This window comes from Pinus tabuliformis, chromosome 1_2 (genome assembly GCF_031772625.1).
Source record: "Pinus tabuliformis cultivar Carrire ecotype Pingquan chromosome 1_2, CPIR1, whole genome shotgun sequence".
NCBI classification, from domain to species: Eukaryota; Viridiplantae; Streptophyta; class Pinopsida; order Pinales; family Pinaceae; genus Pinus; species Pinus tabuliformis.
Window position 1 is genome coordinate 668,952,388 of NC_142298.1, and position 72,089 is coordinate 669,024,476.

Below are 72,089 nucleotides of genomic sequence, written 5' to 3' on the forward strand. Positions count from 1 at the left end.
CTTAGTTTTTATTGAAATCAACATTAGCTTGGTGATTTTCAGTCTGCTTTATCCAAGGAGGAAACTAATAATTCTTGTTGGGAGAAAAAATCATAAAGGGTTTCTAATATATCTTCTTCCATACATTCTTCATCCCCATACGAATTTTCAAGAAATTTAATGAAATTTTCAGAAATATCACAACATCTATCCATCATTGATAAGGAAAAATTACAGCTTTGATAATGTTGAAAGAAAATTGAATGAAAATCCTTTAGAGAATATAAACTGGCAGATGGTAGACTCTCATACCATTTCCTTGCTATTTCCTCCAACGTATCCATGAAGATCTTCATCAGAAAATCTTCAGGAAACTTAGTCTTTAATTTGTGAATATGAAAATGAAATTTGACCAAATGCAAACTAGCATCTTCTCCATCCTGACCTTTAAACTTTGGCAGCCCTGTTTGCCAATCTATACAAGGAATATGATTCAGAAAACCAGGAATGTGAGCTTGATTCATAGGAGCATACCTTCGAGCAGTTGAATCCATTTTGAAAATAGTTAAGTCACCAAGAAGTTCTCCAAACTACCGTTTTTGAACAGTGGAGTCGCCATGGAAATTCTAAACCTTTGGATTCTTCGACGATGGAGTCGCCAGATGAAAGATGCACAACCTTTCTTGTGTCTGATAATTGTTCACCATCAACAATCAGATTTTATCTTTATCGTTCTTTCCTAAGGAAGATATATCACTCATTTCCCCGTATACGGCGCCAAAAATTTTATCCTCTATAATGTCCTAAACTAAGGAGGAGATCGAAAGAGGTAACTTCAAACCACTTGTAGTTCAGTAGCTAGCCCTGCTAAACCAAAGAGGGATCTCTCTAAGCATTTCACAGTCAATGACTGGAAGAGAAATGGATTTTAGGCTAGATATAATAGTTTTAGTTGAGTTTTTGAAAATTTAGGGTTTTTAGGTTGTTGGACCATGGATGAGAAAAAGCAATTAGGTTAAGGTCTCAGAGGTTCGCAGTAGCAGGCATAAAGAGGAGCAAGATAGTAATGTCTTGTGATGGATTTAAGAGTCTGGTCAATGGAGTGTAGGGTCTGAAAAGCTTAGAAGTTCATAATGAGCATGTTACCTTGAATTCATTAATCTAGAAGAAGAAATACACAGACATGATTTTCCACATAAACAGAGCTTTGAATATAAATATTTCTACATATATAACTATAAGGAAAATCATTGAGGAAAGAAAAACATGTTAAGGGAGATGGATTCATTCATAAGAAACTGACATAGAAAGAAAAAAAATCACAAAATCAATGCACATGTATTCCTAAACAATAGTTGCAATTGTTCCTTGATTAAATTTGTGAAAGCATAAGATACAAGTCCTCTCCTTTGAAGTCCAACCCTTCTCTCTGACTGAGAAAATGATACATATAGACTAAGACAAACAGTTTCCCCACCTTCAGGGGTCGAATCCATGAGGGGTGGAACAGTTTCCAAGAATATCTCAACTAACAAGTGAGAGTGAGAAGGTCAAAAACAAACTCTTCTCTTAGACTTTGATTTGAGTTTTGCTTCATTTATGAGGCCTAATTAAACATAAAAACAACCTATCATGCTAATTTATTAATTATTACATCACCAAGACTTTGAACTACTAAAGTTACATCATCAAGTTACCTTTAACCAAGTCAAACTAGAAAATCTGAGAAATTACAGAGTGAAATTTTTAGTTAAAATCTCAGAAAATTGCAGAAGCGTAGCGCCGATTTTGAGGCCATTTTTGGGTGCCTTCCTGAAATCAAAATTGAAATCTAAAAGAATGGTAAACTAGCATTGTCTGTCTAGTTTCCATAACATTTTTAATTTTTTAAAATTACCCATGGTAAGGCATTCACAAACACATTCTCCCAAGGTGTCTCCAGAAGCGCAACGTTGATCAAAAAGAGGGGCAGAATGTTGATTTTTGATCCCTTTTTCTCAAAATATGAGCCCTGTCTGAAAAATATGAGGAAATTGGTTTTGAGAGGAGGTCATTAGCTTTCTAGAAATGCAAGCCACTTTTTGTTTGGAGCTTTAAGGAAAAATCGTAGCACCAAGGCGCTGCCTTTCTGTAACTAGTGTATTTTTTTGAATTTGCACCAAATTTCACCAAAAACCAAAAATGCTCAAAAAACTCCCAAAATTGGTTCAGAAGTGCCAAATGAGGTGTACTATGCTACCAGGGATGCCTCAACAAGCATATCCAATTTGTCTTTCTCATATTTTCTTTTTAGGGTTTCCTTCAACTTGTTTTGCATTTGTTTAACCTTGATATTGCAAATCTTGTTCCTGGTTTGGTAGTGGTGGGCCATGTGCCTCAACAACTGGTTATCCCTGTTAGCCTTGTCTAGAAGCTTCTCTAGATGGCCTTTGACTTTGCCTAGCCAATATTCTCCGTCTTCATTAATTTCCATAGCAATTATGTCTTCAATATCCAAATCCTCATCTAGTAGGTTTTGGTCTCTTCCCTTCTGCAATGCTCTTTTGAGACCCATTGTCCTAGGCCTCTTCTTTCCAACCTGCTTTTCTTGTTCATCATGCTCATCATGCTCTAGAACTACTTTACCTTTGACCTCTTTCTTCAACATCTTGGATTTCCCTTTTTCCATCGTTAACTGTTTGGCCTTGAGTTGATTGTTTTCTTGCTCAAGGAAAGAAATGATAAATCTGGCCCTTGTCAAATTATCCAAGAGCTCCCTGATCTAGGAATCCTTCTCATTGATAGCTTGTTGCAAGGTTGAATGCTCATCTGCTGCCTTCAAGTCAATTAGGTCAAAATCATGTTCAATTAGCTCTTCATCCTGAAAATGTGATCCATGTTGTGCTTATGTAGAAGGCTTGGCCCTTTTCTCAACTTGAGAAGTAAATACAAGTCTTTTTCCTCTCTAGTATGTTTTGGTCACCTCGGGTCTAGGTGCCTTGGGAAACTCCTCTAATTTGTTTGATGACCCTACCTCCATAGGTTGTGCTGATGTGTCTTGGTGATGGCTTGGTGAAGTAGTCTCATGCCTCTGCAAGGATGTTTCATTAAAGGTATCCCATGCTATGTTCTTTTCTACCAACCGATGGAGGACTACAACCTTTATCAAACTCTGATGGAAAAGGCTAGGGTAATGCTCTTTGTTTTTCATTTGCACCTTTTCAGACATTTTGATGAGACTTCTACACAAGTAGTTAAATAGGTTAATAGGTTTCACAGTTGTGAAGTGCACTAGCAGCCTAATGTGGTATTGGTACAATCCAGAAAATCTTCCCTCACAAGTGAAAAACTTCATCACAACCTTCATTAATGGTGCATACTTTTGCAACAGGTATCTGAATGGAATGATGTGTGAATGAGCCTCTATGTAGGGTGATTTCAAGAAGGGTTTGTATTGTTCAAGGTCTAGGCTCATGCCTTTGAACCAATACTCCCCATGATTTGGTATCATGCGGCAAGAGAGATGGAAACAACTGAGAATGTGAAATCAATCCCTGCAATGGTGGCATTTTCTCCTTTTAGATTGGTGGCAATCAAATCAGTGAGCTGGTCATAAAAACCTACGTCTCCCACTCTTTGACAAAACCCTAGGTAGTTGACATATTTAAATCAATGTCTTATGAATGGTGAAGAGTTGATCTCATTGCAATTTGTGGGCTCATACCTCATAATTCTCCCCCCTTCATGATGTTTTCTTTTCTTTGAAGGTGAATAATGTCCTTCCGTTTTTGAAACCTTTATATGAGGCTTAGAGGATAAAGAAACTAGAATGCAGGCTTGAAGTTTTGATCCGAGTGATTTTTGATGATTTTTGGGAGACTCTGTCCCGTACGCAACGTAGTTCGCCAGTATGCAGCGCAGTGTCTCTGTGCGCAGCACCACCTTTAGAAACGCAGCGCCAACTTGAAACCCGCTTTTGGAGGCCTTAAACTACTCCAAATCGCAAACTTAATAGCTCGTTGGAAATTTATTGAAGTCTGATACAAGATGGACACCTCGAGAATCTAATTTGGACACTCTATTAGGGACAAAAGTAATTTTCCCAAGGTCGCTCCAAAAACACAACGTGCTTCTAACAAAAGCGCAACGTCAACTTGCATAGCACTTTTGACTGCCTTCCTGGAGGAGTTTTGGGCTGAAAGTGGTATGGTTGGAAATATTATGATGTCTTCTACACAATAGAGTCCTTAAACACTGCCAACACCTGCTCCAAATCCCTAAAAATTTATCTTGAAGTCAAAATGTTGAGAAGTACAACAACTCTCTTGTAGCAAGTGTAGTTTGGTCATTTCTCTCAAATCATAACACTTGTGCATAAACTGAAGGAGGTTTTTTTTCCTTGGCCTATCATTGACAAAAACCTCTTTAATTTTTGTAAAATGCTTCTCCATTTGGTCAGAAACATATTTTGAAGCAAAAATGTCCCTATGAGAAATGATGAGACGAGGTAGTGTACTGCAACATTGTCTTATTTGAAATAAAACATTACCTTTACCTTTATTTTTCTTTCCCTAAGCTGCTAACTCCCTTTACCCACTGACTCACATGATGGACATGTTTTTGTTTTGACATATGGTATCATGATGACACATGGAGTGGAACCCTAGACCATGACTTAAAGTGAGGAATTTAACCATTTCATGACCCGAGGCATTTAAATGTAGATCTGGTACCTCGAAGAAGACAATGACCATGATGAGTGATGAAGACCATGAATAAGTTAAGGGAGCAGCAGTGACCTAGACACAACAGTCAGTGACCAAATTTTATTTTGAAACCTAATGAAATGATAAAATTTGACCTCGAGACCCTAACAAACCTTGTAAGAGCATATTTTATCACCGGTGATAGGTTGAACTCACTGACATTAACACAAGTCTTTCAGGGCTTCCAGAGCATTTGCTCCAACCAAGGTTTCCAAGACTAGTAACTCAACCCACATCTTTCGCTGGGCTTCTAAAGCATTTGTCCAACCAAGGCTTCGAGGACTAGTAACTCAACCCACCAAGGGCTTCTAGAGCATTTGTCCAACCAAGGCTTCCAGGACTAGTAACTCAACCCAAGCTGTTACAAGGCTTCCAGAGCGTTTGTCCAACCAGGGCTTCTAGGAACTAATAACTCAACCCGAGCTAAGGAAACATGAGAATCAACCACAACAAGGAATGAAAGTAAACCCACAATCACCATGGCTATCCAGGAAATGGCAAGGGTAGGCAATCCACTGTAAATCCAGGCAATCCTCCATGCCAATGACAGATCACAACCAAGAAACCACATGCATGTGTCATGCATGCCAAAGCTAGTGAAGGAAGCATATATGCAACTCGGTACTTGCAAGAAAATCTGGTGTACCTGCTGATCTCGATGCCTTCTTGCTCCAAAATCCAAGTATGCCACACCCACTAAGAGTGCTCCAAGAAAACTTGAAGTCTCCAAGAGTACGAGAGAGAGAGGGAGAATAATGAAAGAGCTCCAAAACTAAATTGACAAAAGGTTACCAAGTAATCCTCAAAAGCCTTTTATGAATGAGGCCTCTATTGTCTTCATTTTCCATTAGTTTCCTTCATTTTCCTCCTCACATGAAACCTGTGACCTTTCACCTCCTTTTTCTCCTAATATACATTATTTTCATAAATAATGTGCCAAAAATGCCATTTTGCCTTTCCAAAGTCTTAGCCATTACCTTTGCTAATTTCCTTAACCATAAACAATCATAAGTGATTCTCATCACTAGGTTTTTTCCCAACATTCAGTTTGGAATAAGTGTCCCATCAATCGTGGTTATTATTTTACCTTTATTTACTTTTATTACATGGAATGTTCACCAGGGTTGTTACAAAACCCTCCCCCTTGGGGGAACATCATCCTTGGTGTTCAACAACACCTATAACCATAAAATTGTTGTAGCAAAATATATATTGTCGATGGAGCTTTATAACTTAGCTCAATGCAGTATTTACAATGATCACCTTGTTGAAAAGCAAACCGACATAACAACATAAGGACATGACATCATAACAACAATCGCATAGTGGAGCTTTATAACACAACTCGTGGTTGTATTTACATCCATATACATATGTACATAAACCAACATCATCAAAACATACCAAAGAATATACCAAAACACCAAGCCAAAACTGCTTTGCCTCAACTGGAAAACAAGGAAGGACACATAGCCCGCATCTAATCTGCCATCTCCCATGTAGCTTCATTAGGCCCAAAGTGCTTCCACTACACCTTAACTTTCTCGATTGCTTGGTTTCGAAGCATGAATACCTTTTTCTGCAATATACACTAAGGCTCCGCTTGGAATTCTCCATCTGGTTCCACCTACAATACAGACCAATCAAGCACATGATCAACATCTCTAACATACTTCTTAAGCAAAGATACATGGTAACCATCATGGAATTTCACTGTTGGAGGCAGTGCAAGCCAATAGGCTCCTGGCCCAATCCTTTCAATGATATTGAAGGGTCCACAAAACCATTGTGCTAGCTTGGCACATGATCCAATCTACAAGGAGCTCTTCTTCTGTTTGATGCGCAAGTACACCTATTCCCCAACCTGGAACTCCTTGAAATACCTATTCCTATCCGCATAACTCTTATGCCTATCCTGTGCTGCCTTTAGATTCTTCTTTATAACCTGCATTTCCTATTCCATGTCTTCCAACATGTCTGGTCTTATCAACACCCTATTAACCGGATCACTCCAACTAATGGGAGTGTTGTAACTTCTCCCATAAAATGCCTCAAAATGACTCATCCTCAAAGATTCCTGTTACCCATTGTTGTACGCGAACTCCACTAGTGGAAAATACTCTTCCCACTTTCACTGCTAATGCATCACATACATCCTCAACATGTCCTTCAATATCCTGTTGACCTTCTCTGTCTGTCCATCTGTTTGCGGATGATAAGTCGTACTGAAGGCCAACTTGGTGCCCAAACCTGCAAATAACTCCTTCCAAAACTTGGAAGTGAACTCTGCATCCCTATTTGACATAATCTTATTCGGAACACCATGTAATCTGACCACATCTAGGATGAATACCTGTGCTACATTGCTAGCTGAGAATGTAGACTTCATCGGAATGAAATGTGCAACCTTCGTCAACCTGTCCACCAACCATAATGGAATCATGTTGTCTCACTGTCTTCGGTAACCCTACGATGAATTCCATGGAAATGACTTCCCATTTCCACTCTGGAATCGCAGTTGGATGTAGCAGTCCACCTAGATGTTTACATTCTACTTTCACTCGCTGACAATCGAAACATCTAACCACAAACTCTAGTACATCCCTCTTCAGATTCAGCCAATAATAAAATCTCTTCACTATTGTCAATGTCTTTTGATACCCTGGGTGACCCGAATATGGTTTCGCATTAAACTCTCTAAGATCACCTTCTTGAGCTCACTATTATCCAGTACATATATCTTATCTCAGAACTTGACCAATCCATCGTTGTAAGACAAAAATCCATACCCTGTGCACCTGCATCTGTGCCTGTGCTTGTATCTGTACTGCCACCTATAGTTGTACCACTACCTGTACGTGTAATATCACCTGTACATGTACCAACATCATGCTTCAATCTGTGCACAGTCTCCATATACCTGACATCCTACTGACCTACCTGGAAGATCTTATCCTGTCAGTCTGTCCCATAGGAGCTCATAACTACCAAGTGATTTACCTATACCCGTCTGTTGAGAGCATCTGCCACCCCATTCTCTTTATCTTTGATGTACCTGACCTCGAAATCAAACTCACTAATAATGGCCAACCATCTAGCATGCCTAGCATTCAGATTCGGATGGTCAAACAAATACCTCAACCTAATGTGATCGCTCATAAGTACAAACCTCCGGCCAAGAAGATAGTGTCTCCACATATTCAATGCATGTATGATCACCACTAAATCAAGATCATGTGTCAGGTAGTTCTGATCTTGTTCATTCAGTTTCTAGGACTCATAACATACCACCTTTCTATCTTGCATAAGGACTTCACCAAGTCCTCCATTGCAAGCATTTGTGCATACCACAAACTCTTTGTCTAAAACTACAATTGTAGCACTAGTGCACGTGTCAACCATTGCTTAAGTTGCTCAAGCTAGCCTCACACTAATCTGTCCATTTGAACTTCTTACCTTTCCTTTGCAATGATGTGATGGGATAAACAATCTGCGAGAACTGCCCGATGAACCTCTTATAGTACCTTGCCAAACCCATGAAAGATCTCACCTCATCCACACCCTTACGAGCTACCCACTCCATGATGGCTGTTATATTTTTTGGATCTACTGCAATGCCCTCCTTGGAGACAACATGCCCTAAGTAATGTATCTCAGTCTGAAAGAAACTACACTTGCTAAGTTTAGCATACATTTGATGCTCTCTCAACAACCTCAACACGGTTGCTAAATGTTCGGCATGTTCTTCCTCATTTTTAAAATATACCAGTATATCATCAATGAACACAATAAAAAATTTATCCAAATATGGACACAACACACTATTCATCAAGCACATGAATGTAGCTGGAGCATTAGTTAAGCCAAATGGAACAACAACGAACTCATAATTCCCATACTGTTACAGATCCATTTGGGTACATCACTCCCATCATCTAGATCAGTGTTTTAGGGCTCATCAAACCCTATTTTTAGTTGCTACATGCCCTAAACAAGTCACCCTTTTGAATGCCTCCTTCCCAGACAATTTCATGACATGAAGACATCCTGAAATGACCTCTAGAGGGACCAGCGCAGGTAGGCCCATGTAAGGGTGCGCTATAGAGTAGTTAAGTCCATGCCAGGGTGCTTTGCAGAGCACTTAAGCTTCCTTTCACCTACGTTGGGCGAGTTTGAGTGAAATTCACATAGGGTTTGGGGAATATTCTTATCTTTTGGAGTCATCTAAAAGGTTCCCTCACTTATCAACTCCTATGAGCTCGAAAATGGATGAGGAATGAGTTAAGATGCATCCTATCCTCTCATCCCTTCCTCCATGGAACTAATTCTAAGTATGGAAGGCCATCCAATACCACCATTTATGACAAAAACTCCTTCATCTCCCTGTAAATTGACCACTCATCTAAGTGATTGGGGGCTGGACTATGTTGAATTGTAAGGAGATAATGTTGTTATGAGAACTGGCTTTGAAGCAAGTATTGTAATGCTACAAGTTTGTCATTCTTTTGATGTGATGTGGATGGGATCCAAGCTAGAGGAATGGCTTTGAATCAGACACAATGGTTGTAATTCCTTCTTCTATTCAATAAAGTATTTGAACCTTTCTCCCATATGTTTGTATTGTCTTATGATGCTTATATGTGTGAAATGTATCTGATTCTATTCACTTGTATTCAATAGATCTTTTGCTTTGATCGGTTCTTTCTCTTCTGTTTGTGTTTACAGGTACTTCTCAAGCGTGTTAAGTACAGGAAGGAGCGACAGGATCGATACAAAGGAGACAAGAGGAAAGCGAAACTACAAGTATATCTTCTAATCTTCTTTGTCTTATCTATTGCTTATAGGAAAATGCTAAAATGCTTTAAACTGTTGTTCTAGATATGGCTACTTATCTAGGGAATTAGTATTTATCCGTAGATACCAATTTCTTCATAACACATACCTGGTCCAGAAAGAAATCTTGTAAATTTCGTCCTCTTTGATGCTTATCTAATGGTATCTAGATCTCAGATAGATCTTTGAGAACATTGCTGCTCCCTTTAGCTGATCGAACGAGTCATCAATCCTCGGCAAAGGGTACCTGTTCTTGATGGTCACTTTGTTCAACTGCCTGTAATCGATGCATAGTTTGAGAGTACCATATTTCTTATTAATGAACAATATTGATGCACCCCAAGGTGATACACTTGGCCTAATGTATCCCTTGTCCAACATTTCCTTCAATTGCAACTTTAACTCAACCAACTTAGTTGTTCATCCTATAAGGTGCTTTTGACGCTAGAGCTGCCCCTGGCACTAACTCAATAGAAAAGTATACCTCCCTTTGAGGTGGAAACTCTGTAATGTCCTCAGGAAATGCATCCTTGAACAATTGTAAAACTAGGTAACTACTCAACGCATCTGCATCTTCAACTTCCTTATCCTTATCACTAGAAATGTGCACTGCAAATAACTTACACCCTTTCCCTCGACTACGCTTTGCTTGCATAGTTGTCACCATCCTAACTGATGTAGCTTTCTTCTTACCCTGTACGACTCTTGGTTCTCCATTTTCATCAACACACTCAATAGTTTTGTCATAACAATCTACCTTGGTTCTATGAAGATGCAAACAATCCATGCCCAACAACATACTATATGAACCCAACGGTAATACATTCAAATGTGTTGTGGTAGGCATACCATTCAAAGCAAATACACAGGGTCTTACCCAATGATGAACTCGCTTCTTTGTACCTCTAAAAAACTGCACTAACCAAGAATCTACATGAAATTCCTTACTCAAACCACACTTTTCCACCAAGCCATGACTAACATAACTATAATTAGATATAACATCAATCAAAAAGAAATAACTTGATCACTAAGCTTACCATCCATCTCAATGATAGATGTCTGACGATCTGCCTGTTTGTTATCCAATGCAACATAAATACATGGAATACTCTAGCCAACATCCCCAACAGTCTATTCCTCCTTCCCAATGTATATATTAGGTCTACCACCCTGATTCTGTGGACAATTTCTCCTGCGATAATCCTTGCCACAAATCCAACAGTTTATAGGCTTCCAGCATGTTTCCTTATTATGTTCTCCTGATCGGAATCCCTGTCCTCTATCTGATGCATTGAACTTCTTAGGTGGTGTGACATTCTCCTTGTTACCTGTATCCTGAGGCCTTGCTCTCTTTCTGTCCCATTTGCCTTTGTTCTTTGTATTGCCTCTCCAATCTAGCTTGGTCTTAGTTCTGCGCTTCGATTGTTCATAATAATGCCTTAGCTTCCAAATGGCCTCCTCCAATGATCTAGGCTCATCGAATTCAATTCTATCTTTAAATGCAACCGGTGACCCACTAAAGAACCTTTGAATCTTGGTCTTCTCCTCTATGAGATAAGGCACATATCTCAGCAACTCCAAGAACCTGCTAGCGTACTCATCATTTGTCATGAAACCCATCTTTAGCTCATAAAATTATTTTGCCCTGTCATCAAAGTATCTCTTTGACAAATACTTCTTCTTGAATAGCCACTCAAACTCACTCCAAGTCAAATAATCCTCATGAATGCATCTGACATTCTTTACATCTTCCCACCAAATGTCTGCTTTACCTTTGAGATTGAATGTAACCACTCTAGCTTTCATGTTCTCTGAATAGTCATGCAACCTAGAGAATTTCCTCATGTCAAGCAACCATGCCTCTGCATCCTACGATTTCTTCATCTCTCTGTCAAATGTTGGTGGCTTTGCTTTCTTAAACTCATCTAGAAAGTATCCCCTATCACTTCTCCTGTAAGTATGATACCGATGATGATCATAGTGATTATTTGAATCATAACTAGAGTCATACACGTGTCTATCCCTTCTCCTATCCGAAGTGTCCAACCATATGCCATCTCTTATTGTGTCATCTTTATCTAATATCTGACCACCATGTGATTGACTACCATATGCCCCATTAGTTTTATCCTCCTTCTCATGGTTGATCCAACGTGGTCCTTGTCACTACAAATCTAACAAACTTTTAAGTATTATTGCATTTACCTCCGCTTGTTTCTCCTGTGCCTACATGATTATGTCATTATCTGCCTTACAACTCCTTTTTTATTCCTTTAAGATTCTCAGTGTAACTGCCAAATCGGAAGAGTTCCCAACACCAAATTTCTCTTCAGATTTGTAGGGAGAGTGTTTGTAGTCAACCATCTTGCTAGCCATTTAATATTTCTTCCTGCTAGATATATCATGTCAGCTAAACCATCAACGTGATACATGTATAACATAATCATGACATTATATAGAAACATAAAACATAAGCATATGACCATGCAATTGTCATTCTAGCTAGGGTCCAGTCATTAATGCACGACCTCAATAACAACACACACCACAACCTCATGCATGACAACCACCATCATTACGTCACTATACACTTGACCACATGCAAACATGAACATGCATAAGCGATGCATAACCATCCACACATATGCATAAACACGTATGATCAAGCATGAATGAAAAATACTTGAAATCAAACCTGCAAGAATGGTACATGCAACCAAGCATACAAGAATGTAACCAAACATGCAAGAATATAACCAAGCATACTACAACGATACATGTAAGAAACATAAATCGACATGTAACCAATCACACACTCACGATGATGCATTCCACAATAACAACCTCAAATTTCCCATGACGACATCACTACAACTATGAACAACATCGTGCAAATGCAACAAGCACATGGAATGTAAGGGTGAGAGACACACATGCAACTGACATGCATGCATGACCAACACATAGCCCATCCAGTCCGCGGGGTGAACCATGCTATGATACCACTCTGTAACACCCTCCCCCCACATCTACCCAAGCAACCGATTAGCCGGGGTAAGCGTGCGACGAGATTCCACTATGATATGATTCGACCTCCTAAGTCACGTTAAGGAAGTGGAACTGACAGAAACACACCACACAAACATTAATCATAAACTACAAGACCCTCAAGAACCAATCCAATACTTTAGACAACTTGCCTTGGGGTCCCTCAATCTTTTGGACAACTTAAGCCTCAGTCGCTCCCATGTTATAGGCATGAGGGCGACCAGAAACCCAAAGTCACTCTCACAGGCTTGCCTGCCAGCAACCAGAGACCAAATTTGTTAGTGCTATGCCAATGACTCTGGGATTTGAGCCAATTTTTCAGGCCTAGAGCCCAGGTCACTGCCCAGAATTGAACCATCTCTTCAAATCAGTAAAATAACATGGAAATGACATTACTAAAGAAAATACTTATTCAAGACCTTAACTGGACCCCTATTAGCCATGACATGCATTTCGTCAAACATATTGCGAATTTGTAATCTACAGGTGTAAATAATAGTTCTGAGCATAGGGCTCTCATACTTAGCTGAGAATCGCTAAGAACCATTGATGCCTCAACACATCAACTGTCATTCCATCCATTAGGTCATAGATACATTGATCATTCAATTACAAGTAAAAACATGATGAGAGCCACACATGGATGCTGTCATAAAAAACATACATAACCAACATAATAGAAACAAAAAATACTCATGAAAGTACAGTCATATAGACCACATATAATCCATCAAAATGCTTATAGAAATACAAGGAGAAATAACCTTTCATTAATGATGCAAAATCCAAACCCGAGATGGGACTTCCACGTTCCACCCAACCATAGAATGGCTGAGCCAAATCTCTCTTCAGCCATTCACCCCCATGCCATATTCCAAGAATGAATGTGGGATCTCATAGAACACATCAATCAAAACACACCTAGGGCTTCCAGAGGTCATCCACCTCAGCCCATCAGACAGTGATTCCACCTCACAGTTAGACATCGCAAACCCATCATCAAATTGGTCTCCATCCAAGCCTTTCAAGGCTTCCAAAGCGTTTGTTCCAACCAAGGCTTCCAGGACTAGTAACTCAACCCACAACTGTCGTTGGGCTTCCAGAGCATTTGTCCAACCAAGGCTTCCAATACTAGTAACTCAACCCACCAAGGGCTTCCAGAGAATTTATCCAACCAAGGCTTTTAGGACTAGTAACTCAACCCAAGCTGTTACACGGCTTCCAGAGCATTTGTCCATCAAGGGCTTCCAGGAACTAATAACTCAACCCAAGCTAAGGAAACATGAGAACCAACCAAAACAGACAATGAAAGTAAATGCATAATCACCATGGCTATCCAGGAAATGGCAAGGCTAGGCAATCCATTGTCAATCCAGGCAATGCTCCATGCCAATGGAAAATCACAACCAAGAAACCACATGCATGGCAAAACTAGTGAAGGAAACATACATGCAACTCGGTACTTGCAAGTAAGTTTGATGTAGTTGCTGATCCTGATGCCTTCTTGCACTTTTGTGCTCTTCCTTTGCCTTTTTGCTCCAAAATCCAAGTATGCCACACCTGCCAAGAGTTCTCCAAGAAAACTCTAAGTCTCCAAGAGTATGAGAGAGAAAGAGGGAGAATAATGAGAGAGCTCCAAAACGGAACTAGCAAAAGGTTACCAACTGATCCTCAGAAGCCTTTTTATGAACGAGTCCTCTATTTTCTTCATTTTCCATTATTTTCCTTCATTTTTCTCTTCACATGCAACCTATGACCTTTCACCTCCTTTTTCTCCTAATTTCCATTATTTTCATAAATAAATGTGCAAAAAATGCCATTTTGCCTTTCCAAAGCCTTAGCCATTGCCTTTACCAATTTCCTTAGCCATAAACAATCACAAGTGATTCCCATCACTAGGATTTTGCCCAACATTCAACTTGGAATAAGTGTCCCATGAACCGTGGTTATTATTTTGCCTTTATTTACTTTTATTACATGGAATTTTCACGAGGGCTATTACATAATCTCCAAAGGAATGGTGCCCAAAGCATGTATTGCAGTCTACAAAGTTTGTTGGGTATTTGGTTGCGTGACCTCCAACCTACTCTCTGCCTTCGAGAATGTGTTAGACGATGGAATGGATGTTATCTCGATGTCGATTGGGTCAAATGCAATTTCTTATCTTAAATTACTAGAACTCTTTTGGAAAGAAGACATTCAAGTTTAAGTAGTCAACCATGGTCACCATCAACCATGGTCAACCATAGACAACATGTTAAGCATTGTGAACATGCTCATCCATTACCAATTATAGACAACATGGTCAACCACAATGAATGGTGATTTTATAAAAAATGTAATAACTAAAAATGCTCATTAGATTTCAAGAAATCACAATATACCAAACTAATGTGTTATTGGTGAAACATATAAACAAGTTTTGATGTTTTAATAATTTTTTGAGATTATTAAAAAAATAATAAGAATTTTTTCTATAACTATGATTAAAATAAACAATAAAATTACATGTTTTCAAAATTGGTAAACTAAGTTCAAATAGTGCTTGCTACTCCAAAGCCAAAAAGAAATCAACGGAGTAAAACTTGCAAATACTTGTTATAAAGATATAACTATCACATTTAATTATAAAAATGTAACTATCACATTTAACAAATTCGAATTAGTGATTTTTATTTTTTAAGCATTACCATGCAGTAATATTAAACATAAAAGATGTCCCCACTTAACAACGAAAATATCATATCACAGATTGTGTTTTTTGATATCATAACAACAACAACAAAAATAATATATTACAGGGTGAGGTAATTAAAAATAAACGACATCATGCAAATTATTTTATTTCTTATTTCTTGGTATAGTAAATGGTAGACAAAATTTATTATATTCTAATAATTATTAGGACTCGTTTGGTAAATATCAACATTTTTTAATTTTCTTGATCATAAATCCTATAGAGAAATTATATCGCAACTTTATATCATGGAAAATATTTTATTTTATCCCATTCCAGTGGTCGACAGTTGGAACTTACTTCTACGGGGTGGATAGATTTTGAAAAGATAACCACACTTTGAATGAGAGGGAAGTGTGAACAGTAGGATAGGCTCCAAGTGGTTGAACATAAGGGTTCTGAAGGCTCATAATACACCCATTGATTATATGTTTAGTTGGATTCTACACTGTACAGTGTATAAGCAAGTCAACTTCTAGATCAATATGGGTATCAATCATTCAATCCCTATCTATAAATGCCCATGCACCCTCATTCAATCCCTATCTATAAATGCCCATGCACCCACATTTGTCGAATGGTAATATAATATTAACTTATTCTACAAAATTGTGGATTGCCACCGATAATGAAGTAATCGTTATTGCTTTAACCCAAAGGATTATAATTATATTTAGCCTTGAATGTTCAAAAGTTGGACATAACATGATACTCCCTCTATGATATATGTTATGAAGAACAATTGGACTAATAACAAATAAAATCAAAGAGGTTATGGAAGATAGCAAGTTTTCAATCTGATATCCAATATACTTGAATAGCACCACATCTGAATTTAAAGAACAAGGCAACAAATTAAGCTATGAACCTCAAAATTTCCTGGAAAACTAAGGCATGTTCCAATAAATTTTTATGAGCATGAAACAAGGAGGAAGAGTTGGTTTGCTATAAATCTATTATTAGTAAATCAGTTAAGAACTGAAGCAGTGGGATGGATTAACTGATGCATGAGAAGCTCATTGTCTTTATGAGACACTACAAAACTACTTATTAAAAACAAGTGTGAACAAAACTACTTATTAAAAACAAATATGACGATTGCCTAAACTTACCATATCTACAATAAGCTCTTTAAGGATCTATAGATAACTACTGCTATGAGAATAATTTATTATAGAGTTAAACTATATTTAACTAAAAAATTTATTTATTAGCAACTTTAATATATATATTGTTTTAGAAACCATTAATAAGTGTAAAATATTAATGTCATACATTACTTTTTTCGTGGAAACTGGTGGATCCAGTCACTAATTCTTTTTCCTCTCAGATTTAATAACTTATGTGCTTGGAAGGAGACAAGGCTTGTTAATTGAAGTACATGGAATCCCAATCTATTTTCATCTCATGGTAATCTTAATGAATGCTATGGGAAGAGATTTTGTATTGATGGCAGTCGTTAAAATGACCCTTTGATTCATGTTTTTTGAATGTATATCTTAATTGCAATCTGTCCTCATCAAACTTCTTCGTCACAAAACCGTAGTACATCGGCCTTACATTATTATTTATATAGTTGAAATCGCTACTACCTTGGCTATGTAGTCTAGATAACAACATTGAAGGCTTTTACGATGCAATACAAATACAAAACAATCTACATTGATTTGTTCAAACTGAATAGAGATTCACTGATGCCTAGGAAGGTGTGTTGACAAGATACACGGTTACCGAATATTTGTGCAGTGTAGGTGAATGGTAAAATGATCAACATTATTTGTCATTAATTGGGTTAACTACCTTAATAGACAAACTACTTTAAAATTTGTGTTTATTATTATTATTATTTTTTTCTCTGCAAATGCTAATTCTATTAACTGTAAAAGAAAGTAAAAATACAAGGGGGCGAGGCCTCGGGAATCATCCTCCGAGAGCTCTCAGAACATCAAAAACTGTCCTATGTGAAGGAGAACCAGTTACATAAGCAAGAGTGCAGATATAGACATTAGGAATTAACCAAGATAACATGAAGTAGAGGTGATATAACCGGCTATCTAGAGCGCATGACCAGAGAGCTAGACCAAGACATTGCTCAAAATTCCAGAAGAACTTTACATTGCCGCATATCATGGAGAGAAGTAAGACCGCCTGTCTGAAGAGGCCGAACCAAAACTGCATCCATAACCGCCTGAACTTGTTCATATTAGTCATCCACAAAACCGAGATGGAATGGGCCCAGATGGCCTCAAATTGCTGCGCCCTCATTCTGAGGCTCCTCCACCACCTGGCAAGCAGTATCCTCCCATTCATCACCATAACCAACATTTTCATCGCCTGGGTGCCTCAACAGGAGATGCGAGTCACTATCATTTTCTTCCACATTCCTCTGGCCCGCGGCATCTGGAGGTAAAGAGGCACTGGGAGTGTCGCTCCTTTCAAGCCTCTCCCCCTTACCTTTCTCCAGGGTTTCCCCTGCCATTACCTGCAAGTTGCTTTGACTGCCGACCTCTTTGAAAGCCCCCTGGGGAGGCTCAGACATCATACGAACCCTAATTGGAGCCGGAGATTCTTCCTCAGAGAAGAGAATAGTGATATTGGCAGTGATTACAAGCCTATTAAGATTTCTTTGAAAAGTAAAATGATTGGTCTGAAACCCATGATACGGAGAAGGTCTGCGAGCAGGATTCACAAAGCGGGCTGCCTGTGGTCTGCCACGCCCTCCACGACTCCCCCCAAGACGGCTTCTTAGACTGTGGCGTACCATGATAAGGAGATTAAGGAGAGGCAGATACAAGAGCGAAGATATACAACACAGGAAATCGGAGGCAGAAACAAGAGTGTAGTGATACAACACAGGAAATGACTTTAGACAAAGACAACAGGCCAGCAAGTGCGAGGAGAGCGGCACAGGTCGAATGGCAGGGGCATTTGAGAGCTGACCAATGATTCCAGAGACAAACCTGCTATCGAAACACACAACTATCCCAAGCCTGAGATAAACAGAGAACAGAATGCACACAGAGAATTTACCTTTGTTTTCAGAGACCAGCCTGCCCCACAGACCCGTATCCAGCTTCGGCCATAGACAGGAAGGTGGAGCGCTAGCAGTGGGAAGGATAGCCCAGAGCGCCATGGTTATAAAAACCAACACCTTACCTTGGACGAGGCAAGCAGTAAATGCATAGAGCATGCCAAATCTGTTGCTCTGCAGAAAATCCATCAAGAACCTAATGAATTTCTGGAGTGTCACGCTTATGAACCAAATGAACTTTTGGAGTGTCGCGCTGGTCTGCATCTGGCAGTACCAAGCTCGTCCGTCTGTCTGATGAGTCATTAAGTCCCATTTATTTCACCCGCATCCGGGTTGTGTTTATTATTTATAAAATTAATATAATTTTGAAATTTTAAAGATTAATCATTTTTATAATGTTCAAAATTTAATGCATAAATATATTTTATTCAATTTTACGTCTTAAAAATTTCTATTAAAATCATATCAACCAATTTATTATATATATATATATATATATATATATATTTTTTTTTTTTTTTTTTCACTTTTAAATTAATGTAAAAAATCTATTAAAAATATATAAAATTCTTTCATTATTCCTGTTGCGGGTAGGTATTACGCATTCGGTAAGTCGTTGACTACCGAATTAGTGAGCTATTGACCAAAAATTAAAAATCATTGTCTAATGTAAACATTATAAAAACAAAAATATTTTTTCTTTAAAATATTTTATTTTATTTTTCTTACACTCTATTGGTTATGGTCTTATTTGGCAATGATTTCACTGTACTGATAGCAGTGAATACAAATCAAATCCTCCTGTGAAATGGACAGAGTTCGTACTGACAACAGTGAATACTCCTGCCACAAATCAGATTGGTGTACAGATCCAATGCACTTCGCTTCAACAATACTAACACTCTGTGTCTTCCCATGCAGGGGTTAAATTTGACGGGTGACCCTACCCGTCAAGGAATTTTTTTATGACGTTTTTATTTTTAAACTGCCCATCATATGACTTTTAAAATTTATTTGTACAAGTTTCATCTAATTTCAAATTGTACAATAAAAGAAAAATAGTTGTGAAATAATTTTCAAACCAAAAACATAATGTGCATGATTTTTCGGTTGGATACAACGACTCTTTTGGTGGCTCCTAGCCTTTCCCAACAACTGACTTTGCAGACAAAAAGTTGTGTTCAACCTCATTTCGGACAAAACCCAACAGTCTAATGCTATTTACTGCACAAACCGCTGTTGAAAGTCCAATCCAATTTTTTACAACAAATACAAAACAAAGCTCAATTTTTTACATAACCCACTACTCAGAATTCAGCTGGTTTAATATCCCAAAACATATCTTGAAGATCTAATGTCAACAGAGAAAGAAACCGGGACTCCAGGTAATCCGTCTCGAATTCGTTTACCATTTAGTTTTATTAGATACGTTAGTACATCTAACATCTCTTGTTGTTGTAGACTGTAGTATAGTGATGACTCGATGAGTATTCCCGCCTATCACGCGGCCCGCGGGTGACCCGGGTTCGATCCCCGGCAACGGCGAGTTTTGATTTCCAATTTCTTCGCGGAAATCAATTGCAAATGGCGTGTTTTGTTTTCCAATTTGCCCGCGGTAATCAATTGCAAAATAACTAATATTTAGTATTTGGTTTTCCAATTTCAAAATTAATTATTCAGTTTTTACCACATTTTCTTTCTTCAACTTACATCACCCAATATTAAAATGGTGTTGTAAGACTTAACAGAAGGCATTCGAAATCAAACGAGTCCAAAACCGCAATAGACATGATCTTGATCGAATATGGGAGCAACATGTTGAGTCAATAATCTTCACGGGAATCAGCCCAGAAAATAAGCCCATCACGGATTTTGCCATCATTGTGATTTTAACTAATTCAGAGATGGAGGAAGGCAACATCGCTAAAACCATTGCAATTCAATAATGAAAGAAATATACTAACAAAACGAAAGTAATCTTATAGGGATATTTGTAATAATAGTTAAAAAATATTCTATACATTAAAAGTTAAATTCAACTATGTAAAACAATGCTGCTCATATTTTCACAAAAAATCTGAACATCAAATAGATATTTTGGGAACATCAAATGATAATGGGTAGGAACTAGGAACAAATATTTTGGATGCATAAAATGATCATGCTTGCGCACACCAAATAAATGGAATAAGTGTTACCCTAGATTTTCAAAGATCAGTCTAATTTCAGTTTAAGGAGATGATAAAAAATAAATGATTTTTAATAACGCTTTCATTTTCAAAACTAATATACCATCTTGATAGCTTATTTTCTTTTCTCTTCCCATATTCTTCATTTTAATCTTTTCCAGAGCGATACCTTCCAACTTTTTCATGAATTTCTTTACCTTCAAAATATCCACCCGAGCATTGAATACAACTACTTTTGATGCAGAGATTTCAGCGTATAAAAACCAAACGCTATGCGAATGCGATACATATCAAAAAATTCAAAATCCCTGATTCACGATGCACAGATCAGCAAGGTGCTGGCCGACATCGACGTTCGAAAGACCTATCTACCATAACCCAATTCTCCCACCAATTTACACACAGACAAGCAGTGAAGATGACTCTGAGTCACAACTTACAGGCTACAACACATCACAGATTCACAAGTGATCAGGATTCGGTGGTAAATTGACGATAAAGCTTTAAGTGATGGATTATTTCCCCGCGGGCCGTGACACGACTCATTAATGAAATCTTGTACGTATTAAAGTTTACAGGGGTAAGTTGGTAACGGATAAGCGGTAAACCCAAAAGGCCGATTGTGAATTGCATGCTAATTTAATAACTGGTAAGCGGTAAACCCGAAGGGCCGAATGTGAATTAAATGTTAATTGAATGCAAAATCTGCATCCTGATCCGATCACTGTCACACGGTACACCATATTAAAAATGCCATAGGTTAAATATATATATAACGAAAAATTATAAAAAAAAATTAAAACTTTTAATTTTTATACATGCCCGTCAATATGACAGTTTTGAAAATGAATGGCAAGTTGCGCATGACGTGGAGGTTTAAAAATAAAACGTATTTTACAGGTAAAAATGCGAAATACGTCCATACGGTGTCAAATTTAACCCCTGTTCCCATGTCCACTCCACTGCTAAATTCTGTCTTCACTCACTGGGATCTTTGTGGAGATTGGTGTACAGATCCAATGCACTTCGCTTCAGCAGTACCAACACTCTGCGTCTTCCCATGTCCACTCCACTGCTAAATTCTGTGTTCACTTAGAGTGAGCTCACATTTCACTGATACTTAAGTCAGAAAACTATATTATAATGGGTTGCCAATACATTAAAGGTTCAAATCTCTATTTCTTCGTTTATAAGGTATTATTAATTACTGCGTTCTCTGTGCATCAATATCTGAGTTCCAGTTTCATATTTAACAATAATTACTTTGTACATTCACTTTTCATTTTCAGTCATTTTGATCAAAATGAGATCCTCGAGCATATTGAACTCTACTTAAAATGGGATATAAATCGTACGTATTGACAAGTGCGTCACTTCCTAACTTCGTATGCATTACAATTTGAAAGAAAAAGATATGAACAAGTGAGATGAAAAATAAAGTTGCTTATTCCTGGCATATTTTGTAAAGTGGGTATAATCCTTTTGTTAAAATGATTATACCCACTTTACAAAATATGCCAGAATAAGCAACTTTATTTTTCATCTCACTTCAAATTGTAATTTACAAGCATATATAGTAATAGTTTGTAGGATTAAAATTTTCAATTTTATGCTTATTATTCCTCCAGCGGGCAACTGAATTAGTGAGTTACTAACCAAAAATTAAAAATCATTGTCTAATGTGAACATTATATAAATTTATTTATTTATTTATTTAATTTAATTTTATTTAATTTAATTTATTTAATTTAATTTTTATTTTTTTTGCTTTTTCTTACACTCTATTGGTTATTGTCTTATTTGGCAATGATTTCACTGTACTGATAGTAGTGAATACAAATCAAATCCTCTTGTGAAATGGACAGAGTTTGTACTGACAACAGTGAATACTCCTGCCACAAATCAGATCCCAGTTGAAATGTACATAGTACAGGGACGGTGGAATTCCTCCTCTAAAGAGACTGGAAACGTCTACCGGAATAAATCTTCGAAGCCGCTTTCTGTTAGAGCTTTGGCACCCAAGCTCAGATTCCCAATTTTCGTTGCCTTTAAACGGAATGCGTTAATTGAAAACGCTGGAAGGCATGCACGAACCTGCGAGAATATGCTGAAATTATAAACTTATAGTTGGTCTAGGAATTTGAGACCAAATTCTCAGCCTTCATATCCTATTTGTTGAAGCTATGCAACATCGACTCCAAGGGATCTGCGCACATAGAATCTGATGCTTTCTCCATTAAACATTTTTTGAATGGATGTGAGAGGACAATTGACTTCTAAACAAGACAACCATCGTTAATACTCCCATGAATATTTAATTTACTTTTGTAATAAAAATTTAACTGTACGAAAATGATCTCAACTTCTTGATAAGAAGATTTAAGACAAAGCCTTGCTTTTAATTTTTCGATTTTGGTTGTATTCTACGAGTCTTGCTATTGTACCTGATGTGGCAACGTTAACGTATAGATCATTCTTTAATGCATTTAGGGTTAATTAGTTCTATATTGAGATAAATTTATATTATTTTATTTTTTTCAGAGAGAAAATCATCATAGTATTATATTAAGAAAATATAATGAGCATATACATAAAAGCCAAAACATGTCGGCCTGCTGTTCCTGAAAATGCAGAAGATATTAGTTGAAGCCTAGCAAAAGCTAGAAATCTGGGCCTATAAAAAGAAAGAGCTGAAACAAATCCATTTGAGAAGACCCAATATATCAAAACATATCCTGAATATCTTCCAAAAATGAGAGGGAAATACTATAGAAAAAGATCAGCATGGGTCACAGAGAGAAAGCTGAGTGGGGAGAGAAGAAAAGAGAACCGCATGAAAAGAAAACATGAGAAGAAGAACCATCATTGACAAGCCGGATCGAGCATAGCTGATATGTGCACCAGCGTAGAGCTAATAGGATCCTTGGAGTCCTGAAAAATGTAGGCATTCCTCCATTTCCAGAGACACCAACACGTGATGATAAATAAGGATCGCCATTCTGGGCGTTGGGCACTCCACCACTTAAATCCCTCTTGAACTGTAGAGAAAACCTGTAGAGAAAAACCATGAGATATAGAAAGATCATACCAGATTTGGGCTGATGCCGGACACTGAAAAAACATGTGGACATTGGATTCAGACGCTTGTCGACACATTACACATCTGCTTGGTCCTGACCATCCCTTTCGTTGAAGGACCTCCCATGTGAGGTTCTGATTGGAAAAGAACAACCAAGAGAATAAAATTGCCTTGAGCGGGAAAGATGCTTTCCAGAACTTTAAAGGGAAGATTGGAGAGGGCCGCGGCTGAAGATTTGATGAGGCAACTTAATATAAATCCTTGACGCGAACTGGTTGAGATGAATTCGGCATAGACCATGACAATTCATCATTGTTACCTGTCTGTTTGATTCCTTTGTCAACATAATACTTTGTCGCCAGCTCCCAAGTCTGTCGCAACGATTGAGGCAGACCAAGATCTTCAGCATCCTTCCAGATTGGCGAGGAAGAAGACCACGACAAAATCAATTTATCCCATGTGAACAGACCCCGTGTATGCAAAAAAGCAAGCATATCGGGAGAGAGCTTTTTTTCCAGGTCATATACAGTTGAATCAACGCCAATAAGGATGCTAGAGCCGGAAGAAAAGCGCCACCTAAGAAAGTCGAAGAAGAGGTCCTTTACCTTTCTAAAGCCGAGCCAAATAGCGGATCCCCTTTTTGAGCCAAGAGTCTTCTTTCTGTACCAGTAAACCATGGATCTACCCTTCAAATATTTTTGATTAATGATGGCGCTCCATTTACTATTACCAAAGACACCTCTGTGAAGAGAGTTGCAGAGAAGGGCCTTGCCAAAAGATCGCTGATGTAAGAGACCCCATCCGCCGGACCTCTTCGGTCTGGAGATTGAATCCATTTTTGCCAAGTGAATCTTAGAATGTTGAGAACGCCCTCCCCATAAAAAATTTGCTGATAAAGAGACCATTTTCCGAACAATAGCAGCAGGCAGGAAATAGAGGTGAGCCCAGTAGACCGCAAGCTGGGAGAGAACAGATTGAACCAGGATGAGTCTGCCTCCAAGGGATAAAAAGCGCAGCTCCCATCTTGAGATTTTTTTGTAATACCGGTCAATCAGCCAAGCCCAATCCTGGTTGCGATACGCTTTTGGCTTGAGGAAAAAGCCCAAATATTTGAAGCCGTCTTTAATTGATGCCAAATTGACACCAAAAAGAGCAGCAATCCATTGCGCCAGCTCCAGATTTGAGTCATTGTGATATAATATGGATTTGGCTCTGTTAATGACCAAGCCTGATGCGGATTGGAACTTCTGAAAGATACCTGAAAGGCATAATTATTTTTTAACATTCAAAATTGTTTAGGTAATTTTTATTTGATTATGGATCGAGAAACTTATTGCAAGGCCCATAGTAGGTGCATTAATGCCCACGGTTTTCAACCATTAATTTATTTTAAATTCAAAATTAAATGAATCGAAGTATGATTATACGTGTTTTTCTTATTATACATGCTACAACAAGGTATAAGTGCAGGGATAATAAGAGCATACTCTCACATCATACAACCACCCAATAAGATTGAAAACTTATTCACAATTACATCAAAATAAGTCATAACCTTACGGGAAAGTAATACCATCTTCAATATTGAACTCAAATGAGAGTAAGTAATAATAAATTTATTGATTTAACCAATCAACAAAAGAATTTATTGTAAAAGACAGAGTAACTTCAAGCTAAACTTTTGTTTGAATTTGGGAGTTCATTCATACTTTTCAAAGTTCAATAATTAAACTAAGCAGTAGGAAACACTAGCTATGCAACCTTGTTCACTTTTAAATCAATATAAAACATCGAAAAAATCTATTAAAATTGTATCAGCTAGATTTCAAATCAATGCAACCTTTGACTTCTTATATGGTTACATTTTTAAATTCCAGCGAATGATTTTGGGAGAGTTCAAAGTTGGGATGGATTTGTTCATAAAACAATTAATTCACCCAAGTTTGGATTGCTCTGTTTAAGAAAAAAATCTATAATATGATTAAATCTCTCATTCAAATTGTAATTTTGGTGATCCGATCCCTTCAAAAGCCATGAAGCATGCTGAACGTATTTTTAAATGATGATATAAGAGATTTGACAATGTTGCTATCATCTTGAGAAAAATTCTTCATGACGCGGAAAACGAGGCAACTTGATTGTACATTAAACTAGCAATTGCACTAAATGTTGCAAAGGAAATGTCGTAAGGCCATAGCATATAACATTAATTTATGATTCTTTCATAACTGTTGAAAGACAAAGAAATATCAAGAAAGAGACAAGACATGAAGCCAAAGAGATCACAACTTCAAAGCACGAAGAAGAGGAAACTTCCACCCAGGTATCAAACACAAGTGCTATTATTGTGGAAAACCCGGTCATTATGAGAAGGATTGTAGAAATGAAGTATGGATTTTCTAATGCAAAATGTGAAGAGAAGAGAGATCTTAAACTCTTTATTACTTCACTATTGACCAAACATATGCTCAAGGAGATATTAAATAGACCACATGACACTAAAAAAATGAGTGGTTTGCCTAATTGAATGAAAATAAAAGTCATACATAAAACAATTATTTGAAACAACTATTGACAACTGAATCACTCGGTAAACCAGGATTTAGAAGAACTATAACAATGTTATCGACACGAAACGATGCTATGTAGAATTAATAGAAATGTGCTTCTAAGTATAGAACTGTGTGTCAAATAATTGATCGATGAAAACTGTGTCAAATAAGAAGTTATATTTTCAATTAGGTTTCCTTCTATTGAGCCGAAAAATAATTTTTCAAATTAGTCCTCAATCTCCATGTAAGTTGTTCATATAGAAATTATCTGCAATACTCCTTTACATTTCCTTTATTTTTGAGTTGTTATGCTGAGATTAGTTATTGAATACATGATCAATTCAGTTTGTTGAGATATGGCTTGATGGTTGCATTAAGTTAATTGCATAGTTACGAGGGATCTTGATGCAGAGAGGATTTTGGAATTGATTGAGTAAGTGGGTTTCTTGTGGTTATTTGTTGTTGATGGTTTCTGAGCATGGTATGGCAAAGACTTACGTGGCTACTAATGTTATGAATTTATGTTGTTTCATGTCATTAATATGAGCCTATTATAGACTTCATGATGATGCTATTGTGATGGTTTGTATAATAAAGGAAAGAAACAACTTAATTGGGTGATGGTGATAACTTAAAATTTCCACTAAGATTAAATATGGTGTAATGTGTAATATATTTTAAGAAAGTAAGAGATTAATATAATTTCTTTAGATTTTTATTTTTGTGTTTTAAAAGTAATAAGAGAAGCTTTTCGAGATCAACATAATTTTATGCTCTAAAAGTAATAAGAGATTTTTTTCGAGATCAACATAGTTTTGTTGAGTTAAAAGTTCTAGAAGATGAGTATTATGACAAATATTTTGAAATTTCAATCTAATAGGAGTATAAGTGGGCAATTTAAGAGGAAATGTTTTTGATCTTCAACTCTTAGTGTCAAACACTGACTGAGCGTTTCATGCGATAGTGTTATTGTCTTTTGAGAATTGACCAACACCCAATTTCATTATCATGAGATTATGAGAATGTGTTTTTATTTTAGCAATGCTTATTTTCTTCTTTGCATTAGTCAAGATAAATTTTAGAGTTGGATTGATCACCTTTTTATAATATTTTAGTTTACTTTTTTTCTCTAACTCTTTATCAACCCACAATTTCTCTTTAAATTTTGATATAATAATACTTTTAATATTATCCTTATTCTACACAATGATCTCCTCCTTTATATTTTAGTGATTCACCCAAGACTAAGCATCCTTATACCATCTTCCCTTTAGCCAAGAGTAATTTTATTATAGATGTGAGAATTCAATGACAAAACTTTATTGGTTTAATTAACTTCTATTTAAAATCCTTTGAGAAAACTTGAGTTATATGTATGAACTTGTATTCCAACACCGTGAAATTGTTTATAGTAAAAGGATGCAACGACTTTTATTAAGACCCAATATGATTCATAGAATTTTAAGAAGGTAAAAGATTACTCCAAAATCTTTAAAATTTTATTTTTGTATAACAAACAAAAAAAACATTAAGAGAAGTGATAAAATCATTATAACTTTGTTGAATTAAAAAATTAAAGTTAAGGAAAATTTTGAGGGTGGAAATTTATAAAACTTAGCGAATCTTAGCACCTTAGTATAGAAACTACAAAATGTTTTGCAATATTTTTGTAAAATTATTCAATTTTCTAATAATTACGCCATAAGGCGTTTCCCATGGAAAAACACTTTCCTCTAGCTTACTTGTCATATTTGTGCGTCATTGGGTTAAATGTTAGATGATTAGGAAAAGCTTAACCGTTTGATCGGTGAAAGAACAGTTATTTAACCTAACCCATTATATTAAGGTTCACATGCACGGGATACGGATAAAGGGGAACCACCCACTTCCCTGGGCTGTGACGTTGGCTCAATTGCAGCCTGTTCTGTTTAGCTGTTAGATCGTGAAGCAGTTGGAAAGAACAATTATTTAATCTAACCCATTATATTAAGGTTCACATGCAGGCAATACAGATAATGAGGAACCACCCACTTCCCTCGGCCGCGACGTTGGCTCAATTGCAACCTGTTCTGTTCGGTGCGAGCTCTACTATCGGTGTTGCAAACCCTAATTGAATTCAATGTCTGCTTCGCTCACAAACCCAGTGAGTTCAGCTCTTGAGCTGTGCCTGCTTCACTCACAAACCCAATGAATTAAGCTCTTGACCTGTGCCTCTCGCTGCTTCGCTCACACTCAGTGGTACCACAACTTTCAAATTTAATTATGTTTATGCACGTTTGTTTATAACTCATGAAATCGAGGTTAACTTCCTTTTCTTTAAGTAACCCTGTTCTGGTTAAATATCCATTCAGCCACGCCTTGTGACTAATGTCGATAATATTTTTGTTTAATGCGGTGTCCACTGGTTTTCCAGGAAATTTTAAGATAATCTTCTGTAATCTTATTTATTTGTTTGCCAGGAAATATATTGGATTAATATTTACTAGGCTTATTTCAAGGTGGTTAAGGATTAATTACCCTTCTCTCCACCTCGCTTTCGGTTCTTTAGTCTAAAACTGTAAGATTTTGGTGATACTGGGTTTGATCTTTACCGCTGTGCATACTTTCAGCAAACTCTTCATTAAAAGTTTTACCTTGCAATTTGTGTATAAACTTACTTTTTTATTATAACATTGGATCGAAAGTTGCACGTCCTGAAGTTATACCTTGGAATTTGTGTATTTAACCACCTTAATACTGAGAAACTTAAATTTTTATTAGAGCAATGGATTGAAAGTTGCATGTCCTGAAGTTATTCGGGATTTCTAGCTAATACTTCGGCTTTTTACTGTGCAATTTTGAAGAAAAGAGTCTGTGCTACAATAAACACTGTGATTGGCAATTTGTTGTTTGAGAACAATGTGAGCCTTGTTTTATGTGACGAGTTAATTATAGAAAATGTAAAGTCATACATTAAATAACAATATTCATAATCTTTCTTCTACAATGGTCTGTACAATACAAAAAATTCTTTGTCTCACCTGTATCAAAGAAAAACAGAAAATCCAATGAGAATGAAATAAAAATAAAAAATAAAAAAAATCCTTGCTCAATAGTTGTATTAATGTGAATCCAAATTACATTCATATTTATGCTCAGATGGATAGAACTAGGTGCTATTCAATTTGCTTTTTTATTGGTTACATTACTGCAAACCTTATCGTACACACCGATATATTTCAATATATCAAGGTTTGCAGTGATCGAAATATTAATCCAATAAATACATCGATTAATATATCTCCCTGTATTCCATTACGAACTATTCTTTAACTATTTTCAATTGAATGCCTTTTTCATTATAGTTGTACTTGCTAAATTATGCAGGATTTCAAGCCTGTAGATAATTGTTGTCCATTAATCAAACCTTCTATTCATGTGAATAACTGCATTTTCTTGCTTTCAATTGCTTTCATTTCGTTAAACTTAACATAGGAATATTGTATATGCAGGATGGGGGTGATGTTCTGAACGCGGAAGTATGCCACAACTGATTACTACGAGTAAACTTTGTGCTATCTTGATCAATGTACCTGATTTAGAGAGATATCATTATGTGTTGTATGATGGGGTGATTTTCTGAATGCGGAAGTATGCAACAACTAATTACTATGAGTAAAATTTGAGCTACCTTGATCAATGTAGCCGATTCACGGAGATTTCATTATGTATTTTATGATAATGTGCTTCTTTAATAGGAGTTTAAAAACCATGTTTTATTAAATAGGCTTTAATGATCAATTTGATGATTCATCCACATCCATATACTGTTTTCTTGCATTCTGAATGAAAAACCATATGGGAAAAATAAGTAAATGTGGTTCAAGATATATAATATGGTTGGCCATATAAAAGGATTTTAATTTCTCACCAGTCACTACAAATATGTTGTTTTTCCTTTTAATGCATAACGATATTGCTAATTGCAAAATACATGGTATGTAAGGAGACGATGGTTAGTTTATATTATTTTATAATATAATAATTTACTTTTGATCCTAGGATAGGAACGTCCAACAATGATATACATGACAACGATATACATGTCAATTATATATTAATAATAATATAACATCAAAGCTTTTTTGTGGGAGGGAAAGAAAGGAATTATCATTTTATGAAAAAAATGATGACGAGGTTTAGGGAATCAAATGCCTAATTAAATAATAATATTTTATTATCTAATATGAATTTTTTATTATATTTTATTATTTGGAAATTTTATTCCATTTTATTTAATTTTAAGCTTTATATATTATATTTTATTATTTTAAAATGTATGGTGAAATATATATATATAGTTATAATTTTTTTCATAGTCCAATAACAAGTTTTTTTTTGTTATGTAAGGCTAATTTTATTAATAAAAACAAAAATATTGCCTAATTAAATAATGATATTTTATTATGTAATATGAATTTTTTATTATATTTTATTATTTGAAAATTTTGTTTTATTTAATTTACTTTTAAGTTTTATATATTATATTTTATTATTTTAAAATGTATGGTGAAATATATATATATAAATTTTCATACTCCAATAACAAGTTTTTTTTTGTTATGTAAGGCTAATTGTATTAATAAAAACAAAAATATAATTATGCCGAGGCCCTGCCTCAATCACTCTTGCTAGAGTTCATCAAAAAGGTCTAAACTGCGAGTTCATCAAGAAGGTCTAAACTGCCCTAGATTGGGGAAACCAGTTTGACATGGCAAAAAGACCAATCATATATCCCTAGACTGTCACCAAAAGAAACCCATACATAGGACTCAGATCCATGTTTTGAAGCAAAAACCTGAAAAAGATTCAACACAAAACCACCAGAAGTGACAACAAAACGACAAACCCACTGGTCAATCATACAAACAATGAAAACAAATATTATCAAATAATATTTAGAATACCGTTGGGTCCGCATCATCGCATCGCACATATGAAGGTGTAAAGGCTCCGCCCCTTGGTTTCCGCCGATACGATCGGATCACAATCGCATATTGCTATATGTACAGGCTCCACCCCTTGGTGTCCGCCGATGCGATATTGCGATGTAGCAGTCTCATATTGCTATATGTAAAGGCTCCGCCCCTTGGTTTCCGCCAATGCAATATTGCGATGCGATCTGATGGCAATCACATATTGCTATATGTAAAGCCTCCACCCCTTGGTTTCCGCCGATGCGATATTGCGATGCGATCTGATCACAATCGCATCTCGCTATATGTAAAGGCCCCGCCCCTTGGTTTCCGCCGATGCAATAATGCAATGCAATCTGATTACAATCACATATTGCTATATGTAAAGGCCTTGCCCTTTGGTCTCCCCATTCTACGATCGTCGGCGGTCCGTTGGGTGGCCATTAATGTTCTTGGAGATCACCTGCCTCCGGGTGCGCTTCTTCCTCTTGAGCCATTTCATTCTTTACCAATTCCTGATATTCCAGCATCTGTTGTTCAGTGGCTAGAGTATAGAGTGTACCTGTATGGAGATCTTTTCCGCTTTCCACTCCTATATTTGCCAATAGGTCAGCTACTTTGTTTCCCTCCCAGCGTATGTGCTTGAGATTGATCGCTTTGTGGGAGGAGAGCCAGATTTTGATAAGTTTTAGTCGACTCTCCATTCTCCAGTTGTTGCTCACCTTACTTGAGGTTGTTCCCTGCAGCATTTTGGTGACCATATTTATGAGAATTTGTGAATCTCCCTCTATAACAAGCGGGAATATACCCTGTTTTTGGGCTATAATGAGTCCCTGCCATAATCCTTCTAACTCTGCCGAGTTGTTGGTGTCCCATCCAGTTGAGCCTAAGTAGGTTAGAATAGGAGTTCCCTTATGATCTCTGAATATTCCTCCAAATCTAGCCTTTCCTGGATTTCCTTTTGAGGCTCCATCAAAGTTTAGCTGGAACATGTGACAGGGAGGAGGAATCCACTTATCTGGTGTCCTGCTTCTTGCTTGAGTTTTTTCGTTGATTATCATTTCTTGGTTCCACTGTAGATTCCAATTTGTCCATATGGTTCGTTCCAACAGGAGAGAGGGAAAGTCTTCCTTAGACCATGTTTGAAGAAGTAGTGTTTCCCTGATATTTTGACATATTGTATTCCATAGAGATTCCAAGGGCATAGATTGGTCCTTGAAGATTCGTCGGTTTCTCTCCTTCCATAGTGTCCACATGAGAAAACTCGGTATAAGCTTCCATAAGGAGTTTAACAGCTTGCTCTTGAATGGGTTCCTTGCCCAGTTGCGAACAGTGGAAACTATATCTCCTTGTGTCCTTCCATCCTTTTGGCATCTAAAGATGACCTTTTCCCAGAGCTTGTGTGCTAATGGACAAGAGTTCATAAGATGTTGAGTGGTTTCCTCTTCTTGCTTGCAGTTGGGATAGATGGAGGGGCCTTGGAAGCTCCTCTTCCTAAGATTGTCCCAAGTAAGGATTTTATTGTGACATATGAGCCAAAGAAAGGTCGAGACTTTCGGCCAAATCTTGGGGTCCCATATTTTATTCCAGAGAGGGTCCTTGACAATGTGTTCCTTCATAATGATGTGATAAGCCTCCCTAGTTGTGAAGGATCCTTTTGCTTCATAGCCCCATCTAAGAATATCCTTTTCCTTTGAGTATTGTATTCTTCTCTTTGCTAATTCAGTATTGAGAATCTGTTGAGCTGAGTCCGTTCCTTGTCTTATTATGTGGTCCGTGCTACACCATTGCTTGTGCTCTTGTAATGTGGAAGGAAGCTAGAAGTGCTTGACAGTATTATAGGTTTGCATTTCCTGTTCCAGGATTTGATGAGGTAAGATCAAATCCTTTAGTTTGGGTTGCTGCTGCCAAGAGTCGTCCCAGAACCTTGCTGTATTGCCGTCCTTCACTTCCTAGAAGCTATGCTACTGAATTAAGAGCTTGTGTTGCTTGGCCGCATTCTAGATTAGAGAACCTGGGTTGACTTCTGAAATTCAGATTAATTCTTCGGTGGGTCGACTGTTGGCATACTTTGCAGTCCATAGGGATGCCCAAGGGGTGGATGGCATAGTAAGCCATTTCCACCAGATGTGGGCGCCCATAACCATATTGTTGTGGTAAGGATCCCGCAGACCCATTCCACCAGCAAGCTTTGGCAGGAAAACTGTGTCCCAATTGACTAGGGCCCATTTGCGTTTTTGATCTGAGTTGCTCCACAGGAAGGATCTCTGTAGGCGTTTGATCTCTTTGAGAACCCATTTGGGTGCTGCTAGGATCGAGAAGAGATACAGTGGCATGGATTGCAGAACCGCCTTGATTAAGACAAGGCGACTGGCCATATTGAGAGCCCTATGAGTCCAGGAAGATAATCGAGCCTCCAATTTTTCTAAGAGCATTCTCCAAGAGGAGTACTTCATAGCTGAGTCAATCATAGGAGCGCTAAGATACTTGGAAGGGAGAGCAACAATTGAGAATCCAAGATTACGAGCTATAGAAGCTTGGGTGATAGCAGGGGTATGAAAAAAGAAGATTTGAGGTTTGGCCTTGTTTATCTTTGCACCAGAGGCCTCTGAAAAGTCCATTAATAGTGAATTGAATTGTCGAGCTTCCTGGACTGAATGGTGACCAAAAAGAATATTGTCTTCCACAAATTGCTGATGAGTGAAGGCTGAAGTGTTAGGAAATGATAGGCCTCTTACTTTCTGGGAAAACAGAGCAGCTTTAATACTGCGGCCAAGACCTTCCGCCATTAACACAAAGAGAAAGTGGGAAAGAGGGTCCCCCTGTCTGATACCCCGAGAAGGTTGGAAAGGTGATGAGGGGATACCATTGATCAAAATTGAGAAAAAATAGTAAGAGATGAGACTCATGAGGTAGCGAATCCAAGTTGGGGAGAAACCAAAGGTAGATAGGGTCTTTTGAATATACATCCAACTTAAATTGTTAAAGGCTTTTGAGAGGTTGATTTTAAGTAGCATACCTGATTTCTTGGAGTGCTTCAGGGAGTGGATGATTTCGTGAGTTAGGATTATGCCTTCCTTAATCTGCCCGCCTTCTACATATCCTGACTGCTCCGATGAAATGAGAAGTGGTAGCAGTGGTTTGAGTCTTGAGGCTACGATTTTGGAAACTATCTTGTAGATGACGTTGCACAGGGCAATGGGCCAAAATTTGTCAGGGGTGTTAGAATGAGCTTCCTTTGGGATAAGGGCTATGAATGTGGCATTCATAGCTAGAAGCATCCACCTCATGGTTCTTGATTCCTCAACAATCTGCCAGACTTCCAATTTAATTAGCTCCCAGAAATTATGGAAAAAGTTGGAGGTAAATCCGTCTAGCCTTGGCACCTTGCCTTCTTTTAGTTGATGAACTGCATTTTCCACTTCCTGTAAGTTGACCGGCCTGAGTAAGAGTTGGTTGTGCTCCTCTGTGACGAGTTTGGGGATGTTCTCTGTGATTTTTCCTATAGCTTGCATTCTGTCCACCTATGTTCTTGGTGAGCTTGCTTAAAGTAGTTGAGAAGTTCGAGCTCAATTTCTTCACGTTTTTCCACTGTTACCCCTTGCTCATTTTGGATGTGAGTAATATTGTTATTCATTCGGTGTTGAATAGTGGAAAGGTGAAATTCTTTTGTATTTTTCCCCCTTCCTTTAGCCACTTGATTCTCGATTTTTGCCTCCAGAGCGTTTCTTCTTGTTTGGCCCTCTCTGAGATCTGAGTTTCAAGAGACTTTTCCTGTTCCGAAAGTTCCTCTGATCTTCCCTCTGTGATGATCCGTTGCTGCAACTATTTCATATCTTGATCTAGAGCAGTCTGAGCCTGGAAAATGTTACCAAATGAAGAATGGTTCCATTGTTTTATTTTACTCTTGAGGTATTTAAGCTTCTGTTGAAATTTGAACATGCTTGTACCATTTGGCGAAGGGAAGTTGATCCATTCCGAATTTACCAGATTGACAAAATTCGGATGTGTCATCCAAAAAGCCTTGAAGCGAAACGGCCTGCGGGTAGCATTGCCTAGTCGAGACCATTGGAGAGAAATTGGCCAATGGTCTGAGCCTGTCAGCGGTAGGATTGAAGTTGAAAGGTCTCCCCCTAAGTGTATTGCGTTGTCAAAGATTAGGAATCTGTCCAGGCGAGACGCAATTTGGTGCGAACCATCTCTTTTCTTATTCCAGGTAAAAAGGACATTGTTGAATGGCATGTCAATAAGCCAATTGCTTTGAATGTAATCTTTTAGATTGTTACTTTCCCTATCTAGCTTATTCCTACCTCCTTGCTTTTCTTCCATCTTGGTTATCATGTTGAAGTCACCCCCAGTGATCCAGAGTGGATGAGACCTATCAGTATTGATTGAGGAAAGGGTATTCAGAAGTTATACCTTATGCATAACTTCCCGGGGAAAATATACATTGGTTATGTGACCATGTATACTGGTTCCTGTAATGTGGAAAATAGCTTGAAGGAAATGCTTGTTTGCATGAATGTTGTTGAGCTCGATGGTGCGTGCATCCCAAATGATTGCCAAGCCTCTTGAGGTGCCAGAAGCATCCACTGTTGCTGCTATACTACCCGGCCAGACTTTTGCAGCAATTCGGTCTAGAGAGATGGAGTTGCATTTAGTTTCCTGCAGAAAGAGAATTTGGGGCTTCTCTTGCTTTATCATGTTCTTAATCAGTCTGCATTTCCCAGGGCTATTGAGCCCCCTAATGTTCCATGAGATTAGCTTCATGATGGAAGGTTGGAGAGAGAGTTGTAATACTTTGTGAGCTTGGAGTACCTGCCTGACTCCACTAGCATTTCCCCAATGCGGATGGTGCGTTGAAGATCCATTTTCCTCCCTCTCTTTTTGTTATCTTTGATTATGCTTTTCCCATCCCAAAGACCTCCAGTTTGAATACCTAGGGATTTTTTCCTTTGAGCTCTGGAGAGAATTACTTCCAGATTCTCCAACTGTCGCTCTGGGATTTTATCATAATTTTTTGTTTTGCATGCCTGCTCTAGACCAAGAATGTCCAAATCCCCAATGTCTATGCTTTCTGGTTCTTCTTCCATATGTTGTGTGTCACTTATGTCTTCTGTTGTTTCTGTTGCCCTGGAAAGGTCAGGCTGCGAGTTGTCTACCTCCATTCCTTGTGAGTACCAAGTTGGGACTGTGCGCATAGCCATGGAGGAAGGATCTGTGGGTAATGGTTCTTTTGGGGTTTTTTTGGGATCAAAATGTGCAAGTTGTTTGTTCATTATGGGATCCTTCTCCGATGGGACAAGGGGCTCAGGGTTGTGTACTTCTTGTTGGGCTAGCACTTCAAAACTGTTGCTCGTAGAGGGTTTTGATGAACTGGCTTGAGGCTTCTTAGGGATTGTAGCAGGTTTCTTGTGATTTTTCCTACGATTGGCAACTTTAGTGAAGCCAGTCAGATCCAGCTCCTCAGAGGCAGTGGTATTCAAGGGTTTCTAGTTTAGAGGACAGTCCCGAAACAGGTGACCCAGTGCATGGCATCTCCTGCATCTGAATGACACATGTTCATAATCAATTAACTAAACCCATTCAACATCGTCATGAAAAATACTTACCGCATCCGGAAGTGCCTTGCTAAGGTGCATATAAACGCAAATGTGGGCGAAGGAGGTATATCTTCGGAGTTTTGTTTCCTCTGCCGTTTTGACAAATTCACCGAGACCATTTCCTATGGTTTGTAACGTCTCTTTGTCCCAGTATTCCATTGGGAGTGAGTAAAGACGGATCCAGACTGGCGCCCAGCTGAGATCTTCTTTGTCTGGATTAAAGCACTCCACCCATCCCCTTAAATATAGGCCAGCTATTTTGAAAAAATAGGGGCCTCCATCTAGTACTCTGTTTCGGTCCTCCAAGCACCCTTAAGGTCCTAGCTGCAGCGTTATGTGTCATTTCGGCTTCCACTTCGCTGCTATCCAGCCATGCAGCGCTTTCTCTGTTGGCCACATACCTATGAATTTGCCTATCAATGCATGATCTCTCATGTACTAGATCTGAGCATTGATCTGATGACTTGGGAGCTCTATTTTCGGGCGTTCAACAGCGACTGGTCTATAGGTGTTTGAGGTGATCTGGGGGATCTCCCTGTCGTTGGCCTTGGCATCTTGTGGATCTATCTTCTCTCTGTCTCCATTTTGATCAGTTGAACTAGTTCCTTCCTCACGCCTCTGAGGAGAATCATTTGCATTGGGGGGAGGCACAATGTCCTCCCCCTGGGGGGCATTCATGATGCTCGTGATGCTTCTTGTCGTGTGCTGCCTTTTGTATTGCTAGTGGTATGACAGTATTGCAGAAGTCTGCTCAGGTCTGCTGTTGCAGGTTCTGCAAAAACCCTCCCATTTCTCAGATATAACATTGACTAGGTTATTCCAATAACAAGTTATAAACATGTAAATATTTTTATTATCATTTTGTTAAAAATATGTAAATATTTTTGTTATCATTTTGTTTAAAATTTTATGTACAATAAAAAAAGACATGTAATCTAATTTATTCCCTTCACCTTTATTTTTTAATTTACTCAATGATATTATCTTATTCTATTTCCCTATCCACATGTGACAAAAATAGGTGGCACGAATTTTACCTTATCCACATAAGTTTTATTATGTGATTCACAGAAAATGAGACTAAGGTGATGAGGGTTTTGAGATTATATTCATTTCGAGTGATAGAGATGAAGAAACTTTTTGTTCATACTATGAGTGCATGCCATGGCTTGCTCTGCCTTTTGGGGATGAAAACATTAAAGAGTTGTCACGCTATTTCGACATTAGGGTCATTCCATTGCTCGTCGTAGTAGGCCCTGATGGAAAAAAATGTAATGAGTGAAGGAAGGAATTTGATCAACTTGCATTGGGAGAGGGCTTATCCTTATATAGTAGGTCGTCTGGCTAAAATTCAGAAGGAAATAGACCAAGAAGCCAAGAGTGGACTTTGAAAGAGTAGTGCCTTCTTCCTTTGATTAGCTTTTGAGTAGACATGGATTTTAACTTGGTGATTCTGCTGAACATCTCTGTGGTAATGAACATGCTTGTCATAAGAAATGTGAAGCAGATGGAATTTGTGAAATCTACATTGAAGTAGTGAGATAAACACGTTCATTTTAGTGTAGAAGAGGCTTATGAACATGTCTCTGAACAAAATGGTCTGCAAAAGGATTGTTGCATTGCCATTCCACCTTTTAAAAAATACCATGATGGTGCCCATCTTCACACAATAAATCCATATGATGTGCATTATTGCAAGGTTAGATGTCAAGCTTGTGGATATTTTTGTGAACGGCCCATCAATCATTCTAGTTTACATAATACGGTTCATGGGAATATGAGGAGTGTCCAATTTGCAATCTTGCTTGTACTTCCCTATAGTGTTATTAACAAGTCGATTCCTGTGAAGATCATGAAATTTCCCATGGATAATTAGAATCATGATGTGAAGTAGCAGTATCTCTTTTGGTATCTTTATTGAGTGTAAAAAGGGACAAAATGTCTCAAGAGGTCCAAACCACTTTCACATTCAATCAAAAGGTCAGTCATTAGGAGCTTATGAATCAGTCAATATATATTATGTGGTATCTTTATTGAGTGTAAAAAGGGACAAAATGTCTCAAGAGGTGAAAACCACTTTTACATTCAATCAAAAGGTCAGTCATTAGGAGCTGATGAATCGGTCAATATATATTATGTGGTATCTTTATTGATTTTAAAAAGGGACAAAATGTCTCAAGAGGTGCAAACCACTTTTACATTCAATCAAAAGGTCAGTCATTAGGAGCTGATGAATCAGACAATATATATTATGTCATTGCCTTACGACATTTCCTTTGCAACATGTGGTGCAAATGCTAGTTTTATATAGTCTCCATAAAATTTTAACAATTTTTAAAGATTTTTTTTTGTCTTATAAAATATAAGCAAATTATTTTTAGGAAAAAAAAATTGATAATTTTTTGTTATAAAACATTAAAAATTTGGCATTTACAAATATTAACTTTTAAATTTTCCCTCGTAAAATAAACATTGATAAAAAATTATTTATACCCTTAAATGTTATTAGTTTGTTATAAATATAAATATAAATATAATATTTTTAACCAACTTTAAAATTAAAAAATAGAAATTTGATGTTTTTGAGCAAGTTTAATGTAAACCATTTATCATTTATACCGAAACAAAAGCTCCTTTACATCCCATTCCAAAACAAATATTTATTCTAAAGCTCACCATGTTAGGACAGACATTAATGACCAAGTCTATTAATTATTCAAAGTTTTGCCATTGAATACTGGCATTTATAACAAGTCTTGAAGATTTTCCATTTGACAGAATAGTCAAAATACTTTTTGCCTTTCAATTTTTGTATTAGAAAAGGAATGGTTTATAGATTTTTGCCATTAAATATTCTCTTTACGAGAGTAGTCAAAGCATTTTTTGGGACCTTTCAGTTTACAGTGTCAAATCAATAGCATTAGAAAAGGATGGATTTATAGTGCAGCCACATCATATAAGCAAAATTCCATTCCATAAAATTAGAAGTTGTTTTCTCCACAACCTATGCCCAATTGGACTAGAAAAAAACGTACAAACAAGCGATGGATTGTCTCCTTCCTTCAGGTGGAGTCTGCCATCCATCTTTGTGATAAACTCACCACATAAATCTTAACACCATGATTTGTAATAAATATTTTTGGTATTCTTAAACATCCACATTATCTCAATTATTCATACATTCGAAAGACACACACAAAATTTATTTATACATACACTAATGTTAGCTTATTATATGAAATCAAGCGAGGGACACTATAGTCTCAATACAAACTAGCTCTTCATAAAACTAATGGAACAAAGTAATCCCTAGTCGTAAGCCCTGGGCTGATGACAATTGTGACAATGTGTAAGAAACACACCATTTCTGACTCTGCAAGAGGGGCAAATCCAAATCAGAGGATGTGAACTTTCAGGACGAGCACGCCCTGAATTTCTATTGCAAAACCACACAAACAACTCTTTGATATGAAGATAGATATAGCCTGCCAAGACTCCACACAAAATACCCACAATAACTGCTTTGTCAGGAAAAAGAAATGGCACCACAAGGGCCTCCATCCAACCCACATCATTCAAGCGACCATGGAGGTGGTCATCCAACTTATTCACAAGGACCTTGAGGGACAGAACCACTGCAGAAAATCCAACCTGGGCACTTCTAGCAGGATAAGCATACTCTGACATAGATGCTATTATAGCAATGAGAGAATGAGATAAAAGTGCAAGAACAAGAACAATGAATCCAAACATGGCACTGCCCATCTGTGGCTCCAGCTGCATTCCTTTGCAAATTAGGGACACTGTGTTATAAGTGAAATGGATGTGGTTCATGTGATAGAATGATGTCTGGACCAATTTCATCAAACCCATCTCCTGATTAATCAATCAATCAATAACAAAAAAAATATTCAAGCCATTGATGGACTTAGAATGGGAATCACGTCATTGATATTGGTGGTGGAAATCATAACTAATTATAATTACCTTCATTGGAACCCGAGGGATCTGTTTGTCGAGGGATCTGTTTGTTATTGCTGTAGGTCATCACCAAAATATTAACCAATACTTGGATGAGTCAATCTTGATAGATTTATAATGGATTATATAATGTATTTTCATGAAAAAATGGATAATTGAAAGAAAATGGCCATCAAAATATTTAATCCCGTACCGTTCTTTGTGGATCAACATTTTCAAGGTGAAGAGCCTACTCCATGGCCTCTTTTGAGGGCTTACATATTATGGGTTTCTTCCGGGTTGTAGAGTTATCAGTGGGCATATCCAAGTCATTATTGCTTTCAGTAATTTCTGAAGGAGGATTAAGTGTGTCAAAGCATATTATGCCTTCAAAGCAATCATCCAACACCAGCTTGTCAAGGACCTTTGCAACATGAACTGTCACTGTTTGTAAATATTTGTTTAACTCAACAAAGTTACAAAAGGTTGAGAAGTATGCTTATATATTTCCAAAGAAACCTAAGACTTCATCATGTGCTATCAAGGTTGAGAAGTATGCTTATATATTTCCAAAGAAACCTAAGACTTCATCATGTGCTATCAAGGTTGAGAAGTATGCTTATATATTTCCAAAGAAACCTAAGACTTCATCATGTGCTATCATCATATGAGGAATTTGAAGGGATCCATATGATCTTACAATTTTCCTTTGACGCATGCTTAATAACAAGTTCTTTAGCACAGGGTCTGGTTTAAGATTCTCATATGGCAATCCTCCATGAACAAAACTGTATAAGAAATATTTATTTCTAGTAAGTGAAGCAAGATAGCGTTTTTGGCAAAAAGCAATCAATGGTATTCCAAACAGTGTAAACAATGCAAGTCAAATCAATGGCCTTTTCTTTGATTTTGTCGAAAGTTAAAACATTAGATAGCGGTAAATTCACCAACCAGAAGACATAAGATTTCTTAGGCACCTGTGGTAATCGTCATAGTCGAAGTCATAGCCCATTGCCTGCATAGATCAAAGACAATTGTCAATAATAAGCAATGAATTCATGAATGAAAGCAATTCAAATGCAATTGTTAGCCATAAGGTTGAACATATTGATGGGTAGTAATTGTTAAATAAAGAAAATTTCAATTTTGAACACCATAAACTTGTATTCATACATCATCCTGAATGGGCCAAGAAGCGAGATCCTTGAGGCTTAAACACCACAGACAAGAAACAGGGTTTCGGTCTCATAAATTTGCAAAGGGTCTTTTGGTAGAGCGGTGACTAGTGGATCCATTTCCTTGGTTGAATCATAAAAACCCATGGAGTGATTATGGACACTATATCTCAGATGTTTTGCAGTAATTTCAGGAAGCAGGGTCTGATTGAAAGCAGATCATAACTCTGCTCTTAAGCTACTTTCCAAACTATTACAGTTAGCAGGGTTGCAAAATTTCTTCAGTAATCAGCTATAGAAGGCTCCCAATGCTAAAAATCAGTCATTTTAACCTTAAAAGTTGAAATACAATGTTGAATCACATGAAACAATAGAGATTAAATGCTTACCCTGAGTCCAGCCATGGTTGTCCCATAAGTCTGATACAACTCTCTGCTAAAGTCTGGGACTCTACTCTTTTCAACTCCCAGTTTTTGATTCATATAATATGTTATACAACAACGAGGCCACACACATGATTCAAACCCCAAACGTTCCCTCAATGCCTAAGGAGAAGTCTTAATTGCATCTACAACCCCAGTAGGGGTGGGATGATCCAACTCTCAGTGTGTGCAACAGTGCATTGAATCTAGACAACACATTTGGCGTAGGTAACAATTTACCTACTAACAAGTAGACATGTTCAAGTTAGGGCATGTAGAAGTCAAGAATTACACTAAACTATTAGTTCAAAGTATTACTTGGGTGTGTAATATCCGTGGTAGCTAACAGTTGGTGTGATGCTCCGGAGAGAGGCAGAAAAACTTGTGTAGAAAACATTAACCCGTAAGAAGGAATTACTGTAATCTGATGTAAATTAAAAGGGGCATATCAATGTATAGGGAAGGATTTATCTTCATACCTCAGCCCTGTATGCTGCAAATGCATTATGTGGCAACAACGACATAGTCGACTCCCTGAGGCAAAATAAAACCAGAGGAATCTATGGCAACGACGACATAGTCGACTCCCTAAGACGAAGTAAAACCAGAGGAATCTGTGGCAATGGCGGCATAGTCGACTCCCTGAGACCAAGTAAAACCAAAGGAATCACTTTCAAATGAAATTTTCAAGATTTAGTGCTCCATTACATCCTATCAACAAACCAGTTACAACAGCCAGCGTCCCGTCTTCGCAAGTTTCTAGCTAGTCACAACTGCCGCATGTTGGTGTATCTCAAATCAACGGATGAGTATAATTCAATGGTCTAAAGAAAGATCGAATGGTGCATAATGAGGATAATGGGCAGTAGGGGAGTTCTTCCCATAGAGAAATGCCTTACGGCGTAACTACAAAGACATGAATGTGGGCACAACAAACGGTTGCGAGAAACGTGCCTTCTCGCCAAACTTTTGGAGCTAAAATTATGTGGTAAACACCTGATGGTTTACACAAACAAATAATACTTTTGCTAAGAATTTGAGAAATTCACATGGTTCACAACTAACAAATTTATCGTTTATTTATTTTTAAATATATTGGTAACTAGATCACTAAACTTATGGTAAAAGGAAAATGATGGAGTTTTATTTTTTTTGGAATTTGGTTGTAAGATTGTGAATTTAGTTATTTAAAATGTGTTTTCAAACTTATTTATGCTTTTAGTGTCTGAAAATATTTACAACATTTGAATTTTTGTCATTTATAAAATTAAAGATACAATTTTAATAAATCCTTATTAAACTTGAAATAAATTTTACCAAAGAAAAATTTAAATTTAATACAAGAAAAACCTTAAATTTGCTGTAAACTTGACCAAGGAACAAAATTCACAAAGAAAACTTAAATTTGAACCGGAAAAACACTAAATTTGTTGCAAAATTGACTAGGGAAAACGACATAATTTTGTTGCTAAAGCTCATCTGAGCCCAGTAGATCTGGAGAAATTCAAAGAATACAGGAACAACAGGTTGGAAAATATCCTCCTTGTAATACTAAATATTTTGCAACCAGTTCTACATAAAGAACCGATTATAGCTCAAGTCCCAAAGGAACCTCAAGTCAAGAAGGGGAACACTGAAAGTACATCATCAACACAACATACCGATAAATCGTTGTGTACTAGCGATTTGGATAAAGTATGGGAACAATTTGATAAGATTATCAATACAACCTCATAAGAAACTCGGACCACAAATCCTATAGAAAATCTTAAAACTCCTGTGGTTACTAAGAAGATTCCCCTCACTATTGGATCTTCTAACAACGCAGTCAGCACCAATGACTTGGAAGACATCCCGACACACCCCACATCTGAAGTTGTACTCAAGATTGAAGAAATACCTCCCTTAGATGTATTCTATAGCCCAAAACATAAAGTTGTTATGAAAAGGCAAAAGAACAGGAAGATGATAGAGCAATCTCAGGCCTTAATTCCTGGAAATATACCTTTGGATGTTCTATGGAAGGATTCTCAAATCGACCCTGGCAATGATCTCAAAGGATTGTATCAATCCGCAGAGGCATATGCTACAACTATTGTTGACAAAACCTAGGAAGTACAACTTCTGGTCAGGGAAAAGCATGATAAAATCCTGCAATTAGAACAAGAATTATCAAATGCAAGACATAGTATTGGTGAACAATGATAGGTACAGATGACATAGCTGCAGAAGAGCTTTGATGAAATAAAGCTTCAACATGAAGCAGACATCAGAAGCAAGGATGAACAACTGCAACAACTTCAACTAAGGATTGATCAACTCAAAGATAATCCTAAGCTTGAATAATTCAAGAAGGAAGTGGTAGAACTTAGCACTCTCCTGGCTCAACAATAGGTTGCATTTTGCCAAAAGCTGACAACAATCAATGATCTATGTAAGACAAGCGATTCACTGATGAATCAATTGTCCGACCTGAGGACATAGTTCGATGACATAGAAGAAAATATCTCTGACTATATTACCTGGCAAGACAACGCAAAAGGTAGAGCAACCAATCCTCCAAGGATTCAGGACTCACAAAAGGAAATCCTTCTTCGGGATCGGGACATGAGAATGAAACATGCAGAGGTAGCCATCTTCAGTGCAAGGGACGCCATAAATAATATCATGGAGACCATTCGCGAAAACCTTTTCAATGCCAACTTGATTCAAGAATGCCCCATAAATACATTGTCGGATGTCAAAATACTAATGAAGCATTTGCATGATTGGTCCAAGACAATGGAAGATAACATAAGCAAGTTATCTAAGTTAAAATTTGAACACTATTGGAAACACTTGGTTAAACCACACAACCAATGGCTTATGTTATGATGTTTGACAAATAGTACTGTCCACATGCTGCCAACACTCTCCGATGTGATTTATGCAGGCCAGATGCGACTAAACCCAGCTCATCCTCCAGAATTAAAGCCCATAATGGATATTTATGAAATCAGGCAACAAATGAAAGCACAACAGGCTTCTCATTCTAGATGATTGGTTCCAACAGACTCTATTTTTGTCTTTTAGTTTTATATTAAGGAAGGTTGTTTGAACCTCCTCAACATTTTAAGTATTCGCTATTTTTGTAATCTATATTTTTATTTATAAATACCCCTTTCATGTATTTAGAAAGGGGTTCTGAATTGTTGTAAGGAAACTTAAGAGACTCGCACTATTGTATCTTTCAAGTATCTTAATAGGAAGGAGGAACCAAGAATGCTTTCTTTCCATGAGCAGAGCATTGATCTATCAGGTACTATTATCCTTATTTTATCGTTGTGTTTATATTTGATGACAGTCACACATTTTCTTTATTGTTTTTGTTGTGTATGATCTTATATATTGTTGAATACTTATTCACTATTGAAGAGTATGAAGTTGATATTCTTGAATGCATTGTAGAAACAATGAAATATTATATGCAATATGTTTTAAAATAATTAATTTGATTAACTATTTAATCAAATTAATTATCTTTCTTGTATTTATTTCTTGAAATGCTATATGATCTATATTGTTTAGCATATTAAAAAATCTTTAAATCGCAGGATAAGGATAAGTTTAATATTGGGAAATAGATATTTATATATAGATGTGTGTGTGTGTGTGTGCTTGTATTACTTTCGTCTCTATCCACCACATCCCTTTTACTCAAGATTACACTCCAAATCCCATCATATATACTTAAAGGGAAACTGGTCCCTTCATCCCCAGTTGGAGCCACTATTCCAAACGGATACAGAATGATTTTCAAGTTCCTGACCGGGTGGTTATCCCCGATGTTGAGGCAGCGACATTCTAGGCCTTCAACATATTTGGCGCTAAAAGGAGGGCCCCGACTATGAATGGTAAAAATGTTTTGTCCAACATCAAAAGGTCATCTAAAGAGTCACTCCCCCTCAAGATCTCCACCAACTTCCAGAGATCATTCCAAATCACCCACTCCTAGACAGGAAGTTGTGAAAACAACCACAGTCTCCTAATGCACTACCTAAGTCATTTGATCAACCTTCTCCTCAGGAGATACCCGAAGTTCAAACTTTAATATAGAAATTAGAAGGAATTTCTATTTTTGAAGAAAAGCCACAACAATCTGACTTATCTGAAAGTAATGTTTCCTCATCTTTCCAATCCACTCACATTTTGACTCGTTCCCAAAGTGAGAAACTTGGGGTTACTCCATTTGATTTTCCTCTGCCTTCCCATCGAAGAAAAATGAAAAAATTTGAAGCTCAATCATCCGCTAGTGAGATTTTATCATCAACTCCACCTCAAACACCTCCATTTCAAACTTCATCACCATTTTTCTCTCCTCCCCTTAATCCTCCCTTTCGTTCTCTCTCGTCGTAATCAACTAGTGTTGATTCAACCAACACTAACTTAGGGGTTGCTTCTTCTTCCACACAGTGAACTTCTTCTACTATTATAAAACCTTCTATTCAAGTTCCCATAATGGCATGTAGGCAACAAAACCCACTAGCAGCTAGACCATGGACTAGTCTTGGAGTTGTTCAGATGGCAACACCTCTCCATCCTTTACCTAAGTATCCTGAAAGATGGTTACCAAAGTTAAATCCTGATGATGGGCTCCCTGTTGAAGAACATCTCCATAATTTTATGATGGCCATTAATCTCAATGGAGTAGTAGAAGAAGATTGTGTAGTGAGATTATTCCCATATACCCTTGAAGGATCTGCAGGTTCGTGGTATTTCTCATTACCACCAACATCTATCACTAGTTGGGATATATTTGAAGAACAATTTTTTTCTAAGTTTGGTGGTGATCGCACAACTTATACTCTAATCAATGATCTCTCCAATCTTAAAGCCAAGCCCAATGAGAAATCAAAGATTTCAATTCTAGGTTTAATAAATTGTTAAATAAAATTCCAGATACCTCTAAACTTAGTGTTGATGTTCAAATTGAGTGCTATATATCTGCACTTCCTTCTAATATCACAATTTTTGTAGATAAGGCTAATAGAGCCACTTTAGTTGATAATATGAAAGAGTCAATAGGTGTAGAAAAAAAGATTCTTGCCTTAGAAAATAAAACTGCTCAAGAAGAAAGAAAAATTAAGAAAGTTACCTTGAAAGAGGAACCAAAGAATAAAACTCCTAAAGATCCTTTTGATCTTGAAGTATTACAAAAGGTCCTTAAATCTATGTCAAATGACATGGTAGATATCAAAAAGCAGGTAGCCGAGTCTTCTAAAAAACATTTCCAATCTTTTAGGAGACCCCAGACATCAAACCCTCAGCTTCCTAATGCCATATCAAATGTTGAATCTGATCAGGAGGAGGAAGAGGAAGAGACAACATTATCTTCTGATGAATCCTAAAAAGAAGAAACAGTCGAACTTCAGGGATTATGGGATTTTATTCTTCCATATTCGAATGATGAAAATCAATGTGAGGCTTTGCCAGTTAGTACACGAAGTAAGGCCTCTATAGATTCATCATAGTCAACCCAAAAATATAAACCTTCTACACCTAATGCTAAAGACAAAGCTCCACCCAAAAAATCTCCCATTACACCTTCCGTCTCAATCCCATCTTCTTCAAATTCTCCATCCACATCTAAAACTCTGGTTGTTTGTGATACCATAGAGTATAATATAATTGAGGATATGAAGAAGGTCAAGGCTAATATTTCCTTCTATGAAGTAGCTAAACTAAAACAACCACATAAATATTTACTTAAAGAATTAAATGCAGTCCCTGCATCCCCTTTGCCAATTACCGTTACTTCTAAAGCTTCAAAAGGAATAGGCAAACATCCCATTGATCCTTCAGATAAGATTGATCCCACCAATGCCATCCTAATTGGAGATAAGTCAAATTCTCATACCCCTCCATTCCCTCTAACCTTTGAAATCTTCAATAAAAATGTGCATAATTGTTTAGTAGATTAAGGGGCATCTTCAAATGTACTACCTTATTTAGTTTGTCTTAAACTGAACATTTCACCCCAGAAATGGACAGAACCAAGGTTAAAGTATTAGGGGAAATCAATTTAGTTCTTATTAGACTTTCTTCTAATGCTAAAGTTTGTCAAATCATTGATGTACTTGTCACCGATATCCCTGACTTTTACGGTTTACTTCTAAGCAAAGATTGGTCAAAGAAGTTAAATTGTTATTTCGCTTCTGGCTGGTCGCATATGTGGCTTCCTTATAATGGAAAACCTAATCAAATTTGGATCGACCAAGAAAATCACATGAAATATTTAGTAACAGAGTTAGGCGAAGAAAATGAACCGGTGGTCTTCACTAATAATATTCTTGGGAACTATTATTTAGATGCATTTTTGGGTAATTTCAATGCACAAGAATCTCCTTTTGAAATCAATTTTGTTACTTCTCGAGTTGGATTTTTTTCATAGGCAGACTCATTTAGATGTGTAAATATTTTAGATAAACTAGTAGCTAAATATTTATTTTGGACTTTATATTTTGATGGTTCTTGATCCAATGATGGTGCGGGAGCAAGATGTATTTTAATAAATCTTGAAGGAGAGAAAACAATGATAACATGCAGGTTAAAGTTCGAATGCACCAATAATATCGCTGAATACAAAGCTCTAGTTCAGGGTCTGTATAAAGCAATAAGCCTTAATGTCAAATATCTTCAAGTGTTTGGAGACTCTGAAATTGTAATTAAACAGGTGAGAAACACTATCCATTGCGTCTCAAGCCACTTGAAACATTATCAATCGCTCATTCAAACTCTTACTTCTCATTTTCTTGCGTTTAATATCTCTCCTATCCCAAGACTTCAAAATGCTAGTGCTGATTTGCTAGCTAATGTCGCATCTAGACTAATCCCATCAGAGGACTATAGTCTAGATAGAATTTCCATTGAATTGATTTTTCGCCCCTCAATTCCTGACAATCTCACTAATTGGCGCATGTTCAATGATGACGAAGATATTGTAAGTTTCTTAACATCAGAAGGGTCATATACTGATCAAATAATCGATGAAGATGAGCATGACAAATAGATGAAACAATTTGAAGAAAATTCCTTGCCAAAGTCTGTAGTCAAGCTCGAAGATTTATATGACTTTAAGGATAGATTTAAGAAGGTCACTAACTGCAAACTTCAAAGTTCAACTTTGAAGTTTGAATTGATTAACCTTGGATCTGATCTGAAACCTCAAAATGTTAATTTAGGCCTAGGACTTTCATCAGATGAAAGATTGGCCTTTATTCATCTATTAAATAAATACAAAAAGGTTTTTTCTTGGAATTATGATGATTTAAAAACTTATGATTCCTCTATCATCCAACATACTATCCCAATGGTACCTGATGATAAGCATGTTCAACAAAAGCTAAGGAAAATTCATCCCAATCTTGAAAATCAAATCAAAAGGGAATTAAACAAATTCCTTAAGGCCAAAATATTTTTTCCAGTTAGTCATTCTACATGGGTTTCAAACTTAGTACCTGTTAGGAAAAAGAATGGCGATATTCACATTTGCATTTATTTTAGAAATCTAAATAAATCTTGTAAGAAAGACAATTTTCCACTTCTACTCATGGAGCAAATCATGGAATAAATTTTACAGTCAGTATCAGGTTCTGAACTAACAACCTTCCTAGATGGATTCTTAGGGTATAACCAAATCCTTGTGCATCCAAATAACAGGTTGAAAACTACTTTCAGGGATCAATGGGGAACTTATGCATTTCAAAAAATGCCTTTTGGATTAGTAAATGCAGGAGAAACCTTCCAATGAGCCATGGACATTGCCTTTAGGGGTATGATAAAAAAAAAATATGGTTGTTTAGTTGGATGATATTACTAAATATTCCAAGAAAATCAATAACCATTACTCTGATTTAAAACAGATTCTTCAAAAGTGTCTTAAATATGGGATTTCATCAAACCCTAAAAAATCATACTTTGCACTTAGTGAAGGGAAACTCCTAAGATTTATTGTATACAAGGAAGGGATTTGTATAGATCCTGATAGGATAAAGGAAACTTTTGAAATTCCTTTGCCTCATAATAAGAAGTCAATGCTATCTTTCTTAGGACAGATTAATTTTGTGAAAAGATTTGTTCCAAATTTTTCCCAAATTGTTTTGCCTTTGCAAGTTATGATCAAGAAAAATTCAGTTTTTAAATGGGGACATAATGAACGAGAATCATTTGAGAGAATCAAACAAGCTATTATTGATGCTCCCTCTTTAATTACTCCCAACTTTTCTGATCAATTCATTTTATATACATTTGCTTCTAAGAAATCTTATGTTGCAGTTCTAACACAAATCAATGACAAAAAAAATAGAGGCACCAATCTCCTTTTTTAGCTCAAACCTACAAGGTGCAGAACTCAATTATTCAAAAGTGGAGAAACAAGCCTTTGTTATCTTTAAGTTCGTTAAACATTTTAGGCCTTTTCTCCTTAAAAATCATACCCAAGTAATTGTCCCATTCTCAGCAGTAAGACAATTGCTTGTTCAAAAAGAATTGGGTGAAAAGAGAGCAAATTGGGTAACTTCTCTGCAAGAATATGACATAGAAGTAAAACCTGCTAAAATTGTAAGAGGTCAAGGTTTTTGCAGACTACTTACAAGAGCTTCTAACATACCAGCTAATGAGGATTCAGGTAACACTGTTCAGATATCTGAGGTATGCCTTATTAACACTGAATCTCAATATGTTGATCTCATTTTTTATTTAAAGAATGGATATTCTCCACCTGAACTCAATTACAAGAGTAAAAGGGATTTAAGGCTGAAAGCCAATCAATATGAACTCATTGATGATGTGTTATTTCAGAAAAACTATGATTCTATTTTGTTAAGATGCTTAGAAAAATATGAAGCACAAAGGGTTTTGCAGGAATTACACGATGGACCAGCTGGTGGACACTTTGGAGGAGATACCACTGCTCATAAAATCCTGCATGCTGGATATTACTGGCCAACTCTTTTTAAGGATACACATGCCTATGTCAGAAAGTGAAAAATTTGCTAAAATGCTGCAAGAAGACTCAGAAAACCAACCTTACCTCTACAACCAATAAACATTGAACAACCTTTTGAACAACGGGGATTGGATATAATTGATGAGATTGTTCCTGACTCTTCTAAGCAACACAAGTTTATCCTTACTGCTACAGATTATTTCACAAAATGGGTTGAAGCAATACCACTTAAAGTGGCCAATTCTGATAATATTACTGAATTCATTGATCAATATATTATCACCAGGTTTGGCCTACCCAATGCACTCATTTTTGATAATGCATCTTATTTTTTAGGAAACAGTATGACTGAGTTTGCTTTAAAAAGAGGATTTAAACTCAAATACTCTGCTAATTATTATCCCCATGGAAATGGTCTAGCATAATCAACTAATAAAAACCTCATTAGGATAATTAAGTGAATTGTTGATCAAAGTCAAAGGAATTGGCATAAATCTTTGATTTTTGCTTTTTGGGCTTATAGGATAACCATGAAAACCTCTATTGGTACTTCTCCTTTTAATCTAGTATATGGGAAGGAGGCAATTCCGCCCCCCTAATCTAGTTCTACCCTCATCAACTCTGGTACAATTTATCGAAGAAAAACCTACTTCTTCTCTGCAATTAAGAATATCACAAATCCTTAAATTAGAAGAAGAAAGGGAGAAGGCCAAACAAACACATGCTCATCATCAACAACTAGTAAAATCTTCCTTTGATACAAGCTCAGTAGATAAGAAAAACTTTCAAATCGGAGACTTGGTCTTGAAGTGGGACAAAGCACACGAAGAAAAAGGAAAACATTCTAAATTTCAAAAATTGTGGCTTGGACCATTTCAAATTGTTGAGAAATTAGGCCCATCAACTTTTATTTTGCAAGATTTACAAGGAAAGAGGGATGCTCTTCCTGTTAATGGGCTAATTCTCAAAAAAATATTTTCTTGAAGGAACATTAGTTCTAATGTAAAATATGTAAATATCCATTTAGGTATTCTAGTGTTTGTAGAATAAATAAAGTTAAGTAACATACATATGGCTTTTCATCATTATCTCTAATCATTCTATGATTTTTGACTTCTCAAAGAAAAATTGTTTGGGGAAATAATACGAATTTGAAGAAGTTGGGTAATTATTATAAAACTCTGAAATCTTTTTCCCATTAAAGTTGAAGCCTCTTTCGACCTAAAACACTTATAAAAGTCTTCAATCTAATTATCAGTCAAGAAAGGTTTTCTTTAAAAAGGTAAAGACTATTCAGAGCTTTAGCATCTTAAAACTACAAATTGTCATTCGATACTCTTAAGGAGTGGATGAACCTCCCCATGCAATATTCGTACCTTTTTCAGAGTGTAACTCAAAAATATAATAAAATTTAAAGATAAGAGGTATCATCATGAGTTCACTTACCATGACCATGGGGAAATAATGGGTTGACATTATCACTACTGGCCACCAAACCAGGATAATGACTTATGATTATATAATTTTAAGATAAGGAGTCTCATCACGAGCTAGCTTATTCAATCCTATTACAACCCGTGAATGACATCGTCATCATCTCTCTACCAAACCAGGAGAGTGGCTTAAAAAAAAGAAGGAAAAAGATTTTAAAATATTACCTCTAAAGATTACAACTGAAGTGGATGGGATCTTGGTTCATTCTCGGTTAAAAGGTAACCTTGTTGAGGTTATGGACACCTGCTGGAAACAGTGGCCCTACCTGTGACAAAGTAAGTTCATCTAAAATGCAAAGCTTCAATAACCACCTACTTTATCTTTATAATTGATTAATGATTGATACGGATATTGAAGATTTTCATCTATAAAAGGTTGTTGAAAAGTTACAATGAAATGAGTTTTTTTTATTCAGAGAAATCTTATTTACCTAATATTTCAAGATCGTTTTTCTTTCCTAATTATTTTGGTTTCTGATCAAGTTTAAACTTCATCATTTTTCTCAGAGATAACTGGTTCTCCAGTGAATCGGAAATTGTTGTGTCACTCAACAACCTCCATTATTTTTAAATAAGTAACTTAGTTGAATAATGGGGACCCTTTTAAATTTTAAATATAGAGTCTTTAATAAAATGCATAAAAATAAAGTCTCAAAAAAATCAAAATAAAGAACCATCCTAACCCTAGGTTTTAACTCCATTAATATTTAAAAAGGACTTAAAGTTGAATAGGTCTCAAGTATTTCACATATCGCTAATCACAAGTGAGTAAAAGTGTCATGCTAAGTCAAAGCACTATTCGAGAATACCCGACCTAACCCGCCATGATAAAAATCCTAATTGAGTTTAAGTGAATAAAAGGCCCCCTCACATCTAAATAATATTTCAGGACCTGTGGATAAACCATGTAATATCGCAAAGGGAAATATCGCATTCCCCCAACGTTATTGTAAACTCAAAACCCCGATAAGCTTTTCCCGATATCGCAAAACCTTATCACCATATTCTCATCGCATCGCAAAGATTTAAAGCAGTCTTCCCTCAAGAAACGTCGATTGTGATAAATCACGCAATAAGTTCCCCGCCATATCTCTTAGCGAATGTCGCAAATCGCATATTGCAAATGCTCACTTCACAAAGCTATCGATGATCATATCGAAAAACTTGCGATGCGATATAATCCAATGAGATGCTGACCTATCCGAAAGACATGTGAAACCCACGTTTCTTCATTTATTATCAGTTATAACGATATTAATGGACCTCGGTTATGTGAATGATTCAGTTGATTTCATTGAGAATTTCGAGATTTTTGTGTTAAATGCCTGTTTTCACGTTATTTTACCATTCTCGCCATAAGTCTCAAATGCTAAGTGTTGCTCCTTATTCTTACCATATTTTCTCTGTCACAGGCTAGTCCTGAGAAACAAAGCTTAGGCGAAATGTCGAGAGCTCCAAAGAAGAATAAGAAGAATGTGGTTCCACCACCATCGACTACAACTACTACAGAAGTAATTGAAATTCCTCCATTATTCTCAGACACTACATGTACTACAGATGCCAGAAGTTCTTCCTGGGAAGCGATATACATATTATTCGAGGAAGAAGAACCCAGGGTAGTTGTCAGACAGGCTATAGTGGATGATACTACATCGACATCTGAAACCACTTGGGCAGATGTCGCCAACTCTCATCTCCATCGGATAGCTGCTCGGGCAAAGATAATGCCATATACAAACTTAGTCAAATGGGTAATTGACGAAGTAAATATCGCCGACAGGACTTTCATAACCTTGAGGACACAGACGAAGATTGGATCGTTCAGAGCTGAAGACCTCCAAAAGATGTACCATCTACCAGAACCTAGAAGATATAAAATGCCCAATTTATTCAGAAGTTCGCAAATTAGCATCCAGTTCAGTCAGACCCAATTAGGCAGTGGAGGAATGAGCCAAGCAAACACAAACATGATGATAAGGGTATGTATCCCCTAGCTTCTCTCGTTGGTCCTTATTGTCATATTGCATCTATAATGTGTAGGTTATTTGGACAACCTAATACACAAAAAATCATTATATAATGGGTTCCCCTAATAGAAGCTACCTCAGATGCCTACATTATGGATTGGGCTACCATTTTTTAAAACAATTTGGCCACTTAGATTCTAGCATATAGAAGTAAATATAATATGTCTACAAGGGAAATTCCCCCCTTTTTCATGAGCGCTTATATTCTGGATGCAATATGCTTTACCTTCGATTTTCCATCCATGGGATGGAAATGGAATTTATAAGACCCTACCCCCGTCCATATATACCATAAAATCCTATGGGAAAGCAACTATCATACCCATTTTTATAAAATCTGCCATTTGGTAATGTTACCATTGTACCGAACCATCTTTGATGAGAAAACTCCTAGATTTTCTAGAGAAGCTCTAGATGACCTTACGGCCATAGGCAAATGGTTTGGGGAAGAATGTTTCACTTCTGTCAGGATCTATGGAAGCCTAGATGCCCCACATGTCCTCCCTTTCTATGTCCCAGACAAACTTCTAGCTAGAGAAGTAGCATATTAGACTATGGACAATGGACTGACCAAATCTCTTAAGGAAGCCAAGAAATTTGTTTGGCCACCTTTTCCTATTCACTGTGGAGTTTTTACTCTGGATAATTTCAAGCATGCAATTCTTGAAATTGAGAAAATTCTATGCATGAAATTTCCCACTGTTCGACCTAGTAATATGACCCGGACAAGAAAGCTCAAAATGTCACCGCGCAGGTCAAAGTGAGGCAATTCCAACATGAACCAGATGACTTCGATGACCTTTTCGAGACAACCACAGATTATCAACAAGTAGAGAGATTAGCCAAAGCTCATCTGAGCCTAGTAGATCTGGAGAAATTCAAAGAATACAAGAACAACAGGTTGGAAAATATCCCCCTCGACATACTAAATATTTCGCAACCAGTTCTACATAAAGAACCGGTTACAACTCAAGTCCCAAAGGAACCTCAAGTCAAGAAGGGGAACACTAAAAGTACATCATCAGCACAACAGACCAATAAATCATTGTCTACCAGCGATTTGGATAAAGTATGGGAACAATTTGATAAGATTGTCAATATAGCCTTGCAAGAAACTCTGACTATATTACCTGGCAAGACAACGCAAAAGGTAGAGCAACCAATCATCCAAGGATTCAGGACTCACAAAAGGAAATCCTTTTTCGGGATCGGGACATGAGAATGAAACATGCAGAGGTAGCCATCTTCAGTGCAAGGGACGCCATAAATAATATCATGGAGACCATTCGCGAAAACCTTTTCAATGCCAGCTTGATTCAAGAATGCCCCATAAATACATTGTCGGATGTCAAAATACTAATGAAGCATTGGCATGATTGGTCCAAGACAATGGAAGATAACATAAACAAGTTATCTAAGTTAAAATTTGAACACTATTGGAAACACTTGGTTAAACCACACAACCAATGGCTTATGTTATCATGTTTGACAAATAGTACTGTCCACATGCTGCCAACACTCTCCGATGTGATTTATGTAGGCCAGATGTGACTAAACCAAGCTCATCCTCCAAAATTAAAGCCCATAATGGATATTTATGAAATCATGCAACAAATGAAAGCACAACATGCTTCTCATTCTAGATGATTGGTTCTAACGGACTCTATTTTTGTCTTTTAGTTTTATATTAAGGAAGGTTGTTTGAACCTCCTCAACATTTTAAGTATTCGCTATTTTTGTAATCTATATTTTTATTTATAAATACCCCTTTCATGTATTTAGAAAGGAGTTATGAATTGTTGTAAGGAAACTTAAGAGACTTGCACTATTGTGTCTTTCAAGTATCTTAATAGGAATAAGGGACCAAGAATGCTTTCTTTCCATGAGCAGAGCATTGATCTTTCAAGTACTATTATCCTTATTTTATCGTTGTGTTTATATTTGATGACAGTCACACATTTTCTTTATTGTTTTTGTTGTGTATGATCTTATATATTGTTGAATACTTATTCAATATTGAAGAGTATGAAGTTGATATTCTTGAATGCATTGTAGAAATAATGAAATATTATATGCAATACGTTTTAAAACAATTAATTTGATTAACTATTTAATCAAATTAATTATCTTTCTTGTATTTATTTCTTGAAGTGATATATGATCTATATTGTTCAACATATTAAAGAATCTCTAAATCGCAGGATAAGGATAAGTTTAATCTTGGGAAATAGATATTTATATATAGATGTGTGTGTGTGTGTGTGTGTGTGTTTGTATTACTTTCGTCTCTATCCACCACATCCCTTTTACTCACGATTACACTCCAAATCCCATCATATATACTTAAAGGGAAACTGGTCCCTTCATCCCCAGTTGGAGCCACTATTCCAAACGGATACAGAATGATTTTCAAGTTCCTGACCGGGTGGTTATCCCCGATGTTGAGGCAGCGACATTCTAGGCCTTCAACATTTTTGGCGCTAGAAGGAGGGCCCCGACTATGAATGGCAAAAAGGTTTGATCCTACATCAAAAGGCCATCTAAAGAGTCACTCCCCCTCAAGATCTCCACCAACTTCCAGAGCTCATTCCAAATCACCCACTCCTAGACCGGAAGTTGTGAAAACAACCACAGTCTCCTAATGCACTACCTAAGTCATTTGATCAACCTCCTTCTCAGGAGATACCCGAAGTTCAAACTTTAATATAGAAATTAGAAGGAATTTCTATTTTTGAAGAAAAGCCACAACAATCTGACTTATCTGAAAGTAATGTTTCCTCATCTTTCCAATCCACTCACATTTTGACTCGTTCCCAAAGTGAGAAACTTGGGGTTACTCCATTTGATTTTCCTCTGCCTTCCCATCGAAGAAAAATGAAAAACTTTGAAGCTCAATCATCCACTAGTGAGATTTTATCATCAACTCCAACTCAAACACCTCCATTTCAAACTTCATCACCATTTTTCTCTCCTCCGCTTAATCCTCCCTTTCGTTCTCTCTCGTCGTAATCAACTAGTGTTGATTCAACCAACACTAACTTAGGGGTTGCTTCTTCTTCCACACAGTCAACTTCTTCTACTATTATAAAACCTTCTATTCAAGTTCCCATAATGGCATGTAGGCAACAAAACCCACTAGCAGCTAGACCATGGACTAGTCTTGGAGTTGTTCAGATGGCAACACCTCTCCATCCTTTACCTAAGTATCCTGAAAGATGGTTACCAAAGTTCAATCCTGATGATGGGCTCCCTGTTGAAGAACATCTCCATAATTTTATGATGGCCATTAATCTCAATGGAGTAGTAGAAGAAGACTGTGTAGTGAGATTATTCCCATATACCCTTGAAGGATCTGCAGGTTCGTGGTATTTCTCATTACCACCAACATCTATCACTAGTTGGGGTATATTTGAAGAACAATTTTTTTCTAAGTTTGGTGGTGATCGCACAACTTATACTCTAATCAATGATCTCTCCAATCTTAAAGCCAAGCCTAATGAGAAATCAAAGATTTCAATTCTAGGTTTAATAAATTGTTAAATAAAATTCCAGATACCTCTAAACTTAGTGTTGATGTTCAAATTGAGTGGTATATATCTGCACTTCCTTCTAATATCACAATTTTTGTAGATAAGGCTAATAGAGCCACTTTAGTTGATAATATGAAAGAGTCGATAGGTGTAGAAAAAAAGATTCTTGCCTTAGAAAATAAAACTGCTCAAGAAGAAAGAAAAATTAAGAAAGTTACCTTGAAAGAGGAACCAAAGAATAAAACTCCTAAAGATCCTTTTGATCTTGAAGTATTACAAAAGGTCCTTAAATCTATGTCAAATGACATGGTAGATATCAAAAAGCAGGTAGCCGAGTCTTCTAAAAAACATTTCCAATCTTTTAGGAGACCCCATACATCGAACCCTCAGCTTCCTAATGCCATATCAAATGTTGAATCTGATCAAGAGGAGGAAGAGGAAGAGACAACATTATCTTCTGATGAATCCTAAGAAGAAGAAACATTCGAACTTCAGGGATTATGGGATTTTATTCTTCCATATTCGAATGATGAAAATCAATGCGAGGCTTTGCCAGTTAGTACACGAAGTAAGGCCTCTGTAGATTCATCATAGTCAACCCAAAAATAGAAACCTTCTACACCTAATGCTAAAGACAAAGCTCCACCCAAAAAATCTCCCATTACACCTTCCGTCTCAATCCCATCTTCTTCAAATTCTCCATCCACATCTAAAACTCTGGTTGTTTGTGATACCATAGAGTATAATATAATTGAGGATATGAAGAAGGTCAATGCTAATATTTCCTTCTATGAAGTAGCTAAACTAAAACAACCACATAAATATTTACTTAAAGAATTAAATGCAGTCCCTGCATCCCCTTTGCCAATTACCGTTACTTCTAAAGCTTCTAAAGGAATAGGCAAACCTCCCATTGATCCTTCAGATAAGATTGATCCCACCAATGCCATCCTAATTGGAGATAAGTCAAATTCTCATACCCCTCCATTCCCTCTAACCTTTGAAATCTTCAATAAAAATGTGCATAATTGTTTAGTAGATTAAGGGGCATCTTCAAATGTACTACCTTATTTAGTTTGTCTTAAACTGAACATTTCACCCCAGAAATCGACAGAACCAAGGTTAAAGTATTAGGGGAAATCAATTTAGTTCTTATTAGACTTTCTTCTAATGCTAAAGTTTGTCAAATCATTGATGTACTTGTCACCGGTATCCCTGACTTTTACGGTTTACTTCTAAGCAAAGATTGGTCAAAGAAGTTAAATTGTTATTTCGCTTCTGGCTGGTCTCATATGTGGCTTCATTATAATGGAAAGCCTAATCAAATTTGGATCGACCAAGAAAATCACATGAAATATTTAGTAACAGTTTTAGGCGAAGAAAATGAACCGGTGGTCTTCACTAATAATATTCTTGGGAACTATTATTTAGATGCATTTTTGGGTAATTTCAATGCACAAGAATCTCCTTTTGAAATCAATTTTGTTACTTCTCAAGTTGGATTTTTTTCATAGGCAGACTCATTTAGATGTGTAAATATTTTAGATAAACTAGTAGCTAAATATTTATTTTGGACTTTATATTTTGATGGTTCTTGATCCAATGATGGTGCGGGAGCGAGATGTATTTTAATAAATCTTGAAGGAGAGAAAACAATGATAACATGCAGGTTAAAGTTCGAATGCACCAATAATATCGCTGAATACAAAGTTCTAGTTCAGGGTCTGTATAAAGCAATAAGCCTTAATGTCAAATATCTCCAAGTGTTTAGAGACTATGAAATTGTAATTAAACAGATGAAAAACACTATCCATTGCGTCACAAGCCACTTGAAACATTAACAATCGCTCATTCAAACTCTTACTTCTCATTTTCTTGCGTTTAATATCTCTCCTATCCCAAGACTTCAAAATGCTAGTGCTGATTTGCTAGCTAATGTCGCGTCTAGACTAATCCCATAAGAGGACTATAGTCTAGATAGAATTTCCATTGAATTGATTTTCCGCCCCTCAATTCCTGACAATCTCACTAATTGGCGCATGTTCAATGATGACGAAGATATTGTAAGTTTCTTAACATCGAAAGGGTCATATACTGATCAAATAATTGATGAAGATGAGCATGAAAAACAGATGAAACAATTTGAAGAAAATTCCTTGCCAAAGTCTGTAGTCAAGCTCGAAGATTTATATGACTTTAAGGATAGATTTAAGAAGGCCACTAACTGCAAACTTCAAAGTTCAGCTTTGAAGTTTGAATTCATTAACCTTGGATCTGATCTGAAACCTCAAAACGTTAATTTAGGCCTAGGACTTTCATCAAATGAAAGATTGGCCTTTATTCATCTATTAAAGAAATACAAAAAGGTTTTTGCTTGGAATTATGATGATTTAAAAACTTATGATTCCTCTATCATCCAACATACTATCCCAATGGTACCTGATGATAAGCATGTTCAACAAAAGCTAAGGAAAATTCATCCCAATCTTGAAAATCAAATCAAAAGAGAATTAAACAAACTCCTTAAGGCCAAAATTATTTTTCCAGTTAGGCATTCTACATGGGTTTCAAACTTAGTACCTGTTAGGAAAAAGAATGGCGATATTCACATTTGCATTGATTTTAGAAATCTAAATAAAGCTTGTAAGAAAGACAATTTTCCACTTCTACTCATGGAACAAATCATGGAATAAATTTTACAGTCAGTAGCAGGTTCTGAACTAATGACCTTCCTAGATGGATTCTTAGGGTATAACCAAATCCTTGTGCATCCAAATGACAGGTTGAAAACTACTTTCAGGACTAAATGGGGAACTTATGCATTTCAAAAAATGCCTTTTGGATTAATAAATGCAGGAGAAACCTTCCAATGAGCCATGGACATTGCCTTTAGGGGTATGATCAACAAAACTATGGTTGTTTACTTGGATGATATTACTATATATTCCAAGAAAAGGAATAACCATTACTCTGATTTAAAACAGATTCTTCAAAAGTGTCTTAAATATGGGATTTCATTAAACCCTAAAAAATCATACTTTGCACTTAGTGAAGGGAAACTCCTAAGATTTATTGTATCCAAGGAAGGGATTTGTATAGATCCTGATAGGATAAAGGAAATTTTTGAAATTCCTTTGCCTCATAATAAGAAGTCAATGCAATCTTTCTTAGGACAAATTAATTTTGTGAAAAGATTTGTTCCAAATTTTTCCCAAATTGTTTTGCCTTTGCAAGTTATGATCAAGAAAAATTCAGTTTTTAAATGGGGACATAATGAACGAGAATCATTTGAGAGAATCAAACAAGCTATTATTGATGCTCCCTCTTTAATTACTCCCAAATTTTCTGATCAATTCATTTTATATACATTTGCTTCTAAGAAATCTTATGTTGCAGTTCTAACACAAATCAATGACAAAAAAAATAGAGGCACCAATCTCCTTTTTTAGCTCAAACCTACAAGGTGGAGAACTCAATTATTAAAAAGTAGAGAAATAAGCCTTTGTTATCTTTAATTTCGTTAAACATTTTAGGCCTTTTCTCCTTAATAATCATACCCAAGTAATTGTCCCATTCTCAGCAGTAAGATAATTGCTTGTTCAAAAAGAATTGGGTGAAAAGAGAGCAAATTGGGTAACTTCTCTGCAAAAATATGAAATAGAAGTAAAACTTGCTAAAATTGTAAGAGGTCAAGGTTTTCGTAGACTATTTACAAGAGATTATAACATACTAGCTAATGAGGATTCAGGTAACACTGCTTAGATATCTGAGGTATGCCTTATTAACACTGAATCTCAATATGTTGATCTCATTTTTTTATTTAAAGAATGGATATTCTCCACCTGAACTCAATTACAAGAGTAGAAGGGATTTAAGGATGAAAGCCAATCAAAATGAACTCATTGATGATGTGCTATTTCGTAAAACTATGATTCTATTTTGTTAAGATGCTTAGAAAAATATGAAGCACAAAGGGTTTTGCAGGAATTGCACAATGGACCAGCTGGTGGACACTTTGGAGGAGATACCACTGCTCATAAAATCCTGCATGCTGGATATTACTGGCCAACTCTTTTTAGGAATACACATGCCTATGTCAGAAAGTGAAAAATTTGCTAAAATGCTGCAAGAAGACTCAAAAAACCAACCTTACCTCTACAACCAATCAACATTGAACAACCTTTTGAACAACGGGGATTGGATATAATTGGTGAGATTTTTCCTGACTCTTCTAAGCAACACAAGTTTATCCTTACTGCTACAGATTATTTTACAAAATGGGTTGAAGCAATACCACTTAAAGTGGCCAATTCTGATAATGTTACTGAATTCATTTATCAATATATTATCACCAAGTTTGGCCTACCCAATGCACTCATTTTTGATAATGCATCTTATTTTTTAGGAAACATTATGACTGAGTTCGCTTTAAAAAGAGGATTTAAACTCAAATACTCTGCTAATTATTATCCCCATGGAAATGGTCTAGCATAATCAACTAATAAAAACCTCATTAGGATAATTAAGTGAATTGTTTTTTTTTTTTCTCGGTAAAAGACTATCTAAACTATTGTATTATATGTACATGGAAACTTTTACAAACAGTGAGGCATGCCTGCCAGGGCCAGCAGATGCACCCTGGATTTTTTGACTTGAGCGCAGAGAGCTCTCCCTCAGGGGCTGCATCTACAAATTTTCCAGCTATCAAAAGCTCCCACGCAGGGGCAGCACCAACTAGACTTCCCATAATCTCTGTTAAAGTTCACCAACATCCTTCAGGGAGGCCCAACAGACTTATGAACCGTTGCACTAAGGTGCAGCTTTACACTAAGTAGACACAGGACTGCCCACGCAGGGGCGTACTACTACTATTGACTGAGTGCTATGGCTATCAGACAGCCAAAGCCGAACCAACATAAACTGAACAGCGTAGAGAATTGGCCAGAGACCATACAAACATGAACAGGACAGAGACAGAAATGTCTGCTGCCAGTAAACATGACCAAAATGCAAAATCAAATTACCCGTTGTTGCTTCAATCCTGGAATCGGGGTGAGGGTGGGCGGAGTGTGGCTTCAAGATGTGCTTCAGCGTCTTCACAGAGACTTGTGTCTTCCTTGATGTACGCCCATCCATGTCCCTCTTCGACGCCCTCCCACATCGACCTCCATTTCTCCTCATCGATTCCCGGAGGTGCCGGCCCCATTGCATGTGAGGGGCCTTGCATAGGCTCCTTCCCCTTAGTGCTTGCTTCCATCGATGGTTGCACAGCTGTAACAACCTCTCCAGAACCTCCCGGGGGCAATGGTGGTGGCACCGTTGAAGCCTCCCCTCCAGAATTTCCCTTCGGCGTTTCCAGCATACCTTGCTGATTCCCAGCTTCCGTTCCTTCAGATGATTTAGTGAACAGGACTGAGACGTGGGCATTGAGCCCGGCATTATCTGCTGAGCCCCCCAAAGTGAAAATGACCGAACCAAACGCGGGCAGCATAGGCCCTCCCTCTCTGGCACCACCAACCTCCAAGAATTGCGCAGCTGGAAGCGGAATTGCTCTAGCTCTTCGGTGACAGTAGCAGCAGCAACAATGGTGATGCTCATCTGCTACAGGTCGTCGAGACGAAGACCCACGCTCTGGCCCTCTCCTACAGGGTTGTCGCTCCCGCAATTTCGCCATGTATACCTCGCAGCTTTCCTGGGTTGCCTGAGAAGTGCTTCGGGCCTGATCACTGAGCGCAACCACCACCGAGAGGAGTTCCCTTGCAAGAAAGCTGGCTCGTATGGCCAATTTTTTTGGATTGCTTCCGAATTGCTGATCCCTCCCACAGCATTGCCAACAGCTAGTGCTCCCGACTGCGTTCCAGGGTGGCCAGACCTCCACTCTCCACGCAGCTTGCTGAACCTTCTCTCCCTTGAATCCAACATTCCTCTGTGTCTGCATCGCTTCCTTTGCGCCTTAATGGCTTCAATTCCTTCGTAGCCTGTGTGCATTAACTGCATATTGCTACCCCAATTACTCTGCATTGAATGCCTCAGGCTCGAAGATGGAACCAGATAGCTGAGCCGGCGATTCATTAAGATGCCGTGCTGTTCACCTGGGGTGGCGCATGCGTAGCATGTGGCACACCGTCCTTGAGCGTGGCAGCACCCGCATCCGGGGGATAATTAAGTGAATTGTTGATCAAAGTCAAAGGAATTGGCATAAATCTTTGATTTTTGCTTTTTGGGCTTATAGGATAACCATGAAAACCTCTATCAGTACTTCTCCCTTTAATCTAGTATATGGGAAGGAGGCAATTCCCCCCCCTAATCTAGTTCTACCCGCATCAACTCTTGTACAACTTATCGAAGAAAAACCTATTTCTTCTCTGCAATTAAGGATATCACAAATCCTTAAATTAGAAGAAGAAAGGGAGAAGGCCAAACAAACACATTCTCATCATCAACAACTAGTAAAATCTTCCTACGATACAAGCTAAGTAGATAGAAAAAAACTTTCAAATCGGAGACTTGGTCTTGAAGTGGGACAAAGCGCACAAAGAAAAAGGAAAACATTCTAAATTTGAAAGATTGTGGCTTGGACCATTTCATATTGCTGAGAAATTAGGCCCATCAACTTTTATTTTGCAAGATTTACAAGGAAAGAGGGATGCTCTTCCTATTAATGGGCTAATTCTCAAAAAAATATTTTCTTGAAGGAACATTAGTTCAAATGTAAAAAACGTAAATATCCATTTAGGTATTTTAGTGTTTGTAGAATAAATAAAGTTAAGTAACATACATATGACTTTTCATCATTATCTCTAAGCATTCTATGATTTTTGACCTCTCATTGAAAAATTGTTTGGGGAAATAATACGAATTTGAAGAAGTTCGGTAATTATTATAAAACTCTGAAATCTTTTTCCCATTAAAGTTGAAGCCTCTTTCGACCTAAAACACTTATAAAAGTCTTCAATCTAATTATCAGTCAAGAAAGGTTTTCTTTATAAAGGTAAAGACTATTCAGAGCTTTAACATCTTAAAACTACAAATTGTCATCCGATACTCTTAAGGAGTGGATGAACCTCCCCATGCAATATTCGTACTTTTTTCAGAGTGTAACTCAAAAATATAATAAAATTTAAAGATAAGAGGTATCATCATGAGTTCACTTACCATGACCATGGGGAAATAATGGGTTGACATTATCACTACTGGCCACCAAACCAGGATAATGACTTATGATTATATAATTTTAAGATAAGGAGTCTCATCACGAGCTAGCTTATTCAATCCTATTACAACCCGTGAATGACATCGTCATCATCTCTCTATCAAACCAGGAGAGTGGCTTAAAAAAAAGAAGGAAAAAGATTTTAAAATATTACCTCTAAAGATTACAACTGAAGTGGATGGGATCTTGGTTCATTCTCGGTTAAAAGGTAACCTTGTTGAGGTTATGGACACCTGCTGGAAACAGTGGCCCTACCTGTGACAAAGTAAGTTCATCTAAAATGCAAAGCTTCAATAACCACCTACTTTATCTTTATAGTTGATTAATGATTGATACGGATATTGAGGATTTTCATCTATAAAAGGTTGTTGAAAAGTTACAATGAAATGAGTTTTTTTTATTTAGAGAAATATTATTTACCTAATATTTCAAGATCGTTTTTCTTTCCTAATTATTTTGGTTTCTGATCAAGTTTAAACTTCATCATTTTTCTCAGAGATAACTGGTTCTTCCAGTGAATCGGAAATTGTTTTGTCACTCAACAACCTCCATTATTTTTAAATAAGTAACTTAGTTGAATAATGGGGACCCTTTTAAATTTTAAATATAGAGTCTTTAATAAAATGCATAAAAATAAAGTCTCAAAAAAATTAAAATAAAGAACCATCCTAACCCTAGGTCTTAACTCCATTAATATTTAAAAAGGACTTAAAGTTGAATAGGTCTCAAGTATTTCACATATCGCTAATCACAAGTGAGTAAAAGTGTCATGCTAAGTCAAAGCACGATGCGAGAATACCCGACCTAACCCACCACGATAAAACTCCTAATTTAGTTTAAGTGAAGAAAAGGCCCCCTCACATCTAAATAATATTTCAGGACCTGTGGATAAGCCACGTAATATCGCAAAGGGAAATATCGCATTCCCCCAACGTTATTGTAAACTCAAAACCCCGATAAAGCTTTTCCCGATATCGCAAAACCTTATCGCCATATTCTCATCGCATCGCAAAGATTTAAAGCAGTCTTCCCTCAGGAAACGCCGATTGTGATAAATCACGCAAAAAGTTCCTCGCCATATCTGTTAGCGAATGTCGCAAATCGCATATTGCAAATGCTCACTTCACAAAGTTATTGATGATCATATCGAAAAACTTGCGATGCGATATAATCCAATGAGATGCTGACCTATCCGAAAGACATGTGAAACCCACGTTCCTTCATTTATTATCAGTTATAATGATATTAATGGACCTCGGTTATGTGAATGATTCAGTTGATTTCATTGAGAATTTCGAGATTTTTGTGTTAAATGTCTGTTTTCACGTTATTTTACCATTCTCGCTATAAGTCTCAAATGCTAAGTGTTGCTCCTTATTCTTACCATATTTTCTCTGCCATAGGCTAGTCCTGAGAAACATAGCTTAGACGAAATGTTGAGAGCTCCAAAGAAGAATAATAAGAATGTGGTTCCACCACCATCGACTACAACTACTACAAAAGTAATTGAAATTCCTCCATTATTCTCAGACACTACATGTACTACAGGTGCCAGAAGTTCTTCCTGGGAAGCGATATACATATTATTCGAGGAAGAAGAACCCAGGGTAGTTGTCAGACAGGCTATAGTGGATGATACTACATCGACATCTGAAACCATTTGGGCAGATGTCGCGAACTCTCATATCCATTGGATAGCTGCTCGGGCAAAGATAATGCCATTTACAAACTTAGTCAAATGGGTAATTGACGAAGAAAATATCGCCGACAGGACTTTCATAACCTTGAGGACACAGACGAAGATTGGATCATTCAGAGCTGAAGACCTCCAAAAGATGTACCATCTACCAGAACCCTAGAAGATATAAAATGCCCAATTTATTCAGAAGTTCGCAAATGAGCATCCAGTTCAGTCAGACCCAATTAGGCAGTGGAGGAATGAGCCAAGCAAACACAAACATGATGATAAGGGTATGTATCCCCTAGCTTCTCTCGTTGGTCCTTATTGTCATATTGCATCTATAAAGTGTAGGTTATTTGGACAACCTAATACACAAAAATTCATTATATAATGGGTTCCCCTAATAGAAGCTACCTCAGATGCCTACATTATGGATTGGGCTACCATTTTTTAAAACAATTTGGCCACTTAGATTCTAGCATATAGAAGTAAATATAATATGTCTACAAGGGAAATTCCCCCCTTTTCATGAGCGCTTATATTCTGGATGCAATATGCTTTACCTTCGATTTTCCATCCATGGGATGGAAATGGAATTTATAAGACCCTACCCCCGTCCATATATACCATAAAATCCTATGGGAAAGCAACTATCATACCCATTTTATAAAATCTGCCATTTGGTAATATTACCATTGTACCGAACCATCTTTGATGAGAAACCTCCTAGATTTTCTAGAGAAGCTCTAGATGACCTTACGGCCATAGGCAAATGGTTTGGGGAAGAATGTTTCACTTCTGTCAGGATCTGTGGAAGCCTAGATGCCCCACATGTCCTCCCTTTCTATGTCCCAGACAAACTTCTAGCTAGAGAAGTAGCATGTTAGACTATGGACAATGGACTGACCAAATCTCTTAAGGAAGCCAAGAAATTTGTTTGGCCACCTTTTCCTATTCACTGTGGAGTTTTTACTCTGGATAATTTCAAGCATGCAATTCTTGAAATTGAGAACATTCTATGCATGAAATTTTCCATTGTTCGTCCTAGTAATATGACCCGGACAAGAAAGCTCAAAATGTCACCGCGCAGGTCAAAGTGAGGCAATTCCAACAAGAACGAGATGACTTCGATGACCTTTTCGAGATAACCACAGATTATCAACAAGTAGAGAGATTAGCCAAAGCTCATCTGAGCTTAGTAGATCTGGAGAAATTCAAAGAATACAAGAACAACAGGTTGGAAAATATCCCCCTCGACATACTAAATATTTCGCAACCAGTTCTACATAAAGAACCGGTTACAACTCAAGTCCCAAAGGAACCTCAAGTCAAGAAGGGGAACACTAAAAGTACATCATCAGCACAACAGACCAATAAATCATTGTCTACCAGCGATTTGGATAAAGTATGGGAACAATTTGATAAGATTGTCAATATAGCCTTGCAAGAAACTCAGACCATAAATCCTATAGAAATTCTCAAAACTCCCGAGGTTACTAAGAATATTCCTCTCACTGTTGGATCTTCTCACGAGGCCGTCAGCACCGATGACTTGGAAGTCATCCTGATACACCCCACATCTGATGTTGTACTCAAGATTGAAGAAATACCTCCCTTGGATTTATTCTACAACCCAAAACACAAATTTGTTATGACAAGGCAAATGAAGAGGAAGAGGACAGAGTCATCTCAGGCCTTAATTCCTGGAAATATACCTTTAGATGTTCTATGGAAGGATTCTCAAATCGACCCTAGCAATGATCTCACAAGACTGTCTCAATTCACAGGGGCATATGCTACAACTACTGTTGACAAAGCCTCAGAAATACAACTTCTGCTCAGGGAAAAGGATGATAAAATCTTACAATTAGAACAAGCATTATCAAATGCAAGACAAAGTATTGGTGAAGAATGGAAGGTACAGATGACACAGTTGCAAAAGAGCTTTGATGAAATAAAGCTTCAACATGAAACAAACATCATAAGCAAGGATGAACAAGAGTAGAATCAATGTTGAGTGTGCTAAGTAGGGTAAGAGATAATTATGTGATGTTAAAAAGATGTCAAATTACGAGCAAAATGTGTCAAGTTGAGAGGAGAAGAGTGGGCATAAAAGTGTGTGCTAGATGTCAGATGGAGAGAAGTGTAGACAAAAATAAATAAGTGAACTGATTTCCAAAGAAAGGCATATCGACTTAAATATTAATGAGTGAATTATGTATTTTGTCTAAAATCTAAATAATAAGGGAATTATATATTTTATTTAAAACCCCATGAAATTGAAATTCATATTTGTTTATCAAATTCTAAATATTAAATATTAATTTTGTTTTATTGTAATTTTTGGAAAATATATGATTAAAGGTAATGAATTTTATTTTGATCAATAAAATTAAAATATTAAATAATTATATAAATTTATTATAATTTTATATTAAATAATAATATAAATTTATTATCAATAGCCATTCTATAATCGATTTGCGAGCAGAAGCGAACTCACGTGTGGTAGAGTTTACTTAGATGATCCCTTGCCTTACAGTATGCTGGTGGAACTGAAGATTTTTTGGTGTGTAGGCTCAATTGCTTTTAGAGGCGTGAACCCACATTGATGGAGAACATTCTAGTAGGTTATTCCTCCAACCCACATGAGTTTTTTCATATATGCACAGAGAAAATTGACATTCCTATAGGAGAAGACAAAGTAATTGGGTTGGAGAACGATTGGGAACAGATGGCAACGACAATGAGAAATCTACCATAACTACATAAGAAATCCCTAGATTAGAGGGAGGGTCAATTTTCATACCCTGCAATAGCCACTGACTCTGGACGAGATCAATTTTCATACCCTGCATAAGGGATGATAATAATGACGCCAACTCTTTGGCGAGGTTCGTTTATTTTTTCAACTTCAACAGATCTTGAGGAGGTGCCCTCCAGGGTGCTCTCAGATAGTTTTATGGATGAATATGAGGTCCCATGAAGTCTCGAGCCACCAACCCTCTATGATGATTTCTTAGAGGCTATAATGGGGGATGTTTTTTCGCAAGGGGTGGGGAATATTTTCGAATCTATTGGTGAAGTGGGGGTTACGACGGTGGAAGCTTTGCCTATGGAACACCAGATTTTGGGTAGGGTTATAGGGCCGATACCCCAAATAGAATAAGGGTTACCCCCTTGTACTAGCAACTTTATGGTAGAGGTGTTGGGTCACGATGCCTATCAAGGGTCTAGGGTGCAAAGAACAAAGGACAAGGATATTTTGCATAGCGACATTCGAACAACATGGAAGGGATTAGGTTCTCAAGGTGAACATAAATCACTAACAAGGAAGAAGAGGAAGAATCATTGTGAAAAAAAATGAGGGAGACTTAAGATGGTCCTGGAACAATATGTGAAGATGCACGAAGTAACACAAATGGTGGATCTCGCGGTCGTGGGTAGAGTTGGAGGCAAAAGGTTCAACATTAAAATCCTAAGGGAATGGGCAACAAAATCATGGGGAGATGTTATGTCACTCAACAACCCCCATTATTATTAAATAAGTAACTTAGTTGAATAATGGGGACCCTTTTAAATTTTAAATATAGCCTTTAATAAAATGGATAAAATCAAAGTCTCAAAAAAATAAAATAAAGAACCATCCTGACCTAGGTATTAACTCCATTAATATTTAAAAAGGACTTAAAGTTGAATAGGTCTCAAGTATTTCGCATATCGCTAATCGCAAGTGAATAAAAGTGTCATGCTAAGTTAAAGCATGATGCGAGAATACCTGACCTAACCCACCACGATAAAACTCCTAATTGAGTTTAAGTGAAGAAAAGGCCCCCTCACATCTGAATAATATTTTAGGACCCGTGGATAAGCCATGTCATATCGCATTCTCCCAATGTCATTATAAATGCAAAACCCTGAAAAAGCTTTTCCCGATATCACAGAACCTTATTGCCATATTCTCATCGCATCGCAAAGAATTAAAGTGGTCTTCCCTCAAGAAACGCCAATTGCGATAAATCACGCAATAAGTTCCCCGCTATATCTCTTAGCGAATGTCACAAATCACATATTGCAAATTCTCACTTCGCAAAGCTATCGATGATCATATTGAAAAACTTGCGATGCAATATAATCCAACGGGATGTTGACCTGTCTGAAAGACATGTGAAACCCACGTTTCTTCATTTATTATCAGTTATAATGGTATTAATGGACCTCGATTATGTGAATGATTCAGTTGATTTCATTGAGAATTTCGAGATTTTTGTGTTAAATGCCTTATTTCATGCTATTTTACCATTCTCGCCATAAGTCTCAAACGCAAAGTGTTTCTCCTTATTCTTACCATATTTTCTCCGTCACAGGCTAATCCCAAGAAATAGAGCTTAGGGGAAATGTCGAGAGCTATAAAGAAGAATAAGAAGAATGTGGTTCCACCACCACTGGCTACAACTACTACAAAAGTAACTGAAATGCCTCCATTATTCTAAGACACTACGTGTACTACAGAGGATGGAAGTTCTTCCTAGGAAGCGATATACAGATTATTCGAGGAAGAAGAAGCCATGGTAGTTGTTAGACAAGATACAATGGATGATACTACATTGACATCTGAAACCACTTGGGAAGATGTCATCAACTCTCATCTCCATCAGATAGCTGCTCGGGCAAAGATAATTCCATATACAAACTTAGTCAAATGGGTAATTGACGAAGTAAATATCGTTGACAGGACTTTCATAACCTTGAGGACATAAATGAAGATTGGATCGTTCAGAGCCGAAGACCTCTGAAAGATGTACCATCTACCAGAACCCCAAAAGATATACAATGCCCAGTTTATTC